The sequence below is a fragment of the Lactuca sativa genome, chromosome 3 (assembly GCF_002870075.4).
Source record: "Lactuca sativa cultivar Salinas chromosome 3, Lsat_Salinas_v11, whole genome shotgun sequence".
Lineage (NCBI taxonomy): Eukaryota > Viridiplantae > Streptophyta > Magnoliopsida > Asterales > Asteraceae > Lactuca > Lactuca sativa.
The window spans coordinates 28,683,870-28,755,958 of NC_056625.2; the positions used below are offsets into that span (position 1 = coordinate 28,683,870).

General features: G+C 37.0%; 4 protein-coding genes and 1 long non-coding RNA gene across 7 annotated transcripts; 2 read left to right on the plus strand and 3 right to left on the minus strand.

Moving 5' to 3' along the window:
• The first annotated feature begins 24,341 nt into the window (after positions 1-24,341).
• Positions 24,342-27,405, plus strand: LOC111898513 (beta-amylase 8). Of its 3 annotated transcripts, none has more exons than XM_023894421.3 (9): positions 24,342-24,750; positions 24,937-25,161; positions 25,248-25,328; positions 25,441-25,644; positions 25,728-26,081; positions 26,190-26,450; positions 26,518-26,724; positions 26,801-26,906; positions 27,115-27,405. In XM_023894421.3, the coding sequence occupies exons 1-9, from the start codon at positions 24,388-24,390 to the stop codon at positions 27,138-27,140; spliced, it is 1,827 nt and encodes a 608-aa protein (XP_023750189.1). In that variant the 5' UTR covers positions 24,342-24,387; the 3' UTR covers positions 27,141-27,405. The 3 variants fall into 3 exon arrangements, with proteins under 3 accessions (XP_023750189.1, XP_023750188.1, XP_023750187.1); XM_023894420.3 differs by having other exon boundaries at positions 25,468-25,644; positions 26,801-27,029; XM_023894419.3 differs by having other exon boundaries at positions 24,343-24,750; positions 26,801-27,029.
• A 148-nt stretch (positions 27,406-27,553) lies between these two features.
• On the plus strand, positions 27,554-29,034 carry LOC111898514 (PRA1 family protein E). Its single transcript, XM_023894422.3, has one exon. The coding sequence runs from the start codon at positions 28,045-28,047 to the stop codon at positions 28,669-28,671; it is 627 nt and encodes a 208-aa protein (XP_023750190.1). The 5' UTR covers positions 27,554-28,044; the 3' UTR covers positions 28,672-29,034.
• A 3,028-nt stretch (positions 29,035-32,062) lies between these two features.
• On the minus strand, positions 32,063-32,530 carry LOC111898525 (uncharacterized). Its single transcript, XM_023894434.2, has one exon. The coding sequence runs from the start codon at positions 32,528-32,530 to the stop codon at positions 32,063-32,065; it is 468 nt and encodes a 155-aa protein (XP_023750202.2).
• A 96-nt stretch (positions 32,531-32,626) lies between these two features.
• Positions 32,627-33,307, minus strand: LOC128132731 (uncharacterized). The gene has a single exon (XM_052769653.1). It carries the CDS (start codon positions 33,305-33,307, stop codon positions 32,627-32,629), a length of 681 nt encoding a protein of 226 aa, XP_052625613.1.
• A 6,128-nt stretch (positions 33,308-39,435) lies between these two features.
• On the minus strand, positions 39,436-43,045 carry LOC128132584 (uncharacterized). Its single transcript, XR_008230679.1, has 2 exons — positions 41,412-43,045; positions 39,436-39,772 (listed from the first exon to the last, which is right to left on the minus strand). It is a non-coding gene; the product is annotated as an uncharacterized LOC128132584 (long non-coding RNA).
• Positions 43,046-72,089: the final 29,044 nt, after the last annotated feature.

A 72,089-nucleotide genomic window follows, 5' to 3' on the forward strand; every position in this document is an offset into this window, starting at 1 on the left:
TGGGTGTCAAAGTCTTGAGAAAGTTGGCGGCTCAACTACTTTCTAAGTCACATAGTGATTTCCTTTGGGACTCCTATGAAATAGAATATGACAAGACCCTTAATGATCTTATCTATTTGCTAAGATCAACTTCCTAAAACTTGTGGACATTGACAATAGTGACATTGAATATCTAGTAAAGCTCTCTCTTCCCAATGGAAAGGGATCGGCCATAGTCAACCCGGTTGACCAAATGGTAAAGAGAAAGGCTAAGTCTGTGATAGTCCCATGTTCCATTACCAAAGCGTCCAAATGTTAAATTGCCAAAGGAAAGGACATTAGTTGTGAAGCTGCCAATTTTACCTAAGGATGTTAAAGTCAATAAGTTTGACTCTACTTCAGGTAAAGTCCACTATCTAACTCTGCTAAGTTTCTATTCTGAGATTCTTGATACATGATGTGACTGGGTCACATGTTGATGTTTTAAGAATCAAAGAAAAGTGAAGGAACTTAAAGAAAGAATATGTTGAATCTGATCGGGTAGATGGATTTCTATCGCATAGTTTGAAGATCGGATTCTTGAGCTACTTCTTAGGAGTTATGATACATTGCTTAGGAATAGATAACAACAAAGTTTTCATGCTCTTTTGCATTGTAAGGATAGTTTTTCCTCAAAGTTTTTAAAATAAAAGGAAAAATGATGATTTTATTTATTTTAAAATATCCTTACAATGACATTTGAGGAAAAAAAATTGTTGCTTATATGATTCCATTAATAGCAAGAGTGGAAATATGAAATTGATTCTTTCATTTGTGGTAATGTCTAAATTTACCAAATAAGGAAAGATCCTCATCACCCAAGTTTCAATTGGACCGAAACTTGGAATCATGCAATTTGTATAGCATGATGGATGAGAACTTTCAAACATTGGAAAAATTAAGACTAACTACTTGTTCACATGGATGTCTGAGTCAAGTAATGGACTAAGGGATCGAGTACACATTCTTGTGCACTGATTAAGTCCACCACAAAAGATCAATAAGATTATTCGTCATAATTTACTAAAGCTCAGTAAATATGGTTATACTCACAAGCTTAAGTGTAATTCTGAGACATTGGAAAAGGTTCCAATGTATGACAGTGAATAAGAAGAATCAAATTAGGCAGAAAGATAAAAGTTTCTCAAATATGAAAAGATGGGAGAGTACTTTAGTATCAGTTTTTGTGATCATATTAATGATTAAGAAACCATAGCACAATTAGTTCTCTAAGGAAATCTTAGTGCATTCTTATGACTAAGAAGAGGAATCTTGAATTGTTGAAATGGTTAAATCAAGAAGATGAGTCATACCTCGTTCCAATACAAGTCGTAGAGTCATACTCCAATATTGTAACTTGAGTGACATGTCTTAAAGAAGGTTTAAAACACTTGTCAAATGTAAAAGTAAAAGTTTTCTATTCTTGTACATTTGAAATTGGTAAGTTGCGATGTTTTGGATAAAACAAAGACCAACTAAGTCCAATTGTGTGAAGTGTTTGTCTTGATTAGAATCCACACTATCTCTTGAATATCTGACAAGAAAGTCTTATATGTCAAGAGGACAGTGGGAGTCTTAAAGGTCTTGAAAGTCTCAAGAACTAATAAAGAATGAAACCTGAAGTTCTTCACTAGCACACGACTTGAGGTTCATAACCTATCATGTTGACATATTTTGTGCCCATTCCAATTAAAGTTGGCTTTGTATATGAGTTCTTAGAGTTATCAATTGGTTGCACAACAACTTGGAAGCAATGGCAGGCCCTTGAGATGCCAGATGGCAAGAAATTAAGATTGAGTTCAGTCCGTATGAGTTTGGATTTGTCATTATCCTTGTCTTGTGACTATGGTTTTGACAATTCACATGGTAAGAACATATACACTATTAAATCTAAGTGTCATAAGGTTTCTCTCCGATTCATGAAAATGATGGTGAGGAAACACTTTCACTAAGTAGATTTTAGCTAGATAGCAATTGTGATATTTGCATTCTCAAAGTCGTTAGTGGAGCGTGTGTGGTTTACCAGCACACTAACATGGACTTGTGAGAAGTGGCAAAGGTCTAAATAATCAACACTATGATTACGGCATCCCTTTTCATAGTTCTTAAAATTGTTTAGGCACACCTGTGAGCTATCTAAGATAAGGTGTATGATTATGATAAAGTTTTATCAAAGCAATCTAGTATCAGAAATCTGAACTTTGGTAGGAAAGTCAATAAAGTATTGATTTCTAGAAGTCCAGCTGATTTATGAGTACATGTCAAAGCTAGTGGGAGCATAAGTGTTATGATAATACTCATCATGTTAGTGGGAGCATGATAATTATGATAAGTATTGCAGGTTAGCAATGTTAATTATAGAAAACAAAAAGTTGCAATTGGGAAAGAGTTGTTTTGCTATAATTAAGGGAGAGGAAATTATACTTCATCTCAAATCTAAAAGCTTAGATTGAGGTTTTAATCGTATTTAGTCAATGATATATATATATATATATATATATATATATATATATATATATATATATATATATATATATATATATGAATTTCATGTTGGAATGGCTCAACATAAGGAAATTCAATATATGGGTCCATTATTTGCGTTCTAAAATTCGATTATGATTACGGCATCCCTTTTCATAATCTGAATTATGAGAACTTGGCAAATTGAAATGGAAATATTATAGCAAAAGATTGGTTTAGTCTTTATATGAGATATCATGAATCGTGTCCCATATGCTTCGGATATAGGATCGATTACATGTGCTATATTCATCCTTTCTAAAATTTTCCAAATGCCTGGGGCATTAAGAAGGGAAAAGGTCTAGAATTGGATATGACTAAAAGGATTAAACAACTGTCGAGGACAATCTAAGGTTTACCAAATATTGGTTGCTCAAGGACAGTTGGAAGTATAATGATAATTCTGGAAGGACCATATTGACATAATCTGTAAGGAGGCAACTCTTGTTCAGAAGTGATAGTCACAATGGAATCTGGAAATGTTTCAAAGTTAGAAATTATTCAATATGTGTAAGATTAGAAGAAACTTAATGCAAGAAGGATGTTTCCAAGGAGTTGATCTCCTTTGGAATGCTCTGTAATGGTTGTTGTCAAGTCTTTCTGACTTTGTGCATAATCATTACAAGAGGATCAATGCATATAAGTTTAGAATCTAACAAATTTCAGTAAATGGCATGAATTTGGAATTCTTGCATTTACAGTAAGGATTTGGGACTGTGAAAAGAGGATCATTGGAGTTATGTTCAATTGATTTATTTCACAAAGTAAAGATCATAGACAAACATAGTATGCATACTTGGGTATGGCATGACTAGTGTTTAGAAAACATAATGTACATGCTTGGAGCATGGCACAACTATTGTTTTAAATTCAAGAATAAAGTTGATAGCTGAAACAGTATACAATGAATAACGTGTAATCATATGGTGATAAATAAAAGGTGTTTTATTTATGTTCATAGGTTTTGATAGCATATTGGATTCAATTATTATTGTGTTTCACTTTGCATGTTTTAACTTCCGGAATAACTAGGTCATTATTCTAGATGACTAAGTTATTCAAACCATCCACATTCGATCATATGTTGGAAGTAGATATGAATTAAGATTGTCATGGGTTGGCTTGTAGAGGTCTAAGATGTTGGAAAAAGGGCTACAACACTCATGAGTGCTCCTAAGTTCCGAGTATTGGATTCAACCCGCGCTCATTGGAATCACTTCATGGATTTTATCACGAGTAATCATGAGACGATAATATCTTATATTCTTCAAACCTAGAGATATGAGTTGTTACTATGAGTTGGTTGTACATTGATTGCACGAAAACGCATTCAGTAACTCGATGTTATAAAATGTGCCTTTGTGTATGATTCAACAAGTAGTAGAACAAGTCATATGAGTCGAAGTTTATCCATTCCTTTTACCTTCGGGATAAAAGCGATATCTGTGGGCACCTTGATGATTTTTTGATGACAAATGTAAGTGCTTGGTCGGGCCTGGACTGATTTGATTTGTTCAATTATTCAGTCGTCATAAATCGGAAATCGGGAAACAACAAATGGACAGGGAGAATGATTATAATCCATGTCTCAGTCCATATGATATCTAGAATGGAGGAATATATGATCCCTTATCTAATGGACAAGTCATTGATAAAGGTCAGAGTTCATCGACAAGGTCAGAGTTCGACAGAAGCTTTTGGGAGCTACGATTGCCAGTCGGTTCTTGAAGTCATACACAATAATATTTTAGACTTATCCAAGTGGGAGATTGTTGGATTAATGTCTAAATCCATAACTATAATTGGTAAGACGTGACCCGACCCGGCATGGTCCATTTGGGTTGCATGCATCATGCATTTGGACAGACTATAATGAGAGAAATAACACTTAAGGTTTGTTAATATATTATAAGTTCTAATATATTAATAAGATTATTTAATTAGTATTGATCAAGAATTAATCTAGGATTAATTAAGTGATCAAAAGAAGTCTAATTAAATATATGGGTTGATTGTGTAAATCATCCATACTTATATAGTGGGCTAATGCTCCATGGATTGTCAAGTTTGGCTAAAACCCATAAGATGCTCCATGGATGCTCCATGGTGTATTTGTACCCATGGATCATGGAAATGAAAGGCCATGACAATTAGGGTTTACATGGTGTAACCCGAACTATATAATGATCTTATTCTTGGAGAAAATCGGCCACTATGTGGGAATAGAAAGGCTAGCCGATTTTTATGAAGTGTGGTTTTCTCTCAAGTTATTCCATGTGTATTTGGTGTTGTGTGAACCATTTGAGGTGTCACACTTAGGGCACTAGACAATCAAGCTTCATGAAGATAATCTACATCAAAGAGGTATGTAGTTCTAACTTGATATATTCATTTGAATCAATGTTATTATGCTAGTTAGGATGAATACCTTGGAAGGTTCATATTTGCATGTATAATAGAGAAAACATAGATCGAAGGTATTTAGGTTGCATGTACACTTAGGAGTGTTAGAATTCTCAAAACCCATCACTTAGTCCAGGCTTGGCCAAGCGCTTAGGTTGTCATCACTAAATCATAGAGGGGCTCATAGATATCACTTTTATCCCATTTAGGGTAAAAGGAAAAGATAAACTTCGACTCATATGCTTGTACTATTTACTCATCAAATCACACACAACAATGCGTTTTATAACATCAAGTTACTGATACATTTACGTATTATCAATGCGCAACCAACTCGCAAACAACAACTATATGTCTCTGTTTCAAAAATATAAGATATTATCGTCTCATAATCACTCGTGATAAAATCCATGAAGTGATTCAAATGAGCGTGAGTTTAATCCAATACTCAAATTCTTATTTCAGGAGTACTCACAAACATTGCTGTAAACATTTGCTATGTCTAAGCACTTAGATAATCTATAGTCGAATTCATGACAGTCATACCTCATTACTTACTTCCAAAGTGTGATCGACTGTGGATGCTCGAACAATATTATTATTCAGGAAGTAAAACATGCGAAGTGAAACACAAGAATAACCTAATCCAATATGGTCTAAAAAATTTGTGAATATAAATAAAACACTTATTATTTAATCATCATATTAATTAGACTTTATTCATTGTTTACTATTTCGACTAATCAACTCAATACTTGAATTAAAACAATAGTCATCCTATGCTCCAAGCATGCACACTATGTTTATCTATGGTCCTTCTTTTGTGAAATAGATCAATTGAACACATTTCCAACGATGCTCATTTCACAATTTCCTAATCCTTATAAGTGTAAGAATACAAATTTTTTTTCCATTAATAGAATGTGTTAGAGTCTAACTTTTCATGCAACGATCCTTTCGTTATGTTGAGACTCCAAAGTCAGAGAGACTTGGCCAATGATATTACAAAGCATTCCATATGAGATTGTTACAAGACAATTCCCCAGAAATGAAGTCTTACATTCAAGGTACATTCCTTAAACATCCTTCTTGCATAAAAGTTTCCAACTTACACATAGATTCTTAATATCTATATCCCATTATGGAAACATTTCCTTAATTGCCATATGACAATCCATTCTTAATAGAATCATATTTATTCAGAATTATATCAATATGGTCCATCAATTACTATACTTCTAACCATCCACAAGCAACAAATATTCGGTAAACCTTAGATTCTCGTTGACAGTTGTTTAATAACTTTAGTCATATCTGGTTCCAATCCTTTTTCCCTCTTAATGCGCTAGACATTTGGAAAAATCAGAACAGGGGAATATTGTAGCATATGCAATCAATCCTATACCTGAAAAATATGGAATACGATTCATAATGTCTTACATAAAGACCTGACAGTTTCTTGCTATAATATTTCCGTATGTCGAATCTTCCTATGTTGAATCACTTCAACATGATATTCTTATATGTCCATGACTAAGCTTGATTGAAATTTCAATTTAAGCTTTCAGATTCGAAATGAAGTATAAATGACCTCTCCCTTAAGCCTTACTATAGCAAAACAATTTCCAAATTCTGCAACTTTGCAAATTTAGAACTTTGTTTCCTATAAATAACATTGCTAAATTGCAACACTTAACATAACAATTATGCTCCCAATAGCATAACAATTATGTTCTTATCATTTTAACAATTATGCTCCCACTAGCTTTGACATGTACTCAGAAATCAGTTGGACTTCTAGAAATCAATACCTATTGACTTTCTTACCAAAGTTCAGAATTCTAATACGTGGTGCTTCGATAATTCTATGTCTAGACTTCTCAAGCTCATACACTTTTCATTAGACAGTTTATGTGTGTGTCTGAACCTTTTCATAACTTATAGCAATAAGTCCCGAATATTCACACTAATTGTCATTTCTCACAATTCAAAATATGAAAAGGGATGTCTAAAACATCCCAAAAATCATGACCTAAAATTTCATTTTAAATCATTAATCAAAACCATAGTTATCAAATCTTTTCACCAAACATAGTCAATATCTCAAAACATTACAATTAGAGTTTCATGTCAAAATATCAGAGTGAAACATCCTACGCTAAAAACCAATGGTGTGTGTCATGCGATCATCCCGAGCTCTTCCCTCCGCTACCGGAAGTACCTGAAACCAAAATTGAAAACTGTATGCACGAATCTTAGTGAGTTCCCCAACCTACCACATACCATACATATAACCACATATTAGGCCCCCGCCCGCTGCATCGGGACTTATCCCGATATCGGACTCGCTCCGGCATCAGGCCTCGCCCGGCATCAGGCCTCGCCTGGCATCAAGCCCCGCTCGGTATACAGGTCTGTCTCTCTTAGGCCCCGCCTGTCTCTGGGCCTTTCCCGCTATACACATATAATTAAATAACATGCTAATGTCGGATTAGTGTCTAAGCCCGTAACTATATTTGGTATGTACTTGACCCGGTTGTGCATGGTCCTTTTGGGTTGCCTTCACCAAAGCAACTTGATAGGATGATTTATGAAGAGAGAGGTTATTATGGTTTATTAATATATTATATGAATAATATATTAAAAGAGAAATCATATAGTTTAATTAATATTAGACAAGAATTAATTAAGAATTAATTAGGTGGCTAAAAGACATTAATTAATAAAGCGGGCTAGAACTGTCAATTGTGTGATAGTTGAATATTGAGATGAGAAGCCTTATGGATTAGGTATGGACGAAATTAAGGATGTGTCCATCTTTATTTCGGCCAAGGAGGCCTTATTCCAGAAGGTTCCTTGGAATGCTTAAGGCCGAAGTCGTCCATTAGGGTTTTGACTGAAACCCTAGCAGCACAAGTATAAATAGACCCTTAGGGCATCAGTTTTCGGCCACGAAAAACCCTAGAAGAGTTCATAGCCGAAATTGTGCCTCCACCCCTCTCTCCATTGGTGTTTGTAAGCCATTATAGGAGTGACATTTATGACTCTAAGCTCCAAGAGACGAAGATTCAAGCCATCCTTGAAGAGGTAATCATCTAGATATGATCTTATATGATAATTTCGAAATATGTATGCTAGATCTAGGATTCATAAGTCTTGGATGAATTACATGTACAATAGAGAAACCTAGATCCAAACTTTAGGGTTTGCATGAGCACATAGGATGTTCTTTTGTATAAAACCCATCAACGATATTAGAGCCTTGATTGGTTTCTATTGTATTGATGCCTTGTATGTTCATCTTGCTAAAAATCATTTTTCTGCCCTCTGCCCGACCTGACTCGGCGAGTCACTTGCTGCACTAGGCGAGTCGGACCGACTCGGTGAGTCCAATAAGTGACTTGGCGAGTCGGGGAGTCAGACAGAGGAAAACTCACGATTTCTTGCTGTTTTGCTGAAGGATAATTATCAAAACTGTTTTTGACTAATAAAATCTTAATTTTATTATTATTATGTGATTATCCTTATCAAAACAAAAGATAATTACCAATTAATTGAATAATAAATTCCTTATATGATAAAATTTGATTATTTGAATCACTTGATGAATTATCTTGTGAATAAAATGGAATAGGTCAAATTTAGATAATCATTAAATTAAATGTTTAATTTAAATTATTTTCTATTTGATCCTAATTTAAAATTCACCCTGTACTATTATAATATTATAAGAATAATTATTATATATGTATAACTTAAATGCTAGTCTTACCGTTAGTAGGCCTTATTCACGAAGCCGATCTATAAGAGGGTATAAGGTTATGGCCTATAAAATGGTCCTTTAATGGGTGTCCACTTTCACCCACCGTTTTCTTCATTGGTGGAGGGTCGTTAGTCGAACGGGTAGGATAGGACAACCCTTTCCTCATTAAAAGTATAATGAAATTATAAAGTAACTAAATGTTTTTACAAAATTTTCAATCTTAGATACTTTAGACAAAAGTGAATTGATGCAATTCCATGAAATTACACTTTGTACGCTTGCTACGACGTTAGTGGAGCGTGTGTGGTTAACCTGCACACTAATTGGGCTCCAAGCAAAGGTGGAAAAAGATGACTCGATGTTTGTCATAGTTCGATGGAGCGTGTGTGGTTAACCGGCACGTCGAATAGGTGACTGTAACATTGAGGGACACCATATACATTTGCATGGTTATTCACACACGCTTTGTGATCCTCAGCATCCCAGTCACAAACTTGAGGGGCATATCGAGATTTAAACATGTCATTGAAAAGTTCAATGAATCTCAAAAGATCTAGGAGTTTTCAATACATTTAAAACTTAATTTTAATTTTGTTTTTCATGGTGGAAACTAGTGAATCGTCGTTCACTTACCTTCAAATTATTTGTTGTTTAAATTACGACATCCCTCTTCTAAATTGCAAATAATGTTGGATCCTAGCCTTAATTTTTCATTTTGGTGTTTTATTGGGGATTCTTATCTAATCAAACTTTGTCCCCTTTTTCCTTTTCAGATGTCAAACTTGAACAACAACGCTTCCGGCTCGTTCTCATTCATGAACTTGTGTGGGAGGGTGATCTTTGATGGAAACAATTTCAATGATTGGATCTGTAACATAAGAATGGCCACCCGCTACGAGGACAAAGAATATTTCCTCGATAAGGAGCTGAAAGACGTGGTCATGAACACTGCCACTCCCGAAGAGATCGCTGCCTTAGAGGCCCATGAGTGTGATGCCATGAAAGTCCATTGCATCATGCTAGCGACAACGACTGCTGAACTTCAAAATTCCTACGAGGACTTCTATCCCTACAAAATGCATCAGGACTTGGTGGAAAGATATCACCAAAGTGCGAGGCAGGAGAGGTACGAGATCATCAAATTGTTGATCACGAACAAGATGAGAGACCGAGAGTCTGTCATTGCTCATCGGCAAAAGATGCAGAGGTATGTTGACCGCCTGCTGAAGTTAAATGTTAACTTCGATGAAGAGTTGGTGATTGACATCATTCTACATTCGCTTCCACCCTGCTTCGACCAATTTCGCATGACCTACCACATGAATAAAGAGGAGGTCACATTGAGCAAGATGCAAGGTCTATTGAGGACTACTGAGATTAACCTCAAGGACAAGTCCGTTGCACAAACTCCTACTCCTGCTGCTGCCTCAGTCTTGGCAATTGGGCAAGGGAAGGGTAAGAAGAAGAAGGCTCCCTCAAAGAGCCATCATAAGGGAAAGTCCCATAATGCCACCTCTTCTAGTGGAACAAAGGTTGGTTCTGTTAAACCCAACTCCAACCCCAAGGATGCAGACTGTCATCACTGCCACGGAATAGGGCATTAGAAATAAAGCTGCCCAAAATATCTGCAAGATATCAAGGATGGAAAGATCAAACCGTCCTACGCAGGGCCTAAGAATAAATAGGGATATGGAGCATGGGAATATAAACTTAATTGTGGGGAACAGAAGATCATCGCATGTTACCAAGATTCAAGTTTACTCTTTAGTGCTTAGTAATGGATTAGGACTAGATTTAAATAATTGTTGCTATTCGTCAGATATGGAAAGAAACATCATTTTCATGATTTGTATAGACAAGGTTTTAGATATTCATTTCATAATGAAAAGGGTTCTATTAATGCTTATCTTAATGGTGTTTTCTATTTTGAAGCATTGCCTTGTAATGGAATATATGAAACTATGATGGTTGTAGACAATTTAGGAAATGATGTGTTATGTATTGATTCTTCCAATGGTTTGGACAAAGCATGCGTGTGGCATTGTCGTCTTGGACATGTCAACAAGAAACGCATAGCCCAACTCCAAAAGGATGGAGTGTTGGAGTCATTAGGGACGATGATATGTGCGAGTCTTGTTTGCTTGGAAAGATGACCAAGTCACCCTTCACTGGCTCTTGTGAGAGGAGTTAGGGTTTATTGGATCTCATACACACCGATGTGTGTGGGCCCTTTAGATCCAACACAAGGGATGCAAGTCGCTTTTATGTGATTTTTACCGATGATTATAGCATATACGGGTATATCTACTTAATCAAGCACAAGTCAGAAACCTTTGAAAAGTTCAAAGAGTTTCAGCAGGAAGTGGATAATTAGTTGGGTATGAAAATCAAGATGCTTCGATCCAATCGAGGTGGAGAGTACCTTAGTCTTGAATTCCACGATTACCTCAAGGAATGTGGAATCGTTTCGCAATTGACGCCACCTAGGGCACCACAGTTGAATGGTGTAGCTGAGAGGCGTAATCGAACCCTGCTAGACATGGTTTGTTCCATGATGAGTCATGCTTCACTAAATATCTCGTTCTGGGGGGTATGCCATAAAGACTGTGTAACATCCCGTTAACACTAGAATAATTAAATAATAAACCCGGAACCCCGAGAAGTAATTTTAATTATTATTTTAGATTTTCATAGCCTAAAAGCAAATAATAATTAACAGGATGTTAGTTTCAAGGGTTAAAGTGTAATTTTAGGATTTATTTTTGTAAAGGATTTTAGAATTCAGGGGTGTTTTGGTATCATTTGGATTTATATTAAAAAGATTCTTGGGGACAGGGACTAAATGGTAAGTTCTGGACCTAACTTGAAAAGATTTTTGTAAAGGAAGGGCCATTTGGTAAGATTTCAGATTTTATTTGTAAATATTTTAAGAAGGAGGGATTTAAATGGTAAATTGGGGATTTGTTTCGAAAAAAATAATACAAGGAAGGACTATTTGTGTTATTATGGGAAAGAGCTTAAGGAACCGGGTATATAGTCTCATAACCATCTAACCCTAACCCTAAATGCTCCTCAACACTCCAGCCGTCACCCACCTTATACTCCCTTAGACCGGCGCCACCTCAACGTCATTCCGATCAGCTAGCGAGCACCGGACCTCCATTATTCCCCTTCTCTTGCTTCCTAATCACCGCATCTCTTCTAAAGTCACCTTTCACCACCTCCATGACGAGCGTCGCTGCTGCTGCCCTTCGACGACGAGTGTTGCTACCGGATTCTCACCTCCAACCGCTGTCGCACCACTTCTGCTGAAGATGGAGTGCCGCCGCCGCTCCAATCGGCGACAAGGGCCACCAGATTTCCTCTTTCCGAATCGACCGCCATCTTCTTCATCTCTTTCCGGCGTTGTATCCGCTTCTATCATGATTTTGGAGCCTTCTCAGCTGCCTCCTTACCAGCCGACGACCGGAGCCGCCACCCTCGTTGTAGAGGCCGTAACTACCAGCCTTTGTCGTCGCGTCGTTGCTACGGCTGTTTTGTCCGTCCGATCGTCAATCGCCGATGCTGCTGCCTCAAGGGTTCCGTTTGGGTGAATGTCCAGTAGCGAGAAGTTGTGTGCATGTGATGTTGGACGGAAATCGAGGGAAGGAACCACCATGGCCGCCAGCCATGGTGGTCGTCGCCTGTTGCCATTGTTCGGTCACCACCAGCCACCGTGGTAGGTGGCTGTGTGTGTATGTTTTGCTATGTATTTAGGTGTGTGTATTAATGTAAGTGTGTGTGTATTATCGAGTTGTACATTGTAATGGTTCCAAAGAGAATAATAATAGAAATCTCAAACAACCACCATAGAGTGGTGGCTGCCGCCACTGGCCGCTGTGTCGGGTGGCGGTGGCTTTACCTCGTGGAGTTCGATTCGTTTAGGGTGCTTGAAACCCTAATCGGCCTTGTAAGCTCCAATGGACCCTAATTGACCTAAATAAAACCCTAGTGGGCTTAATAGGCCCAATAAAGCCATACTTGGACTAAAAGCCCATCAAATTGATAAATGGGCTAGTACTGGGTAGGAAACCCTAATTAGAGTTTGGAAAACCCTAATGCAATGAAACCCTAATTTGGGGAATTAATTGGGACACACGGGAATTATTTGATAACTTGAAATATTAAATAATAATCATTGACAAAAATTAATCTAAGCAATATTAGAATTAATGGATTAAGTCCTTAATGGGTTAAGTCCTTAATGGGTTAAGTAGGAAACTTAACCCTAATCATCATTTTATGTGAAACCCTAATTTTACTTGGGCCTTCCTATTGGGCTTTGGTGATTGGACTATGAATGGGCTCCCAAGAATAAGCAAATGGACTAAATAATTATATGGGTTTTAGGATAAGGCCCATGTGAGAATCTTGGGCCCAATTTGGAAAATTAGGCCATTGATGGGCCATAATTGAGCTTTTATGATTATGTGATAATGGGCCATGAGAATACCAAGAGTTTAGACTAGAATAATTGTATGGGCCTTAAGGAAAGACCACATATAGGTCTAGGCCCAATTTAGAAAATTGGACCATATGTTAGGTTTTGCCCCATGACTTGACTATTGAGCCTTTAGTGTGTGAGTTGGACCTTGGGCTTGGAACCCAATTATTAATTGGGTATTGTTTGATGTTGGCAGTTCGGGAATCTGTCAACCAGCAGCTGGAGTTTCATCCGCGCGACTTCAGCAGTGTCAGGTGAGTTCTCCTCACTATATCAATAGGTTCTACGGCACCAAGGCTGGCCCTTTATGACTGCATCCTGGCTTTAGGATGTTGCCATGCTATGTAATCTGTTAGATACATATGATTATATGTATATATGTTAGTGACCTAGTTAGGCCGATATCCTGGTTATAGGATTGTTGCTATGCCTTGTGATCTGTTAGATCAGTTTGATTGTTATATATTATCTATGTGCACATGATTGTCCTGGTTATAGGATGACGCTATGTTAGTGACCGGTTAGGTCTGTATCCCGGTTATTGGGATATTGCTATGATTGGTGATCTGTTAGATTGGTTTGACTATTATATGAAATGAGCTAGTGTATGATATTTATGTGCACATGTTTGTTTGGTTGGGGGTTGGGTTGAGGCGGTCCTGCTTTGTGCTGTAGGCTAACATACCCAGGGCGGTCCGGATAAACTGAAGGCCCTGCAAAGGGATTCAGTCAGGCCGAAGGCCTGGCGAGCGGTCCAGATAGGTTGTAGGCCCTGCGAGGCGGTCCATACGTGCCGAAGGCACGGAGAGGGGTCCAGATAGACTGAAGGCCTGCGAGGCAGTCCAGTCAGGCTGAAGGCTCATTATGCATGCTGTCTGTATTTGTTATATGATATTGTTATACTTGTATGGCGTTAGTATTTTAGGGAAACTCACTAAGCTTCAGGCTTATAGTTGTTGATTATGTTTCAGGCACTTCTGATGATTGCGGGAAGGCGAAGGCGTGATCGTGCACCACCTCATATTTTCATGATTGATTATGGGGATACTCTGATGCTTAAACTATTTTGAAAACAAATTGTGATAACTTAATGGTTTTTAAATGTTTTAAAAAGTTTTAAATTGGCTTGAATTTTATGGGTGTTACAAGTTGGTATCAGAGCCTTGGTTTGATTGAATTGGAGGAACATTCGTGTGAATCCAGTCTCAAATCAAGGAGAGGTTTTTAAATTTTTTTTTTTAAGAAATTGGTTTCCAAAAAAAAAAAGAGGATGCAGTGTGTACGATCAGCCGGGGCCAGTAAGTAGACCCCAAAATACCATACAGTTGTTTGATTATGTGATATGTTAGAACAACATGCTAGTACTAGGCTAGGGATCTTCAGGAATTGTATGCTAGAATTTCCTGATTACATGATGGCTGCTAGCCTAGGGCTTCCTTTATATGAAATTGACATCATTACTGTAGTTGCATAGTGTATGCATCACAGTCATACATAATTAAGATATTATAGTCTGAGAATATTTGATTTGGCCTTATGTTCTGTTCTTGTTTGATTGGGAGCTTAGGGTAGGATTGGATATTCGAAAGTCTATAGGGTCCAGCGTTATGTATGGCTAGCATACACTAGTGTCGCAGGGTTTGTGGAAGTTTCATGGATGGTTGGGTTGTAAGGCCGGAAGGCCAGTTATGAGATATTTAGTATTCCTCTAGGAGTGAGGATTAAGCTTTCACCATGTTATGTATTCAGCTAGGGCGTTGTGGTGATACTTGAGACAAATATGGGTGGGTGTGGAAGGTAGTATGGGCCTGTACTACTGAAAGCACATGACCCATACGTGTGTCAAGGAAGTCACAACCCCTAGGGTTTGGTTAAGAGTTGGTTCCCTATTATTATATGGGTTATCCGAGATCTTTCGGGTGTGTCACCAGAATGGTGGTTGCGAGACGTCTTGAGATTGGATTTGGGTTAGGATCGGGAGCTGGCAGCCAGGATAGGCCAATATTGTCAGAGGAACGTGTCGGTGGGATCATCCGGGAGAAGGTGATCGAGATGGTTCGGGGACAGCTTCCGGAGACTATTAGGTCTATCAAGACTGTCATGGTTGAGTATTTTGATGAGCGCTATGCGGCTATTGCCGAGACGGCTGTCGTGGCAGCTATAGCAGCTGTAACAACGACGGGGGGAGGAGCCAATCTGGCTTTCCAGTATCAGGACTTTGATGATGCGAAGCCCCGACATTTGATAGGGTTCAGGACCCGGTTATAGCCATGAGGTGTCCATCTGACGTGGAGGGATGTTGCTTCACATGTTCATGTCCTACTGACTAGAAGGTCAAGCGCGCTCTGAACCTGCTTGGGTTTGGGATGAAGGATTGGTGGGTACTTGTTACTGGGACATATTTTGGTGAGCAGAGGGCTGCAATTACTTGGGATCAGGGGGATGTTTAGTACTCGTACATTCCGCAGGTTGAGCGGGGGAAGTTGTCATAGGAATTTCTAGATTTGAGACTTTGTGGGATTGGTCCGAGGCCGGAATTCGAGTCACGGGGACTCCAGAAGGGAGTGAGGATTATGTTCAGCTGGAAGTAGAATGGTTAATGGAAGGATTGGAATGTTGTTTTCAAGGAAACGGATTGTACCCTTCCAGTTTTTGAGCTCGAAGGAGTGAGTAGAGTTGGGACCCCATGATTAGGTTATATTCCAACTCGGGGTCAGCTAGTCGCAGAGATAGGAGACCGAATGTCGTCGCTGGTAAGCGCAGGTGGGTCAACATGCCATGAGTATCTTGTGAGGTGTCCTCGATTACCGACCCGACTCGTAGGAGCTACGATCCAAATCGCCTTGGATCTCTTGTATCGGGTGGTAAAGATTGATTGCCATCTAGTGCACATTCAAGATTAGAGACTACGTCTTGGGAGTAGTTGTAGCCTAGTTAAGGGAAAATATTGTATCAGCTACCGTAGTTCAGTTGTGGATGATTGAATTGGTGAGTGAGTCAGGATGCAAGACCCTGAACGGTATGATTTTTTTAGAGCTGAGAAATAGGGATCTGTTGGAGCAGTACTTTGAGAAGATGGGTATTATGTGGGAGGTCTGCGGACAAGGCCCCACGGTATGGTTATTCAGCATTGTCAGGATTCAGTGGTTCTAGTAACCATTACTGATTGGCGGATGAAAGTGTCAACGGAAGTAGCTAGTTATTGAGATATTAGTTGGAGCATCTATCTTTCGGAATTCAAGATTTAAGTGTGGGATTATTCGAGCAATAGGGACTATTGGTTTAACTGGGATTCAGGAAGTGTTCAACTAGTTTTTTTGAAGTGTGTGATCATTTGGGATTAGCTAGTAATGTAGCACTAATTAGTAAGTGTTGGTTGTTATAGGATCGATCATTGGAAGTGAGAAAGATTGGGAATTCTCAAATTTTTATGTATTGTGAAGACTTGGTTGAATCTAAGTGGGGGAGAATTGTTCTGGAATGCAGAAGCAGGAGCGGTTTTGAAAATGGGATAAGTCTCGCATCGTTGTCAGGAAGGAAGACAACTCAAGTGGCTGTTGGTTTGAGGGTTGTGTGAGTTGGGAGTTTGGTAAAACTCCCCATCATGTGAATTGTGTCTTCTCGGTGCTTGATAGAAAATTTTGGGAAATTAGGTTGGGACTCTAGCCATGAATTGCGTTAAGTTATGTGTTAGGTCGAGTGCGTGTTCGGTCGGTATGGAAAGTGTTGTAAAACGGTCGGGGTAGCCATAGCATTCATTAGTGATCAGGTGGTATGGGAAGTGTTGTAAGACTACGGGGGTAACCGTAGCATTCACAGATTTTTTTTTCAGATGATTAGATCAGGATGGACCAGTTCACAGGATTATGGGTAGGCCACAACATGATTGGAATCAGGTAACGATAGGTCGTTGGAGACCATACATGATGTAAGACTACAGTTATTGTGGTAGCATTTTTTTTAGTATTTGATTTGATGGTGACAGGTTTTCAGGCTGTTATGATCAGATGGATCAAAGGGATTGATGGAGCCATGAATGGCGATATAGCTAGGACAATTATTGCTAATCGAAGTTCCTCCGGAAGTCGCGTGGAGCGACTGTAACATTGATCGTGTGTTCAGCAGTCGTGTAAAAATTTGGTATTCCATGTGAATTAGGACCCGGGAGGTCTCAGTGGATTTCAAAGCAATCAGAAGGCAGCCTACCGTTTTGGAGAGTTTATGTGTTTAGGGCACTATTGACGAGTTAGGTTCTCAGGTGTATGAGAAGTATCCGGATGTTGGAACCCTAGTTATCAGGAGTTGAATAGTTAGTTAGGAGATAAGTGCAATGAATTCAGAAATGATACAATATGGGCGGTTTGTCAGGGAGTCAGACTGCCTCGAGATTTAAGATTTTGGAACGAGTAAATGTAATCATATTGCAAGGAATTCAATTATCATCAGGTTTCAGAACCCTATGTGGGTTGGTTGCGGTTGCCTTGGGCATGCTAGGGTATGCTCAGGATTATAGTTCAAGTTGTTTGGCGTGTAAGGAATGAGAAGAAACGATTTCGGGGACGAAATCAAATTAAGTAGAGGAGAGTTGTAACATCCCGTTAAAAATAGAATAATTAAATAATAAACCCAGAACCCTGAGAAGTAATTTTAATTATTATTTTAGATTTTCATAACCCAAAAGCAAATAATAATTAACTGGATGTTAGTTTCAAGGGTTAAAGTGTAATTTTGGGATTTATTTTTGTAAAGGATTTTAGAATTCAGGGGTGTTTTGGTATCATTTGGACATATGTTAAAAAGATTCTTGGGAGCAGGGACTAAATGGTAAGTTCTGGACCTAACTTGAAAAGAGTTTTGTAATGGAAGGGCCATTTGGTAAGATTTCAGATTTTATTTGTAAATATTTTCAGAAGGAGGGATTTAAATGGTAAATTGGGGATTTGTTTCGAAAAAAATAATACAAGGAGGGACTATTTTTGTTATTATGGGAAAGAGCTTAAGGAACCGGGTATATAGTCTCATAACCATCTAACCCTAACCCTAAATGCTCCTCAACACTCCAGCCGTCACCCACCTTATACCCCCTCCGAACGGCGCCGCCTCAACGCCATTCCGATCAGCTAGCAAGCACTGGACCTCCATCGTTCCCCTTCTCTTGCTTCCCAATCACCGCATCTCTTCTAAAGTCACCTTGCACCGCCGCCATGACGAGCGTCGTTGCTGCTGCCCTTCGACGACGAGCGCTGCTATCAGATTCTCACCTCCAACCGCTGTCACACCACTTCTGCTGAAGACGGAGTGTCGCCGCCGCTCCAATCGGCGACAAGGGCCACCAGATTTCCTCCTTCCAAATCGACTGCCATCTTCTTCATCTCTTTCCGGCGTTGTATCCGCTTCTATCATGATTTTGGAGCCTTCTCAGTCGCCTTCGTACCAGCGAACGACTGGAGCCGCCACCCTCGTTGTAGAGGCCGTAACTACCAGCCTTTTCCGTCGCATCGCCGTTGCGGTTGTTTTGTCCCTCCGGTCGTCAATCGCCTATGCTGCTGCCTCAAGGGTTCCGTTTGGGTGCATGTCCAGTAGTGAGAATTTGTGTGCGTGTGATGCTGGACGGAAATCGAGGGAAGGAACCACCATGGCTGCCAGCCATGGTGGCCACCGCTTGTTGCCATTGTTTCATCACACCAGCCACAGTGGGAGGTGGTTGTGTGTGTATGTTTTGCTATGTATTTAGGTGTGTGTATTATCGAGTTGTACATTGTAATGGTGCCAAAGAAAATAATAATAGAAATCTCAAACGACCACAGTAGAGTGGTGGCTGCCACCACTAGCCGCCGTGTCGGGTGGCGGTGGCTTTACCTCGTGGAGTTCGATTCGTTTAGGGTGCTTGAAACCCTAATGGGCCTTGTAAGCTCTAATGGACCCTAATTGACCCAAATAAAACCCTAGTGGGCTTAATGATATTATAGTGGGCCTAATAGGCCCAATAAAGCCCTACTTGGCCTAAAAGCCCATCAATTTGATAAATGGGCTAGTATCAGGTAGGAAACCCTAATTAGAGTTTGGAAAACCCTTATGCAATGAAACCCTAATTTGGGGAATTAATCGGAACACACGAGAATTATTTGCTATGCTATGTAATCTGTTAGATACATATGATTATCTGTATATATCTTAGTGACCTGGTTAGGTTGATATCCTGGTTATAGGATTGTTACTATGCCTTGTGATCTGTTAGATCGGTTTGACTGTTATATATTATCTATGTGCACATGATTGTCCTGGTTATAGGATGATGCTATGTTAGTGATCGGTTAGGTCTGTATCCCGGTTATTGGGATGTTGCTATGATTGGTGATCTGTTAGATCGGTTTGACTGTTATATGAAATGAGCTAGTGTATGATATTAATGTGCACATGTTTGTTTGGTTGGGGGTTGGGTTGAGGCAGTCCTGCTTTGTGTTGTAGGCCAACATACCCAGGGCGGTCCGGATAAACTGAAGGCCCTGCAAAGGAATTCAGTCAGGCCGAAGGCCTGGCGAGCGGTCCAGATAGGTTGTAGGGCCAGCGAGGCGGTCCAGACGTGCCGAAGGCGCGGAGAGCGGTCCAGATAGACTGAAGGCCCGCGAGGCGGTCCAGTCAGGCTGAAGGCTCATTATGCATGCTGTCTGTATTTGTTATATGATATGGTTATGCTTGTATGGCGTTGGTATTTTAGGGAAACTCACTAAGCTTTAGGCTTACAGTTGTTGATTATGTTTCAGGCACTTCTGATGATTGTAGGAAGGCGAAGGCGTGATCGTGCACCACCTCATATATTCATGATTGATTCTGGGGATACTCTGATGCTTAAACTATTTTGAAAACAAATTGCGATAACTTAATGGTTTTTAAATGTTTTAAAAAGTTTTAAATTGACTTGAATTTTATGGGTGTTACAGACTGAATGTAGGGTTTCCCAAACCCTGACCAACTTGCCGAGTTGGTCCCCGAACTCGTCGAGTAGGTCACTTAACCCGTGACCCAAATTATGCTCTTACTCGTTGAGTCATCCTACCTACTCGACGAGTTGCCTTTTGATTTTGAGTTTTCCTTTCATTTCTAGGTCTTCTGAATTCAGGGTGTTACAACTCTCCCCCACTTAAACTAGACTTCGTCTTCGAAGTCCGCTTCGGCTAACAACCCCGCAACCTCTCACGACATTTCTAATCACCGCATACTTTGCCTTCTTGGTCTAATCCTTGAAAGTAACATCTTGAGAACAATCCAATCACTACAACCCTCGAGTATAACGCTTTTAATCAACCGCTAATCCTTCCGATACTACCCGAGCACTTACACTTGACATCTAAGGTGTAACATCCCGGAATATCGGAAGTAGAGTTGAAAGGCTAAAAGTGTAAGTGTGAGAGGGCAACTCGGCGAGTCCATGAGTGGACTCGACGAGTAGGGTCGCGACTCTGGTCGCGTGTTAAGTGGCCAACTCGGCGAGTCATCGGCTGGACTCGGCGAGTTGGTGCTAAGTGGAGAAAACCCTAATTTTGGAGGATGAGCCCTATTTAAAGGACACTAAACCCTTCCCTCAGCCTCTTTACCCTCTCTTGAAGTCCAGAAATCCCTAAGACGCATTTGTGAGTGGATTAAGAGCTTTTGAACCTTGGAGAAGAGATTTTGAAAGAGATCTTGGAGAGTTAAAAGGCTTGGAGCAAGGGGCTTTGCAAGGATTCAGATTCTCTTCTTTTGAGCTTTCTTTTGAGGTATTATTTCGTTTCTTGGGCTGTCATTCTTCTAGATTCATCATCTTTGGAGCATTTGGAAAGAATAGCTTGTGGTTTTGTGAGTTGGAAGTTAGATCTGAGGTTGCTACCTCAGATCTGGAATGGAGGAGGTCTAGATAGCATTAAAGTCTCTGTTCTTGAGTGTTTGGTGAAGCCATCTTGTCCCAAACCCTACCCCTAGCGTGTAAAATGCCTAGATCTCTTTGGATTCACATAAAGTTTGCCACTTTACGTGATGGATGGGTTGTAGAAGGGTAGATCTACGTTTTGGATCAACTGCATGGCTTGGAAAGCCTCTGTATGGATTCAGATCTAGAGGCACTCGGCGAGTCACAAAGGTGTACTCGGCGAGTTGCTTGAAGATAGGATGGAACTCGGCGAGTTGGAAGAAGAACTCGGTGAGTTGGAAGAACAACTCGGTGAGTTGGTTGCAAATAGCCTTGAACTCGGCGAGTCTATTCTTGGACTCAGCGAGTCTGGTCGTGAGGTCCTAACCTTTCTTCTTGTTGAGCTGTGATTCGGTGAGTCGAGTGTGAAAGGACTCAGAGTTGTTGTACTCGGCGAGTTGAGTCGCGGATTGGGGAAGTTCTGTGCATGAGGAGTCGGCGAGTCATCGGGTTGACTCGACAAGTAGAGTCAGTCAGGGGTTGACTTTGACTTTGTCTTTGATCAAGGGTTGACCAGTTGATTTCCAGGGGCATTTTGGTAATTGTTGGCTTTTGTTTTGAGTTCAGAGTTTTGGTGTTGGCCAGTGTTGGAGATCGTATCAGTGGTCGGAGCAGCTTGGGTTTATCTGTTCGGTCGGCAGTTGCAAGGTGAGTTATCCTCACTATATCAACAGGGTCTACGGCACCAAGGCCGGCCCTTTATCGGATTGTGATCCGGGTATCGTTGTTATGTTATTGCTTTGCTATGTTGCATCCTGGTAGTTAGGATGGTATATGTTAGAGACCTGTTTAGGGTCGGAATCCTGGTATGTAGGATGATGCTATGCTAGTGACCGGTTAGGTCGGTATCCTGGTTAGGATGATGTTATGCTATGTGATTTGTTAGATCGGTTTGATTGGATGTTATATGTTATATGATTGAATGTTTATGTGCACATGGTTGTTGGATTGGGGTTGGGTTGAGGCGGGACCTGCTTTGTGCTGTAGGCCAACATACTCAGGGCGGACCGGTTATTCCGAAGGCCCAACGAGCGGTCCGGATAGGCTGTAGGCCCCAAGAGGACGAACCAGACGTGTCGAGGCTCGGAGAGTGGACCAGGCCGACTGAAGGCCCAGTGCGGGCGGACCAGTCATACTGTAGACTCAGAGAGTGGACCAGGTGGATTGAAGGCCCGGTGCGGGCGGACCAATCACACTGTAGACTCGATGTATGTAGCTAGACTCGGAGGGTGGACCAGGTGGACTGTTGGTCGGTGTGGCGGACCAGTCACATAGTAGACCCGAAGTGCATGGCTGTTCTGTGTTCTGTTATAATATGGCATGTTATGCATGTATGGTAAATGTGGTTGGTATTTTGGGGGTATCTCACTAAGCTCTCGGGCTTACAGTTGTGGTTTAATGTTTTTTAGGTTCTTCAGGAGACCGTGGCAAGGCAAAGGCGTGATCGTACCGCTCCTCATGATTATGTTTTGTGATGTGATTCTGGGAATACTCTGAATTAATTGTATTGAAAACCTTTTTGTAATAATTTTATGAAATCGGGTTGTTTTTGAAAAGTTTAAAATTGACTTAAATTTTTAGAGTGTTACACAAGGGGTTCACCCCCCTTTACCCTGCGCTATCACTGGCCTAAAGTACTCAACCGATAAACATGATACTAAAGTAATCTCATTTCCTTTCAGATTGGAAAAACTTTTATCTTTCTGCCAAATTTGGTTCTTCTTATTCGTTCTGCTGTGTATTGAAACTTTTCAATGTATCAGAATTACACTTAAACTTGTAAGCATAACCATATTTACTGAACCATCAGTAAATCATGACGAATTGACTTATCGTCCTTTGTGGTGGATCTGACCAGTGCACATTAATGTGTACTAGATCCTTTAGTCTTTCACTTGACTCACATACATATGTGAACAATGAATTAGTCCCAATTTTCCAAAGATCAAGATTTTGATACATCACACAATTCAAATCGTATGATTCCAAGTTTCTGTCCAATTGAAACTTGGGTGATGAGAATCCTTCCTCACTTGGCAATTTACGACACTACCACAAACGATATAACCAAGAATCAAATCCATTTTCAACATTGCTAATAATAGAAATATATAAAAACCAATTTTCCATAAATGCCATTACAAGGAAACATAAAGTAGATAAAACAATTTTATTAATAATGTGCGTAAAACTTGTCCTTACAACGCAAATACATATGAAAATTATGTTTCTAGATATTCCTAAGCAATCTATCATAACTCCTAAGCAACAACTCAAAATATGATCATCGACCATGCGACCAAAATCCACTTCTTCATGATCAGACTCAACTTACTTTTCCTTTAAGTTTCCTTATTTCTCTTTAGATTCTGCAAAGCATCAAAATGTAACTTAACATCATGTAATAAGAATCTATAAATAGGAACTTAATAGAGTTAGATAGTGAATGTACCTGAAGTAGAGCCATACAATTTGACTTTACCATCTCTTAGATCTCTCAGGTAATCAAGACAGCTTCGCTTCCAATGCCCCTTCAATTGACAATAGAAACAAATGAACTCTTTAGGAGTGACACGTGGAACTATCTTAGAGTCAGCCTTTCTTTTACGGTTAAACTTTTTGACCTTGGTTAGTTTCTCTCCCTTATGAGAAGAAATCATTTATGGACTATCAACGTTGTCATTACCTATGTCCATGGAAATTTGGGAAATAGATATTCCAATAAATTTTACTTTACCAATACGCTAAATCATTGCTGATTCAGCAGCAATTAGAAAATATGTCAGATCAATGAGGGTCATGTCATGATCTGTCATATAGTAGTCCTTAATGAACGGAGTATATAACTCAAACCATAGGGACCATTAGTGTAATTTACTATTACTTTTTATTTTGTTCACGTTTGGGTAACTATTTCTTTTGTACATATCTAGGTTATAATGGTAACACTTTCAACAAGTTTGTTACCTAGATATTTTAAAAAGAAAAAAAAACAGTTACCCAGACATAAATAAACCGAAAAATAATTAACTTAATAAGTAATATTCCCTTTTAAAAAACTGCAAAATACCATATTTCATCATAAACACTTAATTTTCGAATATGGAAGAAATCGTGATATTAGACTAAATTTGTGTTTTTATTATTATTATTTTTATATTTTTATATTATGATTTTAACGGAATTCTCCGATTAAATCATAAATAAGTGAATTCTCAGTGTTAATGTTGGCGGGGAGAAAATGCAGTAGAAATGAATAGTGACAATCACGACGGCAGCCCCCACAATCACCATTCGCAACCTCATCAGCAGCGCCGCCCACGAGGCTTCGCTGCGGCAGCGATGGGCATCTCCACCATTACCACAACGATCAACACCAGTCCTAGGGGCGGTAGAAATGAGAGAGAGAAAGAGAAAGAACGAACCAAGCTTCGAGAACGCCACCGCCGTGCCATCACTAGTCGTATGCTAGCCGGTCTCCGACAATACGGCAACTTCCCTCTACCGGCACGCGCAGACATGAACGACGTACTCGCCGCCCTTGCCCGCGAAGCTGGGTGGACCGTCGAGGCCGATGGCACTACATTTCGCCAATCTACACCGTCTTCTAAATTGGTGAACTATTCTTCTTTACTTTCAATTATAATTTCATTTATTAGGGCTCTTATTTCTCTACATGTCAGCATGATTCCATTCATGCCAATTTCATCATCAAAAACAAAAGATCATTTTCATGATCAAATCACCTTTCCTCTCTAGGTCTTTCAAGTAATGCTGTACTAACACATGATTTCTCAACAGGGTGTGTATCCAGGAAGGTCAGTAGAAAGTCCAGTATCCAGTAGTTCTTTGAAAAGTTATTCAGTGAAAACATCACTCGATTTTCCATCATCAGTTCTCAGAATCGATGAGAGCCCATCACCTGCTTCTCTTGATTCTGTTGTGGTCCCAGGAATAGGTACCACAGAATGTGAAAAATACAGTACCAGCCCTATCAATTCACACGATTGTTTGGAGACTGATCAGGTTTGACCATCTTTGACCCTGCAATTGAAAAACACACTTCCAATTACATGGAAAATCATCTTTGACCCTGCATTTCATCATCGCAGCTTATTCAAGAAGGCCAGATAGTGGACCAAGGGTTAAACTTTTTAGGCACTGCATATGTTCCTGTTTATGTGATGCTTGGAGTAAGTGGTTTGTTATCTCTATCTAATTCCACTCATTATTTCTCTACACATTCTATAAATATCAAACAATCAACAACAAATGAAATTTATTTTATACATAATTTCACTTCAGACTGGGTTGATTAACAAATTCTGCCAGTTGATTGATCGGGAAGCTGTTAGAAAGGAGCTCAGGCTTCTAAAATCATTGCATGTGGATGGTGTATTTGTGGAATGTTGGTGGGGTATCATTGAAGCCCAGGGCCCACAGAAATACTGTTGGTCTGGATACCGTGAACTATTCAACATCATCCATGAATTTGAGCTCAAGTTACAGGTATCAACATTTCCTTCATCACTCTTCTTGATTCTTATTATCATATGAAAAAAAAAAATCTAATTTCTCCTTCAATTCTAAAGGTAGGGTTAGCATTTCATGAGTATGGAGGGAATGATTCTATTTCTATACCCCTCCCTCAATGGGTTGTTGAAATTGGGAAAGAAAACAAAGACATTTTCTTTACAGATCGTGAAGGAAGAAGAAACACTGAATGTCTATCATGGGGTATTGATAAAGAAAGAGTCTTGAAAGGAAGAACTGCTGCTGAGGTGTATTTTGATGTGATGAGAAGCTTCAGAACAGAGTTTGATGACATGTTTGTTGAAGGTCTTATTACTGGTGTTGAAATAGGACTTGGTGCCAATGGAGAGCTTAAATATCCTTCTTTTTCAGAAAAAATGGGATGGAGGTATCCTGGTATTGGTGAGTTCCAGGTATTTTTATATATATACTTAATTACCATTTTGATTAGTGTAACTAACAACAAATTAATATAATATTAAATTATTACTACCCATCTAAGACACAAATCTTTTTTGCAGTGTTACGATAAATACATGCAACAAAATCTAGTCAAATCTTCAAGTCTTCGTGGTCAAACTTTTTGGGGTAGAGGACCTGAAAATTGTGGTGACTACAATTCGAGTCCACAAGAAACTGGTTTCTTTTGTGAACATGGTGATTATGGAAGCCATTATGGGAGATTCTTCCTTCAATGGTATTCCCAATTCTTAATAGATCATGCCAATACTATCCTCTCTCTTGCAACCCTAGCATTTGAAGAAATACAGATACTTGTTAAGGTAAATACTTTAGTAAAAATCTTGAAATTTACTATATGAGATTCACTCATATGAAATTTTTGTCTAGATTCCAGCTGTTTATTGGTGGTATAGATCTAAAAGCCATGCAGCTGAGTTGACAGCTGGATATTATAACCCTGATAACCATGATGGATACTCGAGGCTTTTTAAGGTTCTTAAGAAACACTCGGTTGCAGTGAAGTTTGTGTGTCCAGGATCGAATCTTAATCTTTCTAGTAAGGAAAATCATGATCCAGAAGGGTTGACTTGGCAGGTTGTTTGTTGACTTTTTTTTGATCTTTATAATGATGGTTATAGAATGAATCTTTATTGATTATGATTTTTTACAGGTATTGAATTCAGCTTGGGAGGAAGGTTTATGTGTAGCTGGTGAAAATGTGTTTCCATGTTTTGATAGGGAAGTGTTGATGAGATTACTTGAGACTGCAAAACCGAGTAATGATCCGGATCGTCATCATTTTGTGTTTTTTAATTATAAACCACCGTTTCCCATTTTGCCCTTGCTTGATACAACATTATGCTTCTCAGAACTTGACCAGTTCGTTAGATGCATGCATGGTATATCATACTACATCTTTCTCAACCTCTTGTTTGATTTTTCATTTTTTTTTTTTGCTTTAAGTTTTTGATATTTTTTTTGTAGGAGAAAATGTGGGAACAGAAATGTGAAATGTGAAGAAGACAATTCTTGATAACCTGATCTGATGATTTGCTAAAAGTAACTTTATCGCCACCAAATTAACCAACCCATAATGGATATATATTAATTCCAAAGAAATATTTTAAATATATTGTTTTGTAAATTTATTTTTTTGATTGAAAGAAATTGTGTTTGAAGATGATCACAAGATTGAAAAGAATTTTCATTTGATTTTTATGAAATATGTAACCAAAATCTCCACATTATTAAAAAAAAATGTAGAACTTTGCGATGTGTTTAGTGTTAACCTAAAGTTGCCCCATATAATCAAAGATAAATGGATCGTTGTTTTATGATAAATACTTAAAATATGGTTATTTTGTGGTAACCCTTGATTTATTTAGAAAGAACCAAAATAACTCAATACGCCATTAGAAAGTAGAATCAAATGTCGTTTTGGTGTCGATCAAATTATCTGAAATAAAAGCAATTTGGATAATCCTGATTCTATGCATGGGTGAAGTATTTTGTGAATTGGGTACACGTTTACGTTGATTAGGGATTGAATATCGTATTTTATATGTTTGTCAGCCTTACATTTGTTCGATGAACAACAGATCAAGTTTCCCGTAACACGAGTTGACAGGTTCAACCACCATTTTTTCCGAATCTATACTCGATAATAAAATTAATCAAAGATCAAACTTTTGCCACTTTCAGTGGATTCACTCTGATTTTCAGCAACAATTGAATTGAAACCCAAAAAAAAGCTTCAGCCTTTTCATTTTCATGGTGAAAATGAAACTTTCTGCAACTTAACTTTTTTCTAACACCGCTGGCCTTGTCACCTTTTTCCAGATCTGGTCTCCAATTTCACCATACAAATCAATAATCCAAGGATTCATTCTCCGTTTTTCCCTAACTGATCCAACAATGTCGAAGAACTCAAACGCCGGTTATGGCACACTCCCCACCAGCACCGCCCCCACCACCGCCAATGCCTGCACCGATCTACCGCTGCCGCTACCGCTACCGATAACTCCTAACACACTGATTGCACGTGCCAGGTTCCACACCGAAAACTTCATCGCCAGGCGTCGCCCATGGCGAGAATTTTTCAACCATTCCGCCGTTACTCGGCCACTAAGCTACGACGACGCCACCCGTCGAGTCAAACGAAACCTCAACTACTTCCGGGTGAATTACGCCATGGTTATCCTCCTCATACTCTTCCTCAGTCTGATTTATCAACCAATCTCGATGATAACCTTTTTGATCGTATTTGTTGGTTGGTTTTTCCTTTATTTCTTCCGTGATCCCCGCAATCCTGTTGTGATTTTCAACCATGTTTTTGATGATCGTGTTGTGTTAATGACTCTGAGTTTGTTAACGATCTTCGCATTGGCTTGCACTGACGTCGGAACGATCCTATTGGTGGCGTTATCTGTTGGGGCTGCTGTTGTCGTGATACACGCCGGAATCAGGGGCACCGACGACTTGTTTTTGGATGAACAAGAGGCCGGCGATGGAGGTTTGGTTTCTGTCGTTGGTAACAAGTAGAACTTACGATTCAAATTCATCATATCAAATCATGGGCAAATTGTTTTATTTATTTTTTCTTCAGATTCTTGATTGATTAGGACATTAGTGTTGTTTTTTTTTTTCACATCTATTCGATTACTGTTGAATTCTTTCTGTTGAAGTTTGGATATGGAGCTTGTTTATGTTTCATCTTGTTTCCATATTTGATATTTTTTTTTGACTGAGTGGAAGGATTTGAAAATGGAATTCATAAAGCTATATCCTATAATTTTTTTGACTGTGTTCATATTATAATCTATATTTTCTTGTGTAATACAAAATTTTTTGTGGAACACACCCTAAAAGCAAATAAAAACCTTTATTTGTGAGAAATATTTGATAGTTGATAGCCCGTAGTTGAAGCTGAAAGTTGTATTTTTATTTGTAAAAAATGTTTAGTTGTAAATTTAAAAAAAAATGTAAAGTTACATAAATGACATGTGAACGATAGAAACATATTTTTTTATGGACGACCTACTAATTTTGTTTTAACATGCATATATTTTTAAGCGCTACCCAAAATAAATTTTTGTATTATGAGTTTTTTTGTTATAAATTAAAAGTTTTAAACTGATACTTTTAAACATTTTTTAATTGGACTTTTAAAATCTAAAAGCTAAGACTTTTGTGAGATCTCAAAAATTCATTACCAAACGAAGCAACGATGATTTTTACAAGATTCTGTGTGCATTTGTGTCTATTTAAAAGTACATAATATTGCGATTTGGTGTTAAGACACTTGATTCTTGAAAACACGTGTCTGCTTTTTTATAAAATCTTTTAAAATCGCATCTTTTGTATGGGATTTCAGGAAACAACAAACTAAGTCCTATAATTGATGTGTTTAATCTTGAACTCTAATAAATGAATTTTTTTTTGCCACATGTCACACTCTTATTGATTTGGTCACATGTCATTTTGTGGTTATTTTTACTTAAATTTATTCCACATGACATTTTATGTAGGCCTGACAATCGTGTCGTGTTTGAGTTGGCGGGTTGGTGGGTTAAAATATGTCAACCCAAACACGACTCATTTAAATATACAGGTCACGGGTTGGCGGATCACGGGTTGACGGGTTTGGAACATAAACCCATATATGACCCGCCAACCCATTTATTTATACGGGTTTACAGGTTAGCGGGTTTGTGGGTCAGATTTGGGTTCGTGGGTTTGAATTTTAGACATTTAAGTCTTAAACATCCAAATGAAAATTAAAAACATTCATAGAAACATGTTACAGACTTAGCCTTATAGGTCACGACTTACGACCTTAGACCATCCACCACGAGTCAAAATGTCAAAACAGTCAAATGGTCTATGAATCAATGGTATATATTATATAATACTTATTAAATATTAATACTTGATACATAAATACATTTAAAAATAAAATAATTTTTTTATTAAGAATATAAACGGGTTGGCGGGTCAACCCATTTATTTTTTGAGAAACCCATATAGGACCCGTTTAATAAACGGGTTGGCGGGTTGAAAAACTTAACCCAAACTCATTTATTTCGTATCGTGTCGAGAATTGTCAGCCCTAATTTTATGGTTTTTTCCATTTTATTAAATTCCATATAATATTTAAATGTTATAATTGTTATAAATGTAATAATAAATGCTTATCAATATCATTAATTGATATTTTCTTCTAATTTCAAAATTTCTAAATTAAGGCTCATTAGTTTCTTATGTTTATTTATTTAAATTATTAGTTTAAATTAAAAAACAAAACACATTAGTTTTAATAATTCAATATTTTTCAAATTTTTGTTATAAATTCAAATTTCTCAAAATATTAAGAATTTTATATTTAATTTTTCTTTTAAATGAACCCATATAATACATTGGTTTTACAACTAGTTGATAACATTAAAAAAAAAAAAAAAAAAAAATTCTGACCACAACTTTAAAAATGACGTTGTCCCATTTTTTATCAATAGAGAAATTTGTCTATTTTTTGAAGAATCGTATTATGAAAGAAATGAGAAAAGTAACGTAACAAGAAAACATCAGTTTGCAAGGATTGTAAACAAAAATATTGAAGATGGGCTGGAGAAAAAAAAGAAACAAAGTGATAATGTTAAATTCTTTGATTACGGGGGATGATTATGCCTTTACCAACATTGTTTATCATTTTAGACTTTGTTAATGACTATTTTTCTAAGATTTGTATATATTTGTGTAATTCGTGTGGAAAGAAGATAAACAATGGCCGCTCACAATATATCCTAATGATATTATTTTTATGTAGAACATGAATGTTTTTTATGCATATATTCTTTCTTATTTATTTATTATAACACTTTTCTACATATTGATAATGAAATATCATCCATTATGTGTGGTGATTTTATCCAACCTGGTCGTTTTCTTGCCAAAAGATAAAGACGTGAGTGGGAGTAGACTTGCCCTTGGTTTTGATAATTCTCATTGTTGATATTAATGATAATTCTAGACATTGATAAAAATAATTTATTATGTATAACTATTTTAAAAAAAAATGTATAACTATTTTATAATCATATATTATGAAAGAATCGAACCTATAACTCATTCACATTTTATTGAAATTAGTTTGTAATATGTAATTATTAGAAAGGTTTGCCATAATTTTACTGATTTGAATGTTCAAAAATACTATTTTTGGTAATTTATGAAATACTAAATAAACAAAGAGTAAGGTTGGAAATCCAAGTCAGCTAGTTAGGACAAGACAAATGTCAAAACTGAAAAACAAAACAATATGTAAAAAGTAAAGACCATACAACAATTGTCATAGACAAAACAAAGAACCGTTGTTATCTTTTTGTATTATTACTATTATTTTTTAATAATTAATAAGATAATCTAATAAACGAATACAAGTGGAAAATTGTTGCAGCTAGATAAAATAAAAAGAGTGGGTAAAATCCATACAACAATTAGGATTAATCAAAAGAAAAAGTGAACAAATACCTATACAAAACCACAGAAGATGTGAAAATATTAGACCATCCGTTATACCCACCACATACCACATATGTGGTGGGTGCCACATCAGCACCACATTCCATTACCGCTAACATGGGATACTTACCACTAACACACCACTCCACATCATTATTTTTATTTTTTTTAATTCAAAAATACAATAAAATAACTTTTTTTTTAATTCAAAAATACAATAACATTACTTTTTTTTTTTTAATCCAAAAATTAAAATAAAATTACAATTTTTAAAAGTAAAAAGCATTTATTTTTTTAAAACTATTTTTTCATTAATTATAAAAATAAAATAACAATTTTAAACTACATTACTTAGTTAATCTAGAAAACAAACATTACATTAATAAGAAAACGAACAAACATACATATAAAAATCCTAATCGTCGTTCATGCTATGTTGGTACAAATGTTCCGCGACATCTTCTCGAAGATTGAAACACGTTTCACTGTTATGGATTTCGACAACTCGCTCCAAAAAAGCATTCGTTCCGGGTACGAACTCCTCAATTGGAACGACAACGTCGTTCGGATCATACGTGCAAATCGCTCGACCTTCATTTTCAATAATCATATTATGCATTATAATACATGCTAGGACCATTCGCTTAATTCTTTCTTTATCCCAAAGTCGTGTAGCATATTTCACTACATGCCATGTTTGCTTAAGGACTCCAAATGCCCTCTCGATATCCTTTCTCGCTGATTCCTGTTTTTTTGTAAACAATGTTGCTTTTTCATTTCGAGGAACTGAGTATGCCTTCATCAATGTAGAATAATCCGGGTATATCCCATCACCAAGGTAGTAACCATATTTGTACGCGTGCCCGTTTACCGTGAACGTCATATCAGGTGCTTTGCCGGTCCAAATATCGTTGAAAAGTGGAGACTGACCAAGAACATTAAGGTCGTTGTTGGACCCCGCTACTCCAAAAAAGGCATGTCATATCCACAAATCTTGAGATGCAACAGCTTCTAGGATGATAGTTGGTTCACCTATATCTCCTCGAGTGAACTGACCACGCCATGCAGTTGGACATTTTTCCCAAGCCACATGCGTACAATCTAGACTGCCAAGCATACCGGGAAATCCATGCCTCTCTTCATGAGCCGAATATAATCTCTCAATATCACGTTGAGTAGGTTTACGCAAATATTCTTCGTGAAAAACCTCATAAACACATGCAGAAAACCAATCTACACATTCAACCGCGGTCCTCTCGGATATTTTCAAGTATTCGTCAAATGCATCAAATGCTATACCGTATCCCAAATACCTAAGAGCAGCCACACATTTTTGTATACTACTAAAACCCATTCTTCCTCTAGCGTCGGGTTTTTGTTTGAAAAAATCATAACGAGATTCTAAAGCATTACTAATACGTAAAAATATAGTCTTATTCAGACGAAAACGACGTTCGAATGAGTCGTCATTATAAAGACAATTATCGGCAAAGTAATCACGTACCAATAAGTCGTGTGCGGCTTGGCGATCACGATTGACGACCGTCCTTGTACGCGCTGCATTCGAACTTTCTTCGGCGTGAACGTGTTGCACAACATTGAAGAATGTCTCGACGAATTCTACGTCGTCATCCGAGTCAAAACTTTTTAAAAATTCCATATTTATCGAGGGATCCATAGGTGTAATTGAGTGTAGAATGTATATGTATGTGTATGTGTTTTGGTATTGAGTTTTGTAATTGAGTTTGAAAAAAAAAAAAAGGAACGGCCACAAAATAGCCGTTCAACGGCTCAAAATATTCGACCAATAGCAATCCTCGTTTCATTTCGTTGTCCCGAGCACATTTTGCAACGACCACGGTCGACCACGAACCACCGGGACAGTGTGCACGTCCGTGGTTCGTGGCCAACTAGACCACAGACGTATTCGTGATACCCACACCGGTTGGCCTTAGCATGTATAGTTGTATACAACGATTTTTATAAAAAGAAGTACATGTAGTTTTCGATATAAATATGTCGATCACGATATGTAACACATCTTAAATTAAGAGCAATGAAAAGGGGGTGTAAGGAAGGATCAAAACCTTAAAACAGACTACAACATTAATACGGAGTATAATTTAAATTAAGTGTTATCAAATCTCAACGTAATCAACATTATTACACCAAAAAAGATTAGTATTTCCAATGCTCAATAATCATTTATCAACGGACTATGCCACCTTTTAAAAAATTCATCCAAGTCTATTTAAATTCGATCCTGAAATTCGTCCATTGAGATATAGATAATTTTATGAAAACCAGTTTAGTTTTAAACATTTTGGTTCTTTGATTCTTTTTTTTTTTTTTTTTTTTTTTTTTTTTACAAAACAAAACCACTACAACAGATTTTGAATCTTATACAAATCTTTATTATAGTTTGAAATCTATTCGGTTTAACCATCCAAATAATATGTCTTCACAATATAGTATGAAATTTATTTATCTAAAGCACCTCCAAGTGGAAAAATAATACTTGGTTCGGTTTTTGCAATTCATTACTGAGAAATACCTACAAATCCATATAGTGTTTTTTTTCTGGAAAAAAAAACAAGAAAACCACTAGGTGTAAACTACACTTGTTTTTATGGAATTTGACAGGTATATTTTTTAGAACTAACACGAACTATTTAAATCCTACTCATAAGTTGCATATTTGTACCTTTGTTCATTATAACCCCTTCAATGGAAAGACATCTTTTCAAACATGTTATAGATACTACATCTTTTCAAACATGTTATATCTTATATCTGATACTATATTATAAATTATATTAATCATATCTTTAATTTTTAAAAATATAAGTTATAAAACTTTTTGTACAAATCAATTATATATAAATAAATCATTAATATTTGCCAAAAGTTTGAAGACCTGAATTAAGAAATTCAATTTGGAACAAAATGAAAATTTTAAAATATTAAATTCATACATATAAATTAATTTATATTTTTTAAACTAGGCACAAATAGGCAATATAAATATAATGTATAAACATAATTATTTTATAGAAAAATATTTTTTTTATTACATAATAACTAATAATAAAATGAAAATTCTCCAGAAAAGTCCTAAATTTTTAGCTTAATTTACGAAAAGTCTCAAACTAAACTTTGTTTACCAAAAAAACATGAATTACAGGTAAAAATGACGATTTGACCCCTTTTTCCCTGTTTACCGGTTTAATTACTTACATATTTCATTAAATTCTCTTTATTTTACCATAATTTACGAATAAGTCCCAAACAAAAATCTAGTGTTGATTTAACCATTTTCTCCACGTAACATACATTTTATCGGTTTCATTGTTAATTTAGACATCTATTCATTAAATTTGTTAATAAGATGGGTTGTATAATACTACATTTACTGTAAAATTTGATATTCATCTCATCGACTCATTTATAACTATGTATATAGGTCAACAATGAAATCAATAAAATGTGTGTTTCAAGGAAAAAAAAGGCAGGATATGAGCTAATGTCTAATGAGATGGATATATTGGGTTACATAAGGTTAGATAGACAATTCGAAATTTCTTATAAACATAAAAAATGATGCAGCTATTGCTAATTTATGTAATTATTGCAGTCTTCGTTGGATATATTTTATATTCCAAAAAAATATACAGTTTATCAAGATATCATGTTTTATGGTAAACATAACATTATATAACCCAACATGTCCATCTCATAAACTCATTTAATGATTAGACGTTCAGGTCAGCAATGAAACCAATAAAACGTATGGTACATGGAGAAAATTACTAAATTTTAGTTTGAGACTTATTCGTAAATTATGATAAAATAATAGGACTTCAATAAACATGTAAGTAATAAAACCGGTAAATCAGAGAAAAGGGTCAAATCGTAATTTTTACTGGTAATTCATGCTTTTTCGTAAACAAATTTTAGTTTGAGATTTTTTTGTAAATTAATATAAAATTTTAGGACTTTTCTGAAGATTTTCCTAATAAATTCTAATAATTATTTCGCCGTAAAAAAACAATTTTTTCACCGTCATTTTACACGGACACACATCTAATATAAAGTTGTGGTATAAAACGAATAAGTGTGAGATCACTTTTATTTGACTAATAAAAAATTAAAAAGCAACAAAAATTTGATAAAGTTGTCATGTAGTAATTATGAAATCATGTTCATTTTTCAATAAAGTTTTCATATAATACAAAAAGCACTATTTAATTTTGTTCGGTATGAAAATGCCAATAAAAATATATATATATATATATATATATATATATATATATATATATATATATATATATATATATATATATATATATATATATATATATATACTATCTTATAAAACAAATCTCACTATTTCTAAAAATAGATTGAATAAAATAATAATATTTTTTTAAGACGTCCAAATCATTAAGCTAATTGTACAACTAATCACTAATAAAATAATGTTAAAATTTAAACAAATTCCTATAAATCCTCTCTTCCAAGGTTTTGACCGGATCTTTTTTCATTCAAATAAATACTCAACACCCTATAATTTGATCATTTCATGAATTTTATTTATTTTTAATATGACATGTTTTCTAAAACAAACTAATGATTGAATTGAAAATAATCATTCTCCATCGAAAAGAAATTAATTGTCGAAACAAACTATTTGTCATTCGCCGCTTTGCGCGGGTAAACGGCTAGTATATATATATATATATATATATATATATATATATATATATATATATATATATATATATATATATATATATATATATATATATATATATATATATATATATATATATATATATATATATTAGATGTATGTCCGCGCAAAGCAGCGACGATAAATAGTTTTCTGGACGAATAGTTTTCTTACGAGAAAATAATTATTAGATTTTGTTATTAGTTATTATGTAATAAGAAAAATTACCACTTTTAATTAAAATATTTATGTTTAGAACTTATATTTATATTGTATGTTTATACGTTTGATTTAATGCATTATTATCGACATCTAGTTTAAGAAATGTAAATTAACTTTGAATTAATGGATTTAATATTTTAAAATTGTTATTTTGTTCCAAATTAATTTTTTAATAACCTTTTTTAATTTAAGTCTTTAAAGTTTTGGCAAGTAGTAATGATTTTGTTATACATAATTGATTTGAATAAAAAACTTTGTATCTTGTATCTTTAAAATTTAAGATGACAAATATATATATATATATATATATATATATATATATATATATATATATATATATATATATATATATATATATATATATATATATATATATATATATATATATATATATATATATATATATATATATATATATATAAAAGTTCTCATTCTATTCAAAAAGCATGTTCTCGGCATCATCTATAATAGTTCTTCAAATAGTTTAACTAGTGTTATGTGAAAATGAGTTAGAATGCTAACAAAGTTTCAAAATACACAAAAAAACATTATTTTACTTTGTTCAGTATAAAAAAATACTAACAAACTATATGACATGGGGTGTTAAACTAAAGCGTTGTACTTTTTATTTATTTATTTATTTTTTTTGTAACATGTTATATGTATTCAAACAAAAAAACAAATTTATAAATGGAAAAATGTTTAATTAAATATCATATTTACATTTTAAAAAATGTTATTTCTTTATATATGTAAAATACGATTTTATATATATATATATATATATATATATATATATATATATATATATATATATATATATATATATATATATATATATATATATATATATATATATATATATATATATATATAAACCTTAGAAAAACCCAACGTATTTTCATCAAATACTTAAAAAAACAACTATATTATTTTGTAGTGCACTAAAACCCTTATATTTTCGGAAATTCTTATTTAAGGTTTTCTGATTTCAGAAAAACCTAATATATTTTCATGAAAACATTTAAAAAACCATTATATTATTTTTCTAGTGCATTTAAACCCTCATATTTTTTTTAAAATGCAAAATAAATGGAAAAATCCAAAAATTCTTTTTTTAAATATTATTTTCGGAACTTGAATTAACTAAAAAAAACAAAAAAGATAAAAAAAAATAAAAAAAAAAATAAAAAGAAATCCCGTTTTTTTTTGAAAAATACGTGAGATATTTTAATAGAATATTATACCGACATATTCTAAAAAATAATTTTAAAATGCAAAATAAATGGAAAAATCTAAAAAATCTTTTTTTAAATATTATTTTCGGAGCTTGAATTAACTAAAAAAAATAAAAAAAAAATTCCATTTTTTTTTGAAAAATATGTGAAATATTCTATTAGAATATTACACTGTACATATTCTAAAAAATAATTTCAAAATGCAAAATAAATGTAAAAAATCCAAAAATTCTTTTTTAAAATATTATTTTCGGAACTTGAATTAAATAAAAAAAATAAAAAAAATACAAAAAAAAATAAAAAAATGCGTCTCACGGTCTTACAAAATTAGGCCGTCATATATATATATATATATATATATATATATATATATATATATATATATATATATATATATATATATATATATATATGTGGGTTCAATTGAGAAAATAAAAAAAGGTTGAGAATGGAGGAATCATTCTCAGCCACTCATTTTATCTAAGTATGAAAAGACACGGTGGCAAACTGGTAAATATGAGAACAACCTTCAATCTCAAATACGTATCTGTAGTTCAAACCTATTCATCGTTCATCATCCGAATTTTTTCTCCAACTTTCAACAATCATCCAGATTTCTTCAATTAAACCATCATCAACATCATCCAGTGCTAAATCATCGATCTTCGTCAATAATCAACGATTTAGCAGTTAACAACAAAAATTCGTTTTTGGTTCTTTTAATTCAACATTCAATTGTGCTTGAATACGATCAGATCTTCAACATCTATGATTAATTATACTCCCAGCGTTATTAGATCAACATCATCGATAATCAACAAAAATCCACTTCATATCATTCATTCAACATCGATTATCAAATAAAACTTCAATATTGAGGTTAGAAAAAAAATCAAATCGTTTTTTTTTTTGAAAAATTTCATATAATTCTCTATCAATCTACTCTTTTGTAAAATTTAAATAGTCAAAATATCGTGTTTTTAATCATAGTTTTTATTCATAACTGAATAACGAATGTACTGTAGTAAAAACCTTATTCATTTTTATTCAGTTATGAATAACGATAGCTGAAATATAAAAAAAATAAATTTTTTATTTTATCTTAAAACTATATCAATATGGATGTCTATTTGTAGAGAATAAAAAATCATGAATTTTGGTATATTTAAAATCATTTTTCGATAAAAATAGCTTTTTAAAAATTAAAAAAAACGAAAAAACAATGTTTTTTGTATATATATTAAGGTAATGATTAGCATAGTTTAAGAAAACATGTTTTGTTGGAAAACACATGTCTATTCCTTTCCAATTTCTGTTGGTACGACGGAGGCTTTTGCGGCAAAAATAAATGAGTGGCTAAGAATGATTCCCCCATTCTCAACCTTTTTTTTTCTCAATTGAACCCTCTTTCTTTCTCTCTCTCTCTCTCTCTCTCTCTCTATATATATATATATATATATATATATATATATATATATATATATATATATATATATATATATATATATATATATATATATATATAGAGAGAGAGAGAGAGAGAGAGAGAGAGAGAGAGAGAGAGAGAGAGAGAGAGGTGGGTTCAATTGAGAAAATAAAAAAGGTTGAGAATGGGGGAATCATTCTCAGCCACTCATTTTATTCAAGCATAAAAAGACACGATGACAAACTTGTAAATATGAGAACAATCTTCAATCTCAAATACGTATCTGTAGTTCAAACCCATTCATCGTTCATCATCCAAATTTCTTCTCCAACTTTCAACAATCATTCAGATTTCTTCAATTAAACCATCATCAACATCATCCAGTGCTAATCAATCATCGATCTTCGTCAATAATCAACACGATTCAACAGTTGACAACAAAAATTCGGTTTTGGTTCTTTTAATTCAACCTTCAATTGTGCTTGAATACGATCAGATCTTCAACATCTATGATTAATTATACTCCCAGCGTTATTAAATCAACATCATCGATAATCAACAAAAATCCACTTCATATCATTCATTCAACATCGATTATCAAATAAAACTTGAAAATTGAGGTTAGAAAAATATCAAATCGTTTTTTTTGAAAAATTTCATATAATTCTCTATCAATCTACTCTTTTGTAAGATTTAAATGGTCAAAATATCATGTTTTTAACATTTCAAAAAAAGTTAAATTATATGCACTTCAACTGTTTGATGAATTGCATGAACTAAATTACCACGTTATATTCATATATTCATATATGAATATGTTTTCTCAGTATATGATTATTAAAACAAAAAAACAAATATGCAAGTCTGTATGTTATTCATATGTGAATAACATATAAAAATTATATGTATTTGTGAAAATACCTTGTAATATTCATATGTGAATATACTGTGTAATATTTATAAGTGAATATATCATTTAATATTCACAAATGAATATACTATGTAATATTCACATGTGATATACCATGTAATACTATGTAATATTCAGATATGAAAATATTATCTAATATTCATAAGTGAATATACCATCTAATATTCACAAGTGAATATACTATGTAATATTCATAAGTGAATGCATCGTCTAATATTTAAATATGAATATACTATGTTTATTATATGCTATATTCATATATGAATGATACTTAAATTGTAAAAAACAAAATTAATCATAGTTTTTATTCATAACTGAATAACGAATGTACTGTAATAAAAACCTGATTCATTTTTATTCACTTATGAATAACGATAGCTGAAAATATAAAAAAAATAAATTTTTTATTTTATCTTAAAACTATATCAATATGGATGTCTATTTGTAGAGAATAAAAAATCATGAATTTTGGTATATTTAAAATTATTTTTTGATAAAAACAGCTTATAAAAATTAAAAAAAAAACGAAAAAATATATGTTTTTATATATATTAAGGTAATGATTAGCATAGTTTAAGGAAATATGTTATGTTGGAAAACACATGTGCATTTGTTTCCCATTTCCACAGGTACAATGAAGGATTTTGCAGCAAAAATAAATGATTGATTGAGAATTATTCTCCCATTGTCAACTTTTTTTTTTCTCAATTGAACTCTCCCATATATATATATATATATATATATATATATATATATATATATATATATATATATATATATATATATATATATATTAAAAAAGTTGAATAGTATTTTTTTATATAATTTTAAAACTTTAAAGTTATTTTCCTAAAAAATTTCATATTTTGACTGGAACCTAAACGGCTAAACCAAACCCTGAAAATAGGTTTTTAGGAAAAATAGCTATGGTAGCATAGTTGTTTTTGGTTTTTATTTTTAGGTTTCACATGAATGCTTTTCAGGTTTTTTTTTCCAAGTTTTTTTTCTCGGAATTTGTATTTTTTTTTCTTATCAAAAAACAATAACATACTAAAAATATACTAAAAAACTAATAATAGTTAAACAGATGATCATTACACTCAATTTTAAATAAAAAAAGGTGCTAAAATAACAAGTAAATTGACTGTAATTAGAAAACAAACAAAAACTTGCCAACAAATTACTAAAAGTTAACATCAAAAAGAAAGAAAGTACCTGAGGATTTGAGGTTGCACAAAAAATGCATCCAAGAGGCTGTTTTAGTTTATAGAACTCAGGGACACAGTCACACAGATCTATGCTACACAAACACAGCTGAAAGTTCTTTCTGAGAATAGCATATAATGTCACAAGCTGCTAAAATATACAGAAGGTCATAAAAAACAACCCAATAATGAATTTAGCAATACAATATACATGACATGACTCAAACAATAGATCTATAAGACTTACATTATTTGAATATACTAAAAAACAGAAAACGATAACAAGATTCTTCATATTGAACAAAAAAAGTATTACATGTACTCACAGAGATGCAAAATAGTTAAAAAAATCAAGATTTTTATGCAAAATTAAGAAAAAACCAAAGCTATGTCTAACCAAATGTGAACACAATGGCTCACTAAGCGAAATGGAGAACCAATCAAGATTTGTTTTTTTCTTGTTTAATCTAGCTGGATCTTAAACTTATGATATCTAGCCTTTATAATAACAGAGAGATTTAGGTAACTTCGATTTTAACCTGGTTAACATGTTCTTCCCCAATTGTTTGCAATTCATATGAACTTTGAACTTCCAATAATCCAATAGGGCATCCAAAGTTAAAAGTGCAGGTCTTTACTTGGAACCAAAAGAGCAAATCATTTAACAGCTAAACGATAGCATAGAAACTTGATTGATCTACTCAATTAACGACAATACAGCTTTTCGTTCCTAGTGAAATCCAATTCAATGAATATCTACTAAAAATTAGCATACCACCAAATCAAATTTTATAGAAGAATGCAATGATTTTCATCAATTTCAAATCGAATTGAAACTGCAGATCCAAATTACCGATGGAGATCGATCTTTTGTGACTTTTCCGAATCCAAATCAAAGAAGTCCAGAGTCCACCAATATGTTTCCGACAAAAACCGCAGTTGCTATCAAACATTCACGACGGTTTCCGATTCAGTTGATGCAAGGCGGGACCGGCGTTCACCGAAATGATTCTCCCTCACAACATTTACGAGTCATCCGTGAGGTACAACGGCGAAAAACGATCCCGCCGGCGATACCGTTCCCGACCTGCACCAAGCGAATCAGAAAACCGCCGTAACGAAACAAAATCGCCCTGCCCATCATCTATACAAAATCTGTAGCTTTATATCAGTCGGATCTATAAATATAAAACCGGTTGATTATAGATCTGCATGCTATGTGAACGTAAATTTCCAGAGAGAGAGAGAGAGAGAGAGAGAGAGAGGAACCCTATCTTTGAGTGAGAGGGTATGAAGGTAGGGGAGGTGTAGGTTATTTAGAGGGTAGAGAATCCAATGAGATGGTGACACGTGGGGGTGGCAGTGAAGGTCCGGTGAGACGTTGGCGAATTTATCAGGCGGCAGTGGTTGTTGAATGAATGGAGGGTGGGAGAACGGGGTTCCGTACTGACGAATTGACGAAAATACCCCTTTCAAGTAGCCGGTGGCATAGAAGGGATGACGGGTAGAAGAGTAAAGAGACGTGAAGATACGTCAGAAAAGGTCGGCGTTTGTTTGACCGGAGAATGAAAGTCAAACTTCGGATTCGGTATTACTGCATCGGTGTTAAAATCCAAGAGCGTAAGATAAATAAAATATAAAAAAAAAAATTAGACTTTTGTGGTATCATATCCCAGTTTTTTAAAGTTAACCTTTTTTGTTTCACATCATATTATAAAAAATTAAAAATTAGTTTTTTTGTTTCTTTAAATAGCATAATTTTGAATTGGATTACTTTTAACCATATGATAATTCATCATAATTTTAACCTTTAACAACCAAAACATCTGTTTTAAAACTTTTTGATACAAAAACAGTTGATCACCTACCATGACAAAAAGAAGAAATAAACGAAACAAATTGTATTAAATAAACGTCACAATTGTTACTTGATGTGTAAGCATTACATTCATGTCATTAAGTATTTATACGACGATATCACATTATCCTAACTTAACTCCTAACTCAAAATCATTTATATTAAAAATTAATATATACTACTGTATATTTATAAACAACTACTTAGTGGCTTATCCGGTATATAGACGTTTCAGTGTTTGGATTTTGGGGTTTTATAAGGAGTTGATCAGATGTAAATATATGATATACTTCAATAACATATTGTCAAAAGGGTTATTGTCACTATAGCCCAACAATATTTCATATATTGGTTTAAATGATCCATCGTAACTTTTTTTTTTTTGCCTTTTAGGGGTACGTACTTTTATTTTACCGTTTTAAAAGGTCATTATCAAAAATATGAAAGGGTCATCCGGTGAACCCTTCCTAATCATCAATTTTGATATGCCACTTGTATTTGGTCAACTAAAATAGTCAACAAACCCTAACAAGTGTTACATATTCGAACCCAACAGACCCGTTCTTCATTGTGGCATCTTCTCTGATGCGCAATGAGTGCAACGCATAACGGCGCCGGTTTCTGACGTCGTATCGCAGGATGAAGAAGTAGTTGACGCATAATTTTCTCTCTTCGTTTTGGATGTTTCAGAGGTTGGAGCGGTAGGAGTGGTAGGTAGCGGTGGTGTTGATGTTTAGTTGTTATTTGATGGTGCTCTGGTTCTCTTACTCCTTGATCTGCTGTGAAACGTCATGTTCTGTGGTCGAAAGTTTATAGTTCCGGCTATGAGATTAAGCTTCATACTGATGCACGTGAACAGAATCCCCAAAATAAAACTCAAGACAAAAGCACGAAGTTTAAGCTGGTTCTGCCATGACAGAACCTTCCTGCTCTCGAATAACCTCGCATCTGACTCCAATTCCATCTCCTCTATGCTTCTCTTCTCTTTGTTTCCGTTATGTAAGTCATCTTCCAGTAAAATGTTTGAAGAAGTTCGTTCCATCTTCGTAACCGATTGCTGAGTTCTGATTTTGAAATTGATGACTCTAGAGATGTAATTGAATTCCTGAAGTGTGAAGTTTAGGTCTAATTAATAGTTTTGTGGCCTTGAATCTATTTTTTGTTACAAGGGGCATTTGAATCGGTGGGAAAGGGACGAGATTGTTCGTTATATTGCCAGCGATTTGCAGACAAGAGGAAAGAGGTTGGAGATGTGGGTCATTAACACACAAGAAGCTAGAGAACCAGAGTCGACTCAATGATTATGAGATTGTGTTTTTGACGGAGAAATTGCAGGAAGCTGAAAAGGACAAAAAATTGATCGAGAGAAGATTGAATTCGAGTGGCCCTTTATCGCGTCACGAAAACCTTCATTTCTCAAAATTGACTCTAACTGATTTCGTATTAGCTCTCAAGCACACCATGAAAGCGATTTGAAGTCTGTTGAAGTTCATGATTACTGAAATGGAATATTCGAATTGGGATCTGGATGTAGCGGATGAATTTTTCATGCCTTTGAATATTGTCCAGGAATAGTTTCTCAGCGAGATCTTTGGTCTCGAGTGATGGGTAGATGGATGGAGCTGAAGGATTTGATCATGAAAATAAGGAATATGAATCTGGGTTTGATTGTTCGACTTGTAGGTATAGATTTTTAGAGGAGTTTGACACCATGTTTAATTGTAGTTGTTGCAGGTTTTCAAGATTATGGGATATTGTTGACTCACATGCTTACTTGGCACTTGACAAAGCAGTGTTACCTTCTAATGTGGGTAAAAGTACCAAAATGACCGGTAAAATACAAGTTGATACCCTTTAAAGACAAAAAAAGTCACGAGGGACCATTTAAACCATTATACTAAGGATTGTTGGGCTATAGTGACAATAACCCTTGTCAAAAAGACGAGTTTTCACCCCTATCTTTGCAAAATCAAGGAGCCATTGTCGGAGGTCGGAAGCCTAATTTTTATCTTAAAATATAATATATGAGAAAACCATAAAATATACTAATTCCATTTATTATGTTTAAAAAAATAGTTAGCTAAATATCTATCCAGAGGTTACATATCCTTAAACTAATACATATCATCTTACTTACTAATAGGTGTATTTTATGCATATATTTTGCATGTTTATTTTCGTTATTTCATAGCATTCTACTTCATAATTTTTGCATTTAGTTAATTATTTGGGCAATGCATATTTTATTAAGAATGTTTGGTACTTCACTATTTTGTTTATTTTGCAGGCATTATAAAGCGTGAAGCTTGGAGCATGGAACTTGGAGCTTGAAGCATGGAACATGGAGCTTTGGAGCATGAAAAGAAGATACACCGGTCATGCCATGGAAGAAAACATGAAGACATAACCAGAGTCATTGTTGCATTATCATTATAGCAATGGACTACGTTTGAAACACGATTCATGTCACACCGACACGAGCCGTGTTTGTCCTTTCTCATATTATATTTGAGCAACATGACTCGTGGTGAAGCTAGGCTGAAGATGGAGTCAACAATGAAAACTTATTGGACTTTTAGAAAAAAAAGCATAGGCCATGCCAAAAACACATGGTCAAGACAAATGGTCATGCCAAAACACATGGGCAAAAGGAATGACCATGCTAAAAACGCATGGCCTTATGGCAAGCACGTGAGTATTAATAAAACAAAGGGGATCACAACACTTTTCACAGGGACGGTTTTGGAGCAATTTTGGATGATCTGGGGCAATTTTGGGGAGATTTCTTGGAGCCTTTGAGAAGACCAAATCATTGCAAACACATTTGGTTTCCTTTTGTAAGCATTAAACATTTTCAATTCCATCTTTATTTTTTATTGATTTGTTCTTAGCCATGTATGGCTAAGAAACCCTAATTTCTAGTTCTTGTTCAAAACATGTTGATTGTTTGAATTAAAGCATATGATTTGATGTTTGATTTGTGATTCTTTTCTAGTGATTATGTTTTTGCTTAAACTAGAATCCTTGAATTTGATTTCTGTTTGATTGACCACTTTCATGAATTGAATTTTGTTAATTAACTTTAAGGGCACCTAATCGTTCTATAAAGTTAATAATTGGAAACAAACGATAAGTTTTCTTACTGTAAAACATATATCACATATTTTCACACTTCCGAGCGTACGAGAAGAAATGGTCATTGTTGGGAAGCTTGTACAAAACTTAATGCAGTTTTTATTACAATCTAAGAGTCTATTTAGGTTGAATTAGTAAAGCTAGGTCTAGTCAAATAACATGTTTTGGTTAGATAATTTGACAACCAATAGGTATTAGAGTGTGTTAATATTTTTCAGTACCAACTTAGAATAGCAATCATGAATTATATCAAGTCATAATTAAGTTGAATAACAACATTGAGAATTAGAACTAGAACCATTCAAACCATTCAATCAAATTGTTTACAAGTTTATTTCATTTTCTTCATCTTTTTAAAGTAGATTGTTATTTGTTTGGCATGTCAAACCCAACAAATAAAGGATACAATATACTCCAAAATAATCCCACTATATTGCACTAGAAAGGTAGTACAAGGCAAGTAGGGTCGATCCACAGAGACACGGAATAATTAGTCTACACCTCTTTGCGCAAGGTACTATGGTCACCAATAGTAAAAAAGGGGGTTTTAGAGTGCAATGACTAAACAAACAAATTAAAAACACACGCAATCAGCTAAACGAGTGAATTAAATTTAGATTTTGTAAGGACTCCAACTTCATGTATGACAACTTAGCAATGTGACTCAAAGATGACACAATATTCGTTCAGTTCTATCTAAGTTGGTACCTGAAAGTCCTAATAAACTCTATCACTTCCCAATCACCACAATAATTAACCAAAACAAGCTCTTTGATTAAACCTAACCTTATTAACCTAATCTAAACAAGCTCTTAGAATTAGATTATAAGATTGCATGAAGCTTTATGTGAATGTTCCCAACAACACCCAATACTCCTCATAAGCTCGGGAGTGTAAAAGTGTATGAATAAGATTTACACTAAATTCATTCAATAGAGCTCAATTTAATGCTTGTTACTTGTTCAATTTCACAAAACAATTACGGATTTTGTAAAAGAGATAACTTGAATGACCTAACCCTAATTCAAATGGCCAATATGAATTACAATTAGAATCAAACATTCGATTGAAGCAAAATCAAATTCATTAGATAGAAGTCAAGAACAAACATCATGTCATATGATTGAAGTCACTACCAAGAAGTCAAAACATGAAATTGGAGAAACTAGGGTTCTAGCCACACATGGCTAGAACAAGATCACAAGAATAAAAGATGGAAATCATGTGCAATTACAACTTACAAATAAGAGAAATAATGTTTCCAAATGATAAATGATCAAATCCTTGCAAAAACCTTCGAAATCCCCTCTCCAAATGTGCTCTGATATGTTGTGTGTGTGTAAAAATGGCCCTTAACCCGTAATATGAAAGATAGGAAAAACTGCCAAAAGTTGGTTTCTGGGTTGAACACGGCCCGTGTTGGACATAGAGTAAATCTGACACGGCCCGTGTTCAGCAGGGTCAACAGATCCTTTTTTTGGTCAATACGGACCATGTTGATTTTGCAGTGTAAATCCAACACGGCCTGTGTACTCCTCTGACTCCAATTGCAAACTTGATTTTTCCAACTTTTTCGTTCTTCGCCCGATCATCCCGAAATCTCCACCAATGCTTCCCGACACTTCCCAAAGTACGTTCCAACCTCTGGTTTACCTGAAAAAGACATAAAAGTGTGCAAATAAGGTTGTTCTAGAGACTAACATGAGTATGATGAAATGCAAGAAAAAGGAAGAGCAACTATGCTAAATAGATGCATGAAATGGGGCTAAAAGGTGTGCAAAAAGGTGCACAAATAGCACCTAACTGTAACATCAGGATTTCCAGGTACATTATTTATTCATTTATTTTGGAGATTTTGGAGGAACTCGGCGAGTTGATGCTTAGACTCGCCGAGTAGAGTTGCGAATTCCATCCGGGTTAATGACCGGACTCAGCGAGTAGATTAGTGGACTCGGCGAGTCCGCACTATTTAATGAAACCCTAATCCCCGGGGTTTGAGGCCTATTTAAAAGGGCTTATAGCCACCAATTGCGGCTACCAGACCCCTGAGTGAAACCCTAAGCGATCTAGAGCATTTGTGAGGAATGAGAGGCCATTTTTGATCCTCGTGTGGGTGTTTTTGCAAGAAGTGTTGGATTAATGTCTAAGTCCATAACTATAATTGGTAAGACTTGACCCGACCCGGCATGGTCCATTTGGGTTGCATGGCATCATGCACTTGGATAGACTATAATGAGAGAAATAAGACACTTATGGTTATTAATATATTATAAGTTCTAGTATATTAATAATAAGAATAATAAGATTATTTAATTAGTATTGATCAAGAATTAATCTAGGATTAATTAAGTGATCAAAAGAAGACTAATTAAATATATGGGTTGATTGTGTAAATCATCCATACTTGTATAGTGGGCTAATGCTCCATGAATAATCAAGTTGGGCTAAAACCCATAGGATGGTCCATGGATGCTCCATGGTGTATTTGAACCCATGGATCCAAGGAAATGGAAAGTCATGACAATTAGGGTTTACCCTAAAACACTATATAAAGATCTTATTCTTGACAAAATCGGTGACTAGTATCATTCTAGAGAAGGGCTAGCCAATTTCATGAAGTGTAGATTTCTCTCAAGTTATTCCAAGTGTATTTGGTGTTGTGTGAACCATTTGAGGTGTCACACTTGGGGCACTAGGCACTCAAGCTTCATGAAGACTTTCTACATCAAAGAGGTATGTATTCTATCTTGTTACACTCATTGTTTTGTATGCTAGATTAGGATAATACCTTGGAAGTTCTTATTTGCATGTATAATAGAGAAAACATAGATCCAAGGTATTTAGGGTTGCATGTACACTTAGGAGTGTTAGAATGCTCATAACCCAACAGTGGTATTAGTGCCTGGTTTTGATTCTTGTTATACTTGCAAAAGAAGCTGGAAAATCGAGTTTTGATGCTGTCTGCCCAGCAGACTCGCCGAGTCCAAGGAAAAAAGCATCCAACTCGCCGAGTTGGTTCATGCACTCGACGAGTTGGACCCCCAGACAACATAAATTCAACTTTTTTGGATGGAATTGGACTAGGAACATTACCCTAAGATGTTTTTGAACTTATAAACTTGTTTTTGATGTGGTAATGTTCATGCTAATCCAATTTCAAAGATAATTGTCAATAGATTCATGTTTTGTATTAGTTTAAGGTTTAGACTAATTACATGAAAAAGTTTGATTTGAATTATCTTGTTCTTATGAGTTGCTTAGATTAATAGAAAAGTTGAGTGAAATAGTTGTTTTCAATCCATTTTAATCTAAGAGTTGATTCCAAAGTGTGTTTTTGTAACTTGTCCTCAAGTTATATGAAAAGTCACATTTAAGAATCATAAAACTCATAAAAGTTGGCAAAGGTTACAAAAATGAAGAGTCTAGTTCTAATTAAAAGGTGTTATGACTCCATAATTTGTCCTCAAGTTATGGAGGACCAAGAGTCTCTTCATTAAATAATAAATTAAAAAAAAAGTGTAACCTACATTAATTCCATAAGTTATAAAATAAAGAAAAGTTAATTCTTTTATTAGTTTAAAGTCTTCCATAACTTGTCCTCAAGTTATGGAACTTGAAGAGTTTTTGGATTAAAACTACTTTAAACACATAAGTTATGGAATTAATTAGTTTTGAATAGTTTCAAAACTTGCCCTCAAGTTTTGGAATTTGTAAAGTTTTCTCTTATGAACACTTTAATTCCAAGTTAGCCCTTAGAATTTTAAAAAGTTAAAATTCAACCCTTATACTTTATAATATTATAAGTTAATAATATATATATATATATATATATATATATATATATATATATATGTATGTATAAGAGTAAAGTCAGTCTTACCGCTAGTACGCCTCATTCACGAAGCCGGTCTATAAGGTGGGTATAAGGTTGTTGCCTATAAAATGACAACTTAATGGGTGTCCACTCTCACCCACCGCTTGCTTGACTGGTGGAGGGTCGTTAGCCGAACAGGTTTGACAGGACTAGAATTCTCGCTTCATTAAAAGTATTAATGATAAATACTAAGTAACTAAACTCTTAATAATACCCAATCTTAGTTACTTAGGAAAATATGAATAAGATGCTAATCCATGAAATTACACTTTGCACTTTGTTTAAGTCAGTTAGTGGAGCGTATGTGGTTAACCGGCACACTAACTCGTATTTAACAAGGTAGGTAAAGGGTAAATTAATGTTTATCATAGTATCGATGGAACGTGTGTGGTTAACCGGCACATCGATTGAGGGGTAAACACTTAAGGGTACCAAGTAATTTGCATGGTTACTTCACACCTTGTTTTGTGATCCTCGACATCCCAGTCACAAAACCTGAAGGGCACACTCAAGATTGAAACATGCCATTGAACAGTTCAATGAATCTCAAAAGATCTAGGAGTTTCAAAACCAATTAAAACCTAATAATACATTTCGTTTATCTTGGTGGAAACTGGTGAATCGTCATTCCCCTACCTTCAAATATTTTATAGCTTGGATTAAGACATACCTCTTCTAAGTTATAAAATAGTTTGTTGGGTCCTAGCCTTAATATTTCATATTGGGTGTCATATTAAGGACTTAAGATCAACTATCTTGAATATCTCCCAAAAGATGTCTGGTTTAGACAGTTATGATCTTCCCAAATCTCTTGAAACAAGCTTTCCTAAATGAAGATGATGTTCCTTGGAAATCATACTTCTTTCACCTCCTCCAATTATTCTACCTAACCCACAAGTTCTTGAAAAGTTTAACGTCACTCAAGCCCTATTGGCAAGGCAAGGTCTAGGTGTGATCACATCTTGGAGATGTAGTCACATATTGACAAGTCGGGAGAGTTGGGTGTCAAAGTCTTGAGAAGGTTGGTGGCTCAATCACCTTCTAAGTCACATAGTGAGTTCTTTTGGGATTCCTATGAAATAAACTATGACAAGACCCTTAATGATCTTTGCTAAGATCAACTTCCTAAAACTTTATGGACATTGACAATGGTGACAATGGAAATCCAGAAAAAGCATTCTCTTCCTAAGGAAAGGGATTGACCATAGTCAACTCGGTTGACCAAATGGTAAAGAAAAAAGCTAAGTCCGTGATAGTCCCGTGTACCATTATCAAAGGGTCCATATGTTTATATTGCCAAAGAAAGGGGCATTGGTTGAGAAGCTGCCAAATTTACCTAAGGATGTTAAAGTCAGTAAGTTTGACTCTACTTCAGGTAAAGTCCACTATCTAACTCTGCTAAGTTTCTATTCTGAGATTCTTTATACATGATGTGACTGGGTCACATGCTGATGTTTTAAGAATCAAAGAAAAGTAAAGAAACTTAAAGAAAGAATATGCTGAATCCGATCGCGTAGATGGATTTCTATCGTGTAGCTTGAAGATCGGATTCTTGAGCTACTTCTTAGGAGTTATGAGATATTGCTTAGGAATAGATAACAACAAGTTTTCATATGGATTGTAAGGATAAGTTTTTCCGCAAAGTTTTAAAATAAAAGAAAAATTTTAGATTTTATTTATTTTAAAATATCCTTACAATGGCATTTGAGGAAAAATTGTTGCTTATATGATTCCATTAATAGCAAGAGTGGAAATATGAAATTGATTCTTTCATTTGTGGTAATGTCTAAATTTACCAAATAAGGAAAGATTCTCATCACCCAAGTTTCAATTGGACCGGAACTTGGAATCATGCAAGTTGTATAGCATGATGAATGAGAACTTTCAAGTATTGGAAAATTAAGACTAACTACTTGTTTACATGGATGTGTAAGTCAAGTAACGGACTAAGGGATCGAGTACACATTCTTGTGCACTGATTAAGTCCACCACAAAAGATCGATAAGATTATTCGTCATAATTTACTAAAGCTTAGTAAATATGGTTATACTTACAGGCTAAAGTATAATTTTGAGACATTGGAAAAGTTTCAATGTAAGGTAGAGCGAATAAGAAGAATCAACTTAGGCAGAAGGATAAAAGTTTCTCAAATTTGAAAAGATGGGAGAGTACTTTAGTATCAGTTTTTGTGATCATCTTAATGATTAAGAAACCATATCAAAGTTAGTTCTCTAAGGAAATCTTAGTGTATTCTTATGACTAAGAAGAGGAATTTGAATTGTTGAAATGGTTAAATCAAGAAGATGAGTCATACTTCGTTCCAATACAAGTCTTAGAGTCATACTCCAAGATTGTAACTTGAGTGACATGTCTTAAAGAAGGTTTAAAACACTTGTCAAATGTAAGAGTAAAAGTTTTCTACTCTTGTACATTTGAAATTGGTAAGTTGTGATGTTTTGGATAAAACAAAGACCAACTTAGGCCAATTTTGTGAAGTGTTTGTCTTGATTAGAATCCACACTATCTCTTGAATAACTGACAAGAAAGTCTTATATGTCAAGAGGACAGTGGGAGTCTTAAAGGTCTTGAAAGTCTCAAGAACTAATCAAGAATAAAACTTGAAGTTCTTCACTAGCACACGACTTGAGGTTTATAACCTATCATGTTGACATATTCTGTGCCCATTCCAGTTAAAGTTGGCTTTGCATATGAGTTCTTAGAGTTCTCAATGTGTTGCAAAACAACTTGGAAGCAATGGCAGGCCCTTGAGCTGCCAGGTGGCAAGAAGTTAAGATTGAGTTCAGTCCATATGAGTTTGGATTTGTCATTATCCTTTTCCTGTGACTATGGTTTTGACAATTCACATGGATAAGAACACATACACCATTAAATCTAAGTGTCATAAGGTTTCTCTCCGATTCATGAAAATGATGGTGAGGAAACACTTTCACTAAGTAGATTTTAGCTAGATAGCAATTGTGATATTTATATTCTCAAAGTCGTTAATGGAGCGTGTGTGGTTTACCGGCACACTAACGTGGACTTGTGAGAAGTGGCAAAAAGGTCTAACCATTATGATTACGGCATCCCTCTTCATAATTGTTTAGACACACAAGTGTGCTATCTAAGGGAAGGTGTATGATTTTGATAAAGTTTTATCAAAACAATCTAGTATTAGAAATCTGAACTTTGGTAAGAAAGTCAGCTGATTTCTGAGTACATGTCAAAGCTAGTGGGAGCATAAGTGTTATGCTAATAATCATCATGTTAGTGGGAGCATGATAATTATGATAAGTATTGCAAGTTAGCAATGTTAATTATAGAAAACAAAAGTTTCAATCGGGAAAGAGTTGTTTTGCTATAATTAAGGGAGAGGAAATTATACTTCATCTCAAATCTGTAAGCTTAGATCGTGAGGTTTTAATCATTTAGTCAAGGATATATATGAATTTCATGTTGGAATGGCTCAACATAAGGAAATTTTGTATATGAGTCCATTATTTGCGTTCTAAAATTCGATTATGATTACAGCATCCCTTTTCATAATCTGAATTATGAGAACTTGGCAAATTGAAATGGAAATGTTACAGCAAAATACTGGTTTAGTCTTTATGTGAGACATCATGAATCGATTCCCATATGCTTCGGATATAGGATCGATTACATGTGCTATATTCATCCTTTCTAAAATTTTCCAAATGCCTGGGGCATTAAGAAGGGAAAAGGTTTAGAACTGGATATGACTAAAAGGATTAAACAATTGTCGAGGACAATCTAAGGTTTACCAAAGATTGGGTGCTCAAGGACAGTTGGAAGTATAGTGATAATTTTGGAAGGACCATATTGACATAATTTGTAAGGAGGCAACTCCTGTTCAGAAGTGATAGTCAAAATGGAATATGGAAATGTTTCAAAGTTAGCAATTATTCAATCTGTGTAAGATTAGGAAACTTAATGCAAGAAGGATGTTTCCAAGGAGCTGATCTCCTTTGGAATACTCTGTAATGATTGTTGTCAAGTCTTTCTGACTTTGTGCATAATCATTACAAGAGGATCAATGCATATAAGTTTAGAATCTAACATATTTCAGTAAATGACATGAATTTGGAATTCTTGCATTTGCAGTAAGGATTTGGGAGTGTGAAAAGAGAATCATTGAAGTCATGTTCATTTGATCTAGTTCACAAAGTAAAGATCATAGAAAAACATAGTATGCATACTTGGTGTGTGGCATGACTAGTGTTTAGAAAAACATAGTGTACATGCTTGGAGCATGGGACAACTATTGTTTTAAATTCAAGAATAAAGTTGATAGCTGAAACAGTATACAATGAATAATGTGTAATCATATGGTGATAAATAAAAGGTGTTTTATTTATGTTCATAGGTTTTGATACCATATTGGATTCAATTATTATTGTGTTTCACTTTGCATGTTTTGACTTCCCGAATAAACTGGGTTATTCTTCCGGAATGACTAAGTTATTCAAACCATCCACATTCAGTCATATGTTGGAAGTAGATATGAATTAAGACTGTCATGGGTTGGCTTGTAGAGGTCTAAGGTGTTGGACAAAGGGCTACAACACTCATGAGTGCTCATAAGTTCTGGGTATTGGATTCAACCCGCACTCATTGGAATCACTTCATGGATTTTATCACGAGTGATCATGAGATGATAATATCTTATATTCTTCAAACCTAGAGATATGAGTTGTTACTATGAGTTGGTTGTACATTGATTGCACGAAAACGCATTTGGTAACTCGGTGCTATAAAACGTGTCTTTGTGTATGATTCAACAAGTAGTAGAACAAGCCATATGAGTCGAAGTTTATCCATTCCTTTTACCTTCGGGATAAAAGCGATATCTGTGGGCCCCTCGATGATTTGATGATGACAAATGGAAGTGCTCGGTCGGGCCATGACTGATTTGATTTGTTCAATTAGTCAGTCGTCATTAATTGGAAATCGGGAAACAACAAATGGACAGAGAGAATGATTATAATCCATGTCTCAGTCCATATGATATCTAGAATGGAGGAATATATGATCCCTTATCTAATGGACAAGTCACTGACAAAGGTCAGAGTTCATCTACAAGGTCAGAGCTCGACAGAAGCTTTTGAGAGCTACGATTGCCAGTCGGTTCCTGAAGTCATATGCAATATTAGTTTTAGACCTATCCAAGTGGGAGACTGTTGGATTAATGTCTAAGTCCATAACTATAATTGGTAAGACTTGACCCGACTCAGCATGGTTCATTTGGGTTGCATGGCATCATGCACTTGGATAGACTATAATGAGAGAAATAAGACACTTATGGTTATTAATATATTATAAGTTCTAGTATATTAATAATAAGAATAATAAGATTATTTAATTAGTATTGATCAAGAATTAATCTAGGATTAATTAAGTGATCAAAAGAAGACTAATTAAATATATGGGTTGATTGTGTAAATCATCCATACTTGTATAGTGGGCTAATGCTCCATGGATAATCAAGTTGGGCTAAAACCCATAGGATGGTCCATGGATGCTCCATGGTGTATTTGAACCCATGGATCCAAGAAAATGGAAAGTCATGACAATTAGGGTTTACTCTAATTGTAACACTATATAAAGATCTTATTCTTGACAAAATCGGTGACTAGTATCATTCTAGAGATGGGCTAGCCGATTTCATGAAGTGTAGATTTCTCTCAAGTTATTCCAAGTGTATTTGGTGTTGTGTGAACCATTTGAGGTGTCACACTTGGGGCACTAGGCATTCAAGCTTCATGAAGACTTTCTACATCAAAGAGGTATGTATTCTATCTTGTTACACTCATTGTTTTGTATGCTAGATTAGGATAATACCTTGGAAGTTCTTATTTGCATGTATAATAGAGAAAACATAGATCCAAGGTATTTAGGGTTTCATGTACACTTAGGAGTGTTAGAATGCTCATAACCTAACAAGAAGAAGGTGACCAAGGCAAGAGGGAGCTGAAAAAGGCGCTATTCTGTGGATTTCAGAGCCTAAGAACTTCATATTAAGGTATATATTCGATCCTTCTTCAGTTTTGGGTGTTAATCCTTGAGAGTTAGGGTTTCTAGCCCATTTAGAGTGTGATTGATGGTGTAATTGGTCCCTTCTTGTGTTGAGGCTGCGAATCTGGATCCAAAGAGGTCCAGAGACCTTAACTCCATGATCTTTATGGGGTGACATTGTGTAATATGAGCTTAGGGTGACATTTTGAGGCCATTTCTTCATATAGAGCCATTGGATCTTTGCATGGGCATCAAGATCTAGACTTTACGTGTTTATATTGCTTAACGAGGCCATATATATGGATTAGAGGAACGGATCTGAACTCAGGTGGTCTTTTGGGCTTGAGCATGGCGTAGACTCGCAGAGCCCCAAGAATAGACTCGGCGAGTAGGGCTAGGGTTTCCTATAGTTCACTCAGTGAGTACTTGCCGAGTTAGGGGAATGAATCGATGAGTCAGAGGGAATTAGAGGACTGGAGTTCAAGGCAGAACTCGCCGAGTTCATAATGGGACTCGATGAGTTAAGTCGGGGTGGCCCCGCGATTCATGCCAGGTGTAACCCGTCGAGCAGGGGAAAGACTCGACGTGTCATGTGAGACTAGAGGGGTAGTGGACATGCGTAGACTCGCCGAGTCACCCAAGTGCACTCGGTGAGTCGGGTTAAAGTTTGACCGCTGACTTTGTTGAAGTTGAGGGTTTGGTCAACAATGGGGTCTTTGTGTCAAGAGAGGGGTAAAATGGTCTTCTACCGTTCTGAGGATGCCAAGAGAGGGTTGAGTCTAGTCTCGAGAGTTATATTTATGAGAGTATTTACTTTATATGATTAGGCAGAGGCTAGACCATATTTCTACCGAGTCAGAGATTTACCGAGACATCTGAGGTGAGTCTTCTAACTATACATTACCTAGAGTGGTAACAGAGCCATGTGCTAGTATATTGTATGTTATTTATGTGTTATTGTGATATGTGATATGCATTATTCAGAGTTTCCAGAGTTAGGACCAGTGGGTCTATAGAGTTAGGACTAGAGGGCCCACAGAGAGAGTTGAGACTGGAGGGTCCCACTGAGACACACCGACCAGAGGGTCAGCGGAGTTATAGCCTTGAGTGGCTAATGTATGTTAGAGTGGTATTTTGGGGAACTCACTAAGCTTCTTGCTTACAGTGTTTTGTGTTATGTGTCTCAGGTACTAGTGAGGAGCGCGGGAAGGCGCTGTCATGATTTGTACACACACACATGGAGTTTTATGTAATTCGATTTTGGGAAATGCTTTGTGGAACCGAGTTATGATAGAATGAGATTTTATTAATAATTGTGTGTAACATCCCAAAAATACAAGCCAAAAATTTCATTTTTAAAACATATACTTAGCAAAACATTCGAAATAAAACGTTCACCGATCATAACATTTCATAAAGATATCGCATGTCTGGAAAAACATTTTCATAAAACATAATAATGTCAGAGTACAAATCCCCAGGAAGATCTCATAGTGCGGAATACGAGGCATGTGTGTGATGGGCCGCTACTGCACAAGCTCTTTCCCCTTCGAAGAAGAGGTACCTGAAACCAAAACTGAAAACTGTAAGCACGAAGCTTAGTGAGTTCCCCCAACATACCACATACCATACAATCACATAACATACATATATTGTCAGGCATATCTGGGTGCCCGACCTACCCCTTCGGTCCTCTCGACCGGATACTATCTAGTATATCTGGGAGCTGACCTCCCTTTCGGTCCTCTCGACCGGATACTGACCAGTATATCTGGGAGCTTGCCTCCCCTTCGGACCTTTCGACCGGATACTGACTAGCATATCTGGGTGCTGGTCTCCCCTTCGGTCCTCTCAACCGGGTACTGGGGACTATTTCACCCCTACTACTACCACATAACACATATATCATATAATCTATCTAGCATGGCTGGGCATGACCACCCCTTCGGCCCTATCGACTGGTAATCTGGGGGACTATCTCCCCCTACTGTCACTAGCACATAGCATCGTATCATACTAGCATAATAACATAACACAGGTAGTAGCAACCCTAGATGAATATCATAGAGACAATCATCTATCATACAACTCCTACTGGTGGGCCGGCATTGTGGCCGCAGACCCACCGCTACTGGAAGGTAACTCACCTCAAAGTAGCTGCTGATCGGTGTGGGAACTGACTGTCTTCTGCTGTTCTTGCTCCGGAAATCCTCCGGCTATAATTCCCACAAAACACTTAGTCAAATACTGCTAACCGACCTTAGGGTAAAATGACCATTTACCCCTAACCAAACCAAGAGTCAAAGTCAAAGTCAACTGCCAGTTGACCCGACTCGCCGAGTTGGCTTGCCAACTCGCCGAGTCCCTATCCCTTTGTCTGACCATAAACTCGTCTCTAATCGTCGAGTTAGGCATTGACTCGACGAGTTTTCCTTCTAAACCAAAGGCCAATAGTCCTTCATCCTACTCGCCGAGTTGTATGAACAACTCGCCAAGTTCATCTTCATCCGAAGAACACTCTATGATGCGACTCGCCGAGCTGTATGAAGAACTCGCCGAGTCTGTTCTTGAGGCAAGAAGATTGCCTTGAACTCGCCGAGTTACTTCATGAGTGAGTCTGGCTTCCAACCCACTGAGTCACACCCCATGACTCACTACTCCAACCCGCAACATAGAAAGGGGGAAAACTCAGGGACTCGCGACTCGACTCGCCGAGTCCGATGAACGAATCACCGAGTCTGCCACATGCAAATACTATAAACCCGATTTTGCTTGAATCCAGCTCATGCCATTCATAGATCTGGGTTTCTAGGGCTTGATTAACACGTAAAGTTTCCAACTTTACGTGTAAATAAACACCAATGAAGGTTTTAGGGCTCAAAATGCACCAAAAGAGTAGATCTAGGGCTTTTATGTAATATGGCTCCATAAAGGCAGTAGATCCAAGCTCCTAGAGCTCAATCATGCCTAGATCTAGAGGCTAAACAACTTATTACAAACCCTAATACACAATCAAGCTTGGGGAAAGGCTGAAGAAGGACTTTCATGGAGATATAAGGGACTATAAGCATGAAAACAGAGGGAAACTGAGTTATACCTCAAGGAAATCACTGAGATAACACAAGGATGCCTGGCCTCCTTCTTCTCTTCTTGATCTACTCCCCTTCCCACACAAAATCCTCAAGAAAACACACCAAAATGCTTCAATCTCACAAAGAACAAGGCTTTGACGAAGTAGAGAGCTCTGAGGGTGAAGGGGGCGAGCTTGGGGACGGATAAGAGGGTTTAAATAGGGTGCAAACCCTTGAATTTTAGGGTTTCATCAGACAGCTGGAGTATTATCATATTAGAACGGAGTATTATCATATTAAAACCATACGTAGCAAATCTCAAAACCATACTAAAATACAAATGAGAAAGCGGTGTCATGACTGTCTCAAAACATATCTAAGATAACTGATCAACTCCCAGGATAAAAACTGTAGCTGTGGTGTGTGCGATGCCATCATCCCGAGCTCTTCCCTTTGCTTGCGGATGTACCTGAAACCAAAACTGAAACTGTAAGCACGAAGCTTAGTGAGCTCCCCCAAACTACCACATACCATACAAACATATAAAGCACATACTGGGCCTTGCCCACTGCATCGAACCGAGGTCCGGCTAACCGGGGCCTTGCCCCCTACATCAGACCGAAGTCCGAAGCTGGCTGAAACATCGGACCGAAGTCCGAAGCTGACTGGGACCTTCATCCCCTACATCGAACCAAGTCCGAAGCTGAATAGGACATCAGACCGAAGTCCGAAGCTGACTGAGACATCGGACCGAAGTCCGAAGCTGACTGGGACCTACGTCCCCTTCATCGGACCGGAGTCCGAAGCTGACATCGGACCGAAGTCCGAAGCTGACTGGGACCTTGTCCCCTACATCGGATCGAAGTCCGAAGCTGACTGAACATAGCATAAACATATCATCTAGCATAAACACATAACCCTGTCTGAACCACGAAGGCATCAAACATACTAACTACTACATTGGACCAAGGTCCGAAGCTGACTGCTAGCTAAACGGGCTAGCATTGTGGCCTTAGACCCGTTACTACTGGAAGGAACACTCACCTCGTGAACTGGCTGCTGTGTGAATGGCTCTGGAAGCTAACTGCTGCTGCTCCGGTATCTCCCCGGCTACAAGGCCATAAACACACTCAATCAAATACTAAACACTGCACTGGGGTAAAATGACTCTTTTACCCTTGGTCAAAGTCAACTCTCCCGGTCAAAGTCAACCCACAGTTGACCTGACTCGCCGAGTTGGGCCACCAACTCGCCGAGTCTCTAATCTCATTTCACAACCCCACTCGTGGCTACTCGTCGAGTATGGCATCGAGTCGACGAGTACTCTCTTTATCCAAGAGCTCAGATAATCTTCATCCGACTCGCCGAGTCATATGAACAACTCGACGAGTTGTTTTTGAGCTTAGGAAGATTGCCTTGGACTCGCCGAGTTGTATGAACAACTTGCCGAGTCCCTCCATTACTGAGTCTGCTCTCCGACTCACTGAGTCCACTCTACTACTCACAGGCTTCCACTCGTCATCACTCAAAAGGGGAAAAACGGGGACTCACGACTCGACTCGCCGAGTCGCTTGCATGCAACAACTCAAAACTCGATTCTGCTTGAAACCAGAGTATAAAACTAATAGATCTGGACTCCCTTAACTCGATTAGCACGTAAAGACTCTATCTTTACGTGCCCATATGCATCCATGAGGCTAGAATGGCTCAAAAAGCATAATAAAGGCTAGATCTAGGGTTTTCATGCAAGGTAACTTCAAAAAGGCAATAGATCTGGGCTCTACAACTCCTAAATGAATAGATCTAAGGATATCTCGACATAATAGGGCATCCATACAATCATAAGGCTTGAGAGAAGCATCAAACTAGATCTAGAAGAGTTCTAATGGAGGTTAAAAGCATAAAACAGGAGGGAATCCGAAGAATACCTCAAAGAACTCTGATTTGCCCTTGGATCTTTGCTCTACACCTCTTCTCCTTGCTCCTTTCTTCTTCTCCTTCTTCAAGCCTTCAAAAATTTAGCACAAGAACACTTAGATCACTCAAGGATGGATTAGGGTTTTCTCACAGCTTTCTGAGGGTGAAGGAGGCGAGATTGGGGGCTATAAGGTGGATTACATAGTGAGCAACCCGGGGATTTAGGGTTTCTTCCAGGCAGGCAGACTCGCCGAGTCCCGAATATGGACTCGTCGAGTCGCCGACTAACACGTGCTCGAAATCCCGTCCCTACTCGGTGAGTCAGGCTATGAACTCGCTGAGTCCCTCTTGCAAACTTCTAATTAAATACTATGGAATCATCATACCGGGGACGGGTCGTTACAGTTGCTCTATGCTTTTGAGGCTGGCTTTGGTTGTTTCTTGGAAGATTTGGGTAGTAGTGGCAATGCTTTTGACAATTTCTTCCAAAGACATGCTTGAAGTTTCAGTTTGTTGGGAGGTGGAGGATATTGTTGCTGGAACTGTGGAGTTGGTTGGCATTGGTCATTTCCCCAAGCTTGGTATGACTTTTGGCATTGGTTGTTTCCCCAAGCTTGGTTGTTTTCCCACCATTGATCATGTTGAGGTTGATCAAAACTCCATTAATTTGGCCAATAGTAGCTTCCAATTTCATTCACTTCTTCCCATTCTCCTTGTAAATATGGACACACATCGGAATGATGTCCATTTTGAGTTCAAAAATCACAAGGAATAGGTGTGGGTTGCGTACTTTGGTCATTTCCAATCATCATAACTAACTGAGCTAGCTCAAAAAGTTGGTCTTCAATGTGAGGAGTATTCATTTATGAGCGGAACTTTATTTTTATAGAAATGTACCTGCTCACAAAAATCTTGGCATAAATAATTAGTAACACCGTGTCCCCGGAAACGGTGCCAATTTATTAGGCATGTCAAAACCAACAAATAAAGGGTATGATATACTCTAAAATAATCCCACTATATTGCACTAGAAAGGTAGTACAAGGCAAGTAGGGTCGATCCACAGAGACACGGGATAATTATTCTATACCTCTTTGCGCAAGGTACTACGGTCACCAATAGTAAAAGGGGGGGGGGGGGGTTAGAGTGCAATGACTAAACAAACAAATTAAAAACACACACAATCAGCTAAACGAGTGAATTAAATTTAGATTTTGTAAGGACCCCAACTTCATGTATGATAACTTAGCAATGTGACTCAAAGATGACACAATATTCGTTCAGTTCTATCTAAGTTGGTACTTGAAAGTGCTAATAAGCTCTAACACTTCCCATTCACAACATTAATTAACCAAAACAAGCTCTTTGATTAACCCTAACCTTATTAACCTAATCTAAACAAGCTCTTAGAATTAGATTATAAGATTGCATGAAGATTTATGTGAATGTTCCCAACAACACCCAATACTCGTTACAAGATCGGGAGTGTAAAAGTGTGTGAATAAGATTTACACTAAATTCATTCAATAAAGATCAATTTAATGCTTGTTACTTGTTCAATTTCACAAAACAATTACGGATTTTGTAAAAGAGATAACTTGGATGACCTAACCCTAATTCAAATGGCCAATAAGAATCACAATTAGAATCAAACATTCGATTGAAGCAAAATCAAATTCATTAGATAAAAGTCAAGAACAAACATCATGTCATATGATTGAAGTCACTACCAAGAATTCAAAACATGAAATTGGAGAAACTAGGGTTCTAGCCACACATGGAATAATTGGAAATAATGTACAATTACAACTTACAAATAAGAGAAATAATGTTTCCAAATGATAAATGATCAAATCCTTGCAAAAACCTTCCAAATCCCCTCTCCAAATGTGCTCTGATATGTTGTGTGTGTGTAAAAATGGCCCTTAACCCGTAATATGAAAGATAGGAAAAACTGCCAAAAGTTGGTTTCTGGGTCGAACACGACCCGTGTTGGACAGAGTAAATCTGACACGGCGCGTGTTCAGCAGGGTTAACAGCTCCTCTTTTTGGTCCACACGGCCCGTGTTGATTTTGCAGTGTAAATCCAATACGGTTCACGACACTTCCCAAAGCACGTTCCAACCTCCGGTTTACCTGAAAAAGACATAAAAGTGTGCAAATATGGTTGTTCTAGATACTAACATGAGTATGATGAAATGCAAGAAAAAGGAAGAATAACTATGATAAATAGATGCATGAAATGGGGCTAAAAGGTGTGCAAAAAGGTGCACAAATAGCACCTAACATTATTTTATTATTTTACTTTTGCAAACAAAACCCTTTTTTTGTGACTAAAATACCTTGTGCAAAAGGGTATAGATTTTTGTCCCGTGTCTCTGAGGATCGACCCTGCTTGTCGTGTACTACTTTTTAGTGCTTTAAAGCAGTGTATTTGGAGTCTGTTGTACCCATATTATTTGTTAGGCTTGACACCCTTAACAAATTGGCACCGTTGCCAGGGACACAGTGTTACTAATTGTTTATGTCAAGATTTTTGTGAGCATGGACATCTCTATAAAAAAAACAAAAACAAAAAAAAACAAAAAGTGTGGCTCGGAAATGAGCACTCCTTACATTAAAGACCAAGCTAGTCCATATAGTTATGTTGATTGGAAATGACCAAAGTGTGCAACCTACACCTATTCCTTGTAATTTTTGCACTCAAAAGGGACACCTAACCGATATGTGTCCATATTTACAAGGAGAATGCCAATAAGTGCAAGAAATAAGAAGCTACTACTGGCCAAACTAATGGAGTTATAATCAACCTCAACATGTTCAATGGTGGGACAACAACCAAGCTTGGAGAAAGAACCAATCCCAAGCTTGGGGAAATGACCAATACCAACAAACACCACAGTTCCAACAACCATATCCTCCACCTCCTCATGAGGCAAAATCGTACCTAATAAGAAGAGGAAAGAGGCTTAGATCATCGATGATGCTTGCTGGTTGAATGATAAGAAAACCAGCACTGAAAGAGAGAAGAAACGGGGATGAAGGCGCTGAAAATTGAAACGTAGGGCAGTGGCACTTTTGGAAACGTCTTTCCCTTTCTCAGTCAGTCGATATCCCCCATCTTTGCCACTCAGATCTAGCTTACCAAGTTAGACATCTAAAATATGTTTAACAAACAACTTTAGCCGACCGAGTAAGCCAAAAACGTTTGACCCGACTCAGTCAGACGTATATCAAACACATCCTTAGTGGTTTTAACCATTTTACCCTTTTATCTTAAATACAATCTCACGGTTAGGAAGGTGGTTATGTGGTTAGATGATATAATTTGGTTATGTGTTGACCCCATCCTTATATATATATATATATATATATATATATATATATATATATATATATATATATATATATATATGTTGAACGTGTCAAACCCAACAAATAAAGGGTACAAATGACTCCTTAAACACTACTACTATGCACTAATAATGTAGTACAAGGTAAGTAGGGTCGATCCACAGAGACACGAGACAAGTGTTTATACCTTTTTGCGTAAGGTACCGAAATGGTCACATAATGGGGGGAATTTATAAGCAATGATTTAAACTATAGAATAAAGCAATAAGTAAATGATTGATTTAATGAAGTAGATTCAAGATTTGTTAGGACTCCAACTCCATGCAAGACAAATTAGCAATGTGATTCCAAGGATGAAATGATATTTGTTCAATTCTATCTAAATTGGTACATGGAAATGCTAACAAGATCTAGCACCTCCCATTCACCACACTTATTAACCAAAATAAGCTCTTTCATTAATCCTAACCTTACCAATCTAATCTAAACAAGCTCTTATAATTAGGTTGAAAGATTGCATTAAACTTTATGTGAATGTTCCCAACAACACTCAATACTCCTCATAAGCTCGGGAGCATAAGAATGTGTGAATAAGATTTACACTAAATGTCACACCCCCAAACCTGAACGGCGGAATCGTTCGGGGGCGGAGGACATCATATTCAGTATCATAACAGTTCATAGAAAGGAAAGTACACACCACCATAATATAAATATGTTTGAAAAGTTTACATGATTGTAGGTGTTACATGTTTGCAAAAGAAATCAAATATAAAATGGTGATCCAAAATATGTTACTAACGCCAATGCGTTAGTCTTCAGAAGTAGTTGCTACCTGGCTAGCGGTTTCCTGTGAATACAAGTTATTTCAAAGAAAAAGTGTCAACATTTAAGTTGGTGAGTTCATAAGTAGTGTTTTGAGAAGATGTATGCCATTCGAAAGTGTTTGCATGTTTTCCAGAAAAACCCTTATTTTCTTATTAAAGTATGCAATGCATATGAATGTTCGTGATGTAAATTGCAACTAATTGTACCAAGAAAATCCCTTATTTTCCTATTAGTTGTTTGGTTTGTATACAGGAAAAACCCTTATTTCCCTGACATAACTGGCAGTCTCTAAGACCGAAAATCGCAAGCAATCGACGTGCTCGAAAGGTGTGGCATAGTTTTACATAGTAAAGCTATACGAAGATCGCACTTATTAGATGAAGAATAGTTTTAATGACTACTCGTTCATAAAAGCATAATACCATAATAATTGTATATCCGATGAGTTTTATAACCATACTAAACATAATATGCCTGTAGCGACGTTCTTCAGGCGTCGTAGCGTTATGACAACTGTCACCCCAAAAGACGGACTGTAGCTAACAGTCAGGGCGCGGGATCATGACTTCCCGTATAGATCTATACACATTTGACACGTTCTCCGAACGGGAGACTCTGGTTATAGACAGGACTTGCAGCATTATTTTCTAATAAAGAAAGTAACGTTTGAAGATATACACGACTCATGGATTCTCAACTAAGTCTGTATTAAAGTAGTAGTTTGTATGCAAAGTTTAACTTCTTTCACAATGTTTGACAAAGCATAAATCATAAATTCTTTGAATGCATAAAATGATTTAGTAAAGAATGTTACCCTTGATATGATGTATTTGTATGTAATCGTATAGATAAAACATATTTCTATATATAAACATATTGTATCCCAAGGGGGTAAAGCTGTGTTGTGAGGTGTTTTGCATCATAATAACTTCATAAGATAGTTAAAACAACAGTATGAAAAGTATAGCAAAAGATCGGTGTTTCACACGATTTTAGTCGTGTGTTTACTTGTATTCCTCCCCAAAAAGAGTATAAAACATTTAAAATGTATTTAAAGAGTGTTCGAAGGGGATATGAACTCACTTGACAGTTTGAAGATTGTGAGGTGGAAAACCGAGCAGAGTTTCGTCTCGGGAAACTGATTTTTCTTGGGATTCTCGGGAATCTCGGGAGTGGAATCGGCCTTCGGGACTTGAGCCAAAAAGACCAGAGCTTCGGGTTTGAACGGACACGGAAAACGAGGAAATGCTGAGAGAGAGAGAAGAGAAATGAACCCTTTCCTTGGAAACCCTCGCATTCTATTTATAGGAAGGCAAGTCTGCCTCGGTACGCGGGGCGTACGCTCGTACGCGCTGCGTACGCGTACGTCATGCATGACCGAAGCCTCGACTGCTTCGGTTCGGATGGGACGGGTTCTTGGGTTACCGGGTCGGATGGGACGTCGGATCGGACGGGTCGGACGGGTCGGACGGGTCGGCTTCCTCGGATATGGCGACGTGGACGATCCGAGGCCAATCCTCTCGGTTACGCGGGGCGTACAGGAGTACGCAGCGCGTACTTCGGAGAAGGACGCTGACTCCTCTTCGGATAATATCCGAATTTTGAATTAAATAATTAATTAATTTATTTAATAAACTTCAAAAATCCATATCTTCTTCATACGAACTCCGTTTTCGATGGTCTTTATATCCACGCGTAGGTGAGACTACGATCTACAACTTTCGTTTAGACTCCGTTGGCAAATTCCAAAAATTATTTTTATTATTTATTTTATAACTAATCGCTTTTAAGGAATTTCTTTGCAAAATCATAACTTCCTCATGCGAAGTCAGATTTGGACGTTCTTTTTGTGTACGCTCACGGTTTAATGTTATCTATGACTTTCATTTAGATACCTAAGGCTAAATGTTATCGTATTGAAATTTTGCGTTTTTCGTTTGGTCGGTGTTGTCGGTTTTGACAGAAATCTAGAATGGTCATAGCTTCTTCGCCATAACTCAGATTTTAGTGTTTCTTTATTTATTTGGAACCTTTAAGACGATATCTACTACATAGCGTACTCCAAATCAGAGCTTTTGAACAATTCATTTAACGATGATATTCCCATTACATTCAAAAGGGGTTACAAGACTCGGTTTATAATGCCCGGGATAACGGGTTGTTACACTAAATTCATTCAATAGAAATCAGTTTAGTGCTTGTTACCTATTCCAATTTACAAAACAATTACGGATTTTGCAATTAGATAACTTGAATGATCTAACCCTAATTCAAATGGCCAATAAGAATCACAATTAGAATCAAACATTCGATTGAAACAAAATCAAATTCACTAGACAGAAAATTGAAAGAAAACATCAAGTCATATGATTGAAATCACAACTAGAAGTCAAGACATAAAGCTGGAGAATCTAGGGTTCTAGCCACTCATGACTAGAACAAGATCACAAATCTAGAAAATGAAATTGAAGTTCTTACAAAATGAAATCAAATGTTTCCAAGTGTTAATAAACTTCAAAATCCTCAAGAAATTCTCCATCTCCACTCCAAAAGTCGACCCCCTAAGTAAAAAGTCGGTTCCCCCTTTAAGAATGGTGAAAAACTGCTTTAAACCCACGTTTACGTTTACACGGCCCGCATAAATTAACACTGTCATTTACACGGCCCGCGTAAATGCAAAAATATACTGCGCAGAAATCTACGTTTACATGGCCCGCGTGTAACGTCCAAAAAATACGAGCCAAAAATTTCATTTTTAAAACATATACTTAGTAAAGCATTAGAAATAAAAACGTTCACCGATCATAACATTTCATAAAAGATATCACATGTCTGGAAAACCTTTTCATAAACATAATAATGTTAGAGTACAAATCCCCAGGAAGATCTCATAATGCGGAAAACGAGGCATGTGTGTGATGGGCCGCTACCGCGCCAGCTCCTTCCCCTTCGAAGAAGAGGTACCTGAAACCAAAACTGAAAACTGTAAGCACGAAGCTTAGTGAGTTCCCCCATAATACCTCATACCATACAAACGTACAATGAACAACTAGGAGATACGGGCCTCGCCCACACTCATGAAGATACGGGCCTCGCCCACACTCCGCTAGCTGGGAGATACGGGCCTCGCCCACACTCCGCTATCTGGGAGATACGGGCCTCGCCCACACTCCGCTATCTAGGAGATACGGTCCTCGCCCACACTCCCTTATCCGAGAGATACGGGCCTCGCCCACACTCCACTATCAGAGAGATAGGGGCCTCTCCCACACTCAGCTGCTAACCATAACATACAAATATCACACAGACAACGAGTATAGACAATTCTATCATACCGGCATATATCATAATCAAACTCAACCATGAGATACGGGCTCTGCCCACACTCCGACACTAACATATTGTATATTCGGGCCGGCCTTGGTGCCTTATACCTGTTACTATTGGAAGGAAACTCACCTCGAAGAGTAGTTACCGAAAGTCCGACTGCTAGACGTCTGGCTGCTGCACCGGTAATCCTCCGGCTACAAACCCATAAACATAGATTAGTCACTCATAAATATCCTTAGGTCAATTGACTGACCCATCCCTAGTCCAAGGTCAACTCCTTGGTCAAGTTCAACTCCTAGTTGACTGGACTCGCCAAGTTGTTCATCTAACTCAGCGAGTCTAAGACCACCCTCATAGAACTCGCCGAGTTCCACTTTAGGACTCGCCGAGTCCCTTCGACCCACTTCCCATACAGACCAAAACTGAGACATGCAACGCTTCTAACCCATAGATCTATGCTCCTAGGGCATGCTTATCACGTAAAGTTGCAAACTTTACGTGCATGCATGGCCCTATAAGCTCAAGAAGGCAAATCCAAGCTCTTTAAGGGGTCATACACTCAATAGGGACCTCAATAACTCCAACCACAGAGACTTTATACTTCTAGGACGTCCATAAGATCCCAATATGAAGTCCTTTCAGAACTTAAAGCATAAATACATGGAATTTGAGGTTTTAGGGCTTGAAACCACTAATTTGGGACAAAAAGGGGATCTAATGAACTAATGATCAAGGTAAGAACTTTTCTACCTGAATGGAAGCTTCTCACAGTGTAGATTCCGGATCTACCTCCCCTCCTTGCACACTTCAACCTCCTCTTCCTTCCTCTATGCTCCAAACCTTCTCCACAAGGCCAAAATCACTCTCAAGAACAATATGGGGGCTAGGGTTTCTTTCTACAGTTCTCTGGAAGTGTTATGGACTAAGGAGGGCAAGTTAGAGCGTTTAAATAGGGTGAAAATTCCCGGATTAGGGTTTTGTCCAAACAGGGTCTACTCGCCGAGTCCGGGGACCGACTCGCCGAGTACAAAGTTTAAACCCTGCGCCTTATCCCGCTTCTACTCGGCGAGTTGGTCCTTTAGCTCGCCGAGTCCAAGGAAAAAATGCATAAAATTAAAATATTAATCACAAGGAGTACGTACCAGGAACTAGGTGCTATAAATCTCCCTCACTTATTTCAGACTTCGTCCTCGAAGTCTGCTGCTCGATCCTGAAACAGGTCGGGGTAATGCTCCAGCATCTCTTCCACCGGCTCCCAAGTCCACTCCGATCCCTTTCGGTGCTGCCATTGCACCTTCACGAGCTCCACCCTCTTGTTCCTTAGATCCTTCGACTTCCTGTCGAGGATTGCCACAGGCCGCTCGATGTAATTCAGGCTGTCATCGACCTGAATATCCTCCAAAGGCACCACGGCCGAGTCTTCTACCAAACACTTCCGCAATTAAGAGACGTGGAAAGTGCTGTGGATTTGGCGGAGTTCAGCTGGAAGATCCAAACTATACGCCACCTTGCCCACCCGGTCTACAACCCTGTATGGCCCGATGAACCTTGGGCCCAACTTGCCTCGCTTCCTAAATCGGATGACGCCTTTCCACGGCGACACCTTCAGGAGGACCATATCCCCGACTTGGAATTCCAAGGCTGAACGGTGCTTGTCGGCATAACTTTTCTGCCGACTCTGGGTAGTCTGAAGCCTACTCTGGACCTACTGGATCTTCTCTGTCGTCTGGAGCACCACTTCGGTGCTTCCTATGACCCTCTGGCCAACCTCTCCCCAACATATCGAGGTCCTGCACCTCCTTCCATACAACATCTCGAAGGGAGGGCGGTCGATGCTTGCATGATAGCTATTATTATATGAGAACTCCGCCAACGGGAGGTAGGTATCCCAACTACCTCCGAAATCCAAAACACATGCCCGCAACATATCCTCTAACGTTTGGATGGTTCGCTCGCTCTGACCATCCGTCTGCGGGTGAAAAGCGATGCTAAAATGCAGACGAGTACCCAACTCGTCATGGAACTTCTTCCAAAACCTGGAAGTAAATCACACATCTCTGTCTGAAATCATTGATACAGGCACCCCGTGCCGCGCCACTACCTCCCTGATATAGATGTCGGCCAGCTTCTCGGCCGAGATGCTCTTCTGAATTGGGATAAAATGGGCGCTCTTGGTCAATCGGTCCACGATGACCCATATAGAATCCACTCCCCGCGCGGTCCTGGGTAGCTTCGTGATAAAGTCCATCGTAATATCTTCCCATTTCCACAACGGGATATCCAACGGCTGCAACTTGCCGTGCGGTCTCTGATGCTCGGCCTTGACCTTCCTGCAGGTCAAGCACCGCTCGACGTACCAAGCCACATCCCGCTTCATGCAGGACCACCAATAGTCTAGATGAAGATCCCTATACATCTTCGTCGCCCCGAGATGAATGGAGAATCGAGATTTGTGCGCCTCCTCCATCTAGACCTGGCACACGCCTCCGAGGTGCGGAACCCACACCCTGTGGTGTAATGACAATAATCCCCTGCTATCATAGTCGAAGGAGAAACCTGACCCACTATGCGCTCACTCTTCCGATGTGCCTCCTTCATGGCCTCCCGCTGGGCCTCCCGAATCCGCTCCAAAAGCGGGGTCACCACTGTCATCCGTATGCAAATATCCCTGATCGGCGCCACCTTTTGGCTAATCGCATCGGCCACCACATTGGTCTTCCCCGGGTGGTAAAGGATCTCACAATCATAATCCTTCACCACATCGAGCCACCGACGCTGCCTCATGTTCAGATTCGGCTGATCCATGAGGTACCTCAAACTCTTGTGGTCTGTGTAAATGGTACACCGAACCCCATAGAGGTAATGTCGCCAAATATTGAGGGCGAAGACCACCGCCCCCAACTCTAAATCGTGCGTCGGGTAGTTCGCCTCTTGAGGCTTCAGCTGCCTCGAAGCGTAGGCAATGACATGACTTCTCTGCATCAGTACCGCGCCCAACCCCGAAATGGACGCGTCACAATATACCACAAAATCCTCTACGCCCTCTGGCAGGGATAAGATTGGAGCCTCACACAATCTCTGTCTCAGAACCTCGAATGCTGCCTGCTGCTCAGGCCCCCATCGAAAGACCACGGCTTTCTTAGTCAGCCGCATCAGGGGTACGACTATCTTGGAGAAGTCCTGAATGAAGTTCCGATAGTAGCCCGCTAATCCTAGGAAACTCCGAATCTCGGATGGAGACTTCGGAACCTCCCATCTCATCACAGCCTCCACCTTGGCCACGTC

What these genes read in the sequence shown, in the direction of transcription:
- LOC111898513 (XM_023894419.3), top strand. Translation starts at nt 24,388, where the DNA reads ATGAATAGTGACAATCACGACGGCAGCCCCCACAATCACCATTCGCAA. An exon ending in CTGGTATTGGTGAGTTCCAG is followed by an intron (nt 26,082 to 26,189) that starts GTATTTTTATAT and finishes TCTTTTTTGCAG; the next exon opens with TGTTACGATAAATACATGCA. An exon ending in AAATACAGATACTTGTTAAG is followed by an intron (nt 26,451 to 26,517) that starts GTAAATACTTTA and finishes ATTTTTGTCTAG; the next exon opens with ATTCCAGCTGTTTATTGGTG.
- LOC111898514 (XM_023894422.3), top strand. Translation starts at nt 28,045, where the DNA reads ATGTCGAAGAACTCAAACGCCGGTTATGGCACACTCCCCACCAGCACC.
- LOC111898525 (XM_023894434.2), bottom strand. Translation starts at nt 32,530, where the DNA reads ATGACGTTCACGGTAAACGGGCACGCGTACAAATATGGTTACTACCTT.
- LOC128132731 (XM_052769653.1), bottom strand. Translation starts at nt 33,307, where the DNA reads ATGGAATTTTTAAAAAGTTTTGACTCGGATGACGACGTAGAATTCGTC.